This window comes from Phyllobates terribilis, unplaced genomic scaffold, assembly GCF_046119375.1.
Source record: "Phyllobates terribilis strain yellow unplaced genomic scaffold, ASM4611937v1 Scaffold_7__3_contigs__length_470593459, whole genome shotgun sequence".
NCBI lineage: Eukaryota > Metazoa > Chordata > Amphibia > Anura > Dendrobatidae > Phyllobates > Phyllobates terribilis.
In genome coordinates, this window is record NW_027362767.1 from 238,376,191 (window position 1) to 238,437,355 (window position 61,165).

Sequence of the window (61,165 nt, forward strand, 5' to 3'; positions counted from 1 at the left end):
GGTCCGCAGTGCAAAAGTGCAACACAGAACACTATATGGCCAAAATAACAAACTATACGACATGATATAAAGTGCTGACATAACCATGCATAGCAGAAATGACACACTGTGCCATAATACCGCCATATAGTAAGAATATAAAGTGCACAACTAAAAGTCAGTGGCCAAAAACCCCCCAGAAAGGATATAAAAAATACTGTATGCCATCCATATCCATTCTAGGACAACCCCATATGTCCATGGTTTTTGAGCACTGTATGGAGGTATTATGTAGGAGCAGTGCGGCGGTTATTTGGTATCATATATTACTGATATGGCTTGAATAGGAGCCAAGATGCCGTACACATCCATACACGTTACACTTGGGTCGTCTAAACTTGCCAATGGCAGAAACTAGTCCGCAGTCACTTAAAGGGATAGTCTACTTTAGGTTTAGGAAACCCAAAATATGAATTAATATAGGGGAGTCCTCTGTTCATTAATCTAATCTCTTGACCAACGTGGAGAGCAGCTTCAGTCTCTTGCTCTGTCCTGACCTGTATTACATACTGATTTGAATGGACACAGTGTAATGCTTAGTTTCCCCTCTAGTTGTGCTGTTGAGAAATAGAACACTTACTGACTGCAGAAGATCACTAGGGTTCCAGCATAGGGACACTTCCTTAAAGGGGAACTTTCACTGGATTTTTTAAATTTAATCTGAGTACCTCCTCCAATTGCCACTTCTCTGCTGATTTTAGAACAGCTTTTCTTTTTCTTCTGTGCCCCTCCGTTCCAAAGTTATGTCCCCCGGAAATAAATATGCAAATTTTTCCCTTCAACAACAAAAGTCCCGTGGGATACGCCTACTTAGTTGAAAGAGAAATTTACATCTCTACTTCTAGGGGGCATAACTTTGGAATGGAGGGGCCCAGGAGAAAAAGAAAAACTGTTTCAGAATCAGCGGAGCTGCACCAATTGGAGGAGGTAAAATCCAGGGAGAGTGGAGAACCCCTTTAAATGTAGCCAATCTCTACAGTCAGAGGCCAGCAGTGAAGAACGATGTGACCAATTCATGGTTGTGTCTACGTTTGATAGTCTTGGGGCCGGGGAGTCAATGGGCAGGCAACATGATCCACCACACAGGGCCTTCCTCGTTGGTGGCCCGGTGACAGGCAGGCAGCAGATGTCTGTAAATTCCATGTGATGGAAGGAACTTGAGAGCTGCCCATTGACTTCTGATTTATTTGAAGGATGGAGGAGACTATTGTATATTGCACAGTATGTGGACATGTCGTCTATGAGCAGATTTCAGCCATTGCTCCGTATGAAGCCAAATCCTCTGCCGGCCGCCCTGTCCTCTGGTCTACAAGATCAAGATTCATCCTTCTGGTGATAACGACGGCCTCCATGTAGGATGAAGAATTATTATCATTCTTGGAGGAATTTTAGCTGCCTCCTACATAAAGTCTTGGGCGCCTTCTGTGCAGATAATTAGTTTTCACACTGTACAACTTTTCGCCAGGAAAATCCTACAAATTCTCTCAACGTGGGACACCATAAAATCTGCACGGTCTATATAATAATATGCTTAACCCTTTCATGATCGGGCAATTTTCTGTTTTGCTTTTTTTTCTCTCCCCTTCTTCTAAGAGCCATAACTGCCTAGAACAATAATCTTTTGTGCAAACCAAAAGATCATCTCACCCAACCAACGAGAGTTTTGCTTGTTCGTCAGATGAGCCTGTTTAGATATCGTGAAACAAGCGTTCGTAGTAATGATAATCATTCACATTCAAAGCCCGGGAGCGGGGAGGATGATACGGAAAGTCACTTTGATGAATGTGATGAGTCCATCCAGATGAGCTAATAATCGTTTATAGGAACGCTCGTTCCCAACTGTCTAAAGAGGCTGTCAATCATCCAACCAACAAGCAAAATACTAGTTGGTCGGATGTAATGAATCTTATGCCGGCATGAAAATCTGCAAGACGGTGCGCCATGTAATCAGGGAATGTGATGGCGCTATACATGATATTCGATGCACATACAACCGCTTTACGCGCAGACTGTAAACAGGGCAGTAAATGACCGTTGATCGGCTTGTGCGCCCAGGATCAGCCTGTGCGCCCAGGATCGGCTGGTGCGCCCAGGATCGACTTGTGCGGCCAGGATCAGCCTGTGCACCCAGGATCGGCTTGTGAGGCCAGGATCGGTTTGAGAGCCCAGGATCAGCCTGTGCGCCCAGGATCGGCTCGTGCGGCCAGGATCGGCTCGTGCGGCCAGGATCGGCTTGTGCGGCCAGGATCGGCTTGAGTGTCCAGGATCGGCTTGTGTGGCCAGGATCGGCTTGTTCGGCTTGTCCGTCCAGGATCGGCTTGTGCGGCCAGGATCAGCTTGTGCGTCCAGGATCGGCTTGTGCGTCCAGGATCGGCTTGTGCGTCCAGGATCGGCTTGTGCGTCCAGGATCGGCTTGTGCGTCCAGGATCGGCTTGTGCGTCCAGGATCAGCTTGTGCGTCCAGGATCGGCTTGTGCGTCCAGGATCGGCTTGTGCGTCCAGGATCGGCTTGTGCGTCCAGGATCGGCTTGTGCGTCCAGGATCGGCTTGTGCGTCCAGGATCGGCTTGTGCGTCCAGGATCGGCCTGTGTGCCCAGGATCGGCTTGTGCGGCCAGGATCGGTTTGAGAGCCCAGGATCAGCCTGCGCGCCCAGGATCGGCTCGTGCGGCCAGGATCGGCTCGTGCGGCCAGGATCAGCTCGTGCGTCCAGGATCGGCTTGTGCGTCCAGGATCGGCTTGTGCGTCCAGGATCGGCTTGTGCGTCCAGGATCGGCTTGTGCGTCCAGGATCGGCTTGTGCGTCCAGGATCGGCTTGTGCGTCCAGGATCGGCTTGTGCGTCCAGGATCGGCCTGTGCACCCAGGATCGGCTTGTGCGGCCAGGATCGGTTTGAGAGCCCAGGATCAGCCTGTGCGCCCAGGATCGGCTCGTGCGGCCAGGATCGGCTCGTGCGGCCAGGATCGGCTTGTGCGGCCAGGATCGGCTTGAGTGTCCAGGATCGGCTTGTGTGGCCAGGATCGGCTTGTTCGGCTTGTGCGTCCAGGATCGGCTTGTGCGTCCAGGATCAGCTTGTGCGTCCAGGATCGGCTTGTGCGTCCAGGATCGGCTTGTGCGTCCAGGATCGGCTTGTGCGTCCAGGATCGGCTTGTCCGTCCAGGATCGGCTTGTGCGGCCAGGATCGGCTTGTGCGTCCAGGATCGGCTTGTGCGTCCAGGATCGGCTTGTGCATCCAGGATCGGCTTGTGCGTCCAGGATCGGCTTGTGCGTCCAGGATCGGCTTGTGCGTCCAGGATCGGCTTGTGCGTCCAGGATCGGCCTGTGTGCCCAGGATCAGCTTGAGTGTCCAGGATCGGCTTGTGCGTCCAGGATCGGCTTGTGCGTCCAGGATCGGCTTGTGTGTCCAGGATCGGCCTGTGCGCCCAGGATCGGCTTGTGCGCCCAGGATCGCCTTGAGTGTCCAGGATCGGCTTGTGTGGCCAGGATCGGCTTGTGCGTCCAGGATCGGCTTGTGCGCCCAGGATCGGCTTGTGCGGCCAGGATCGGCTTGTGCGGCCAGGATCGGCTTGTGCGGCCAGGATCGGCTTGTGCGCCCAGGATCGGCTTGTGCGGCCAGGATCGGCTTGTGCGCCCAGGATCGCCTTGAGTGTCCAGGATCGGCTTGTGCGTCCAGGATCGGCTTGTGCGTCCAGGATCGGCCTGTGCGCCCAGGATCGGCTTGTGCGCCCAGGATCGGCTTGTGCGCCCAGGATCGGCTTGTGCGCCCAGGATCGGCTTAAAGGGGCCATTAGCAGCATGAAACAGACGGGGCAGGTTATAAAGCAGAGACCCCAATGTATCACTGCTGTTATCTGTTACTTAGTATTATTGTCCGTTTACTATTTTGCAACAATATTTTTGTAACTGAAAGGTTATTTCAACTCCAATGCTGGAGCTTGGTGTCTGACAAGTGTCCGTTCCCGAGCGGGTGCAATTGGAGAGCTGATCCCTGTGGTGTCGTCAGTGTTTTTTTTTTTTATCAGTGTTTTTCACATATGAAAAAATGAATAAATAAACTGCAACGCTTCTCCAATTTATTGCAATGTCAATCATGGGCAGCACACAGATGCCATCCATCTGCTGTCCGCGATTTTTACGGACCCATAGACTTGCATGGATGATTTTGATCCTCGACTCCGATCAAAAACTGAAATCTCCATGATTTTTTTTTTGCAGATCTTCAAAAAAAAACATGGACATGTGAATAGCTTTATTTGTGTCTGTAAAAAAAAAAAAAAGAGAACACGAAAATGATTCACGGACGTCAAGAACGAGACCCTCGGGTCCATTCACTGTGTCTGATTGTCGAGATCGAGCGTTCAGGGGAATTTTCATTTCCCGATAATGGGGTACCGTAAACAAGCTGCCGATCACCCGATGAACAAGCAAAACGCTGGTTCAATGGGTGAAATTATCTGCACGCTTAAAAATTATCATCAGCGCATCGTCCGGTGTGAACAGAACATGTGCCGCCGAGAACAATGACAGTGCGTGCGTCAGAATGGTCGCTCTGTGGGCATGGGAAGCGAGGTCAGGCGGGCTACTGAACAACGTGAGAAGGGCGAGCAGTGTAAGCGCAGGGTATGTTCAGATGTTGCGTTTTTTTTTCTGCAGCAAAACCTGATCTCTTGGCAGGAAAGAAGCTGCTTACAAAAAGCAGGTTTTGTTGTGTTTTTCAGGGTCCCAAAGTTCAGCTTTGCTTCCACCACAGAAGCATGAACACAGGTCACCAATTAGTGGAAAAAGATTTTTATGTCTGAAAAAATAGTAACTATTCTGAACAAAAAAGTTCAGGAAAAAATACACAATTACAAATGTAACAGTGGGGGAGGTGAATTGGTCGGGAATAGTTTACCAAAGACATTGGCAGAGCATTGAGTTTGTAGGACACTTTTCAATTTCACACCTTTGTCGGCCAATGTTTACTTTTTACACATCAAATTGTACGAATCTCCACTGCCATGAACACCAAGACATTATGGTTTAAACTTGGGAAAGTCTCAAAAATAAATGTGTTTCACATACTGCTGTACATGCTTTTTTCACTAAAAACACACAAAAAAATGATACCTGTGTTTTTTTATGCGTTTTTTTTTTTACTTACTCGTTGCTTTCTATGGGTGAAAAAAACACTGCAAAATCGTTGAAAGAAGCGACATTCTGCAGTTTGCAAAAAAGCAGCAGTTTTCCAAATCAGTCAGTAAAAAAACAAACAATGTGTGTGCATGAGATTTCTGAAATTCCACAGACTTTGCTGGTACTGTAAAACGCAGCTTAAAATTTGCATAAAAAAGGCAGCAAAAAAAAATGCTGCAAAAACGCAACGTGTGAACATAGACTTAGGCTGTGTGCCCACTATGCATTTTTTAAGCTTTTCCGCATCGGCAAAAAAGCTGCAGAAATGCTTAAAAAACGCATGGTAGAAGGCCTGCCATGTTCCCCAATGATAATCCGCATCTGCTGTGCACATGGTGCGGAAATTTCCGCTGCGGATTATCATTGCAGAAAAAAACGCAGCACTACCAATTATTTTGCGGAAGCGCTGCGTTTTCGCTGCCATTGACTTGCATTGGAACGCATGGAATCCGCATCACTGCATCTGTACATGCGGAATCCATGCGTTTCAATGTGCGGATGGTACCCAGGTCTGGAGGACAGGAGACTCTCATCCAGACCCGGGTACCATAGAACCTGTGAAAAAAAGAATAAAATAGAAAATATACATTATATTTACCTTCTGATGGCCCCCGGTGTGCTTGTCTTCCTTTGCCGGCAGATCGCGGTGGACTGAAGGACCTGCGATGACGTCATAGTCATGTGACGGCAGGTCCTTCAGTGTACCGCGAGCTGCCGGCAAGCCAGGACGGAGCGAAGCAAGACTGCGGGGGCCATCAGTAGGTAAGTATAATGTATATTTTTTACCATTCTTTACGGTCACACTATATATGCCGGTTGCATGGATTTATATAATGTGACCAAGTTGACAAGCACTTTCCAAGTGATGCTAAAATCGCTTGGAAAGCGCTTGTCAACCCGCATGTCCCTGGCAGGAAAACGCATGTACAATCCGCATGTACAATCCGCATGTACAATCCGCAGGTACAATCCGCATGTACAATCCCCATGTACAATCCGCAGGTACAATCCGCAGGTACAATCCGCAGGTACAATCCGCATGCGTTTTTTTCTGCCAGGGGAGATGCAGAAACGCTCAGGAAAGAATCTGGAGCATTTCTGCATCGTGGGCACATAGCCTTAGTCTTCCTTCCACGCAGCAGTAGTTTGTTGCAATGTATCAGTTCTGGTTATCCTCTGTGAGCTAAACAGCAGCACAAATCTATTTCAGGAACTGGCTGATACACTGTAACAAACTGCAGCTCTGCGGGGAAATACCAAGTGAAGACAGGCAGCCCCCTTTTGGAATAGATGCTAAAGTACAGATCAGATGATTTTGGAGGAAATGAACCAGGAGCTGTCACAGGACAATTTATTTAATCCTCTGATTGGAAATTGCTAAATTTTGTGCAAAATGAAATAATGTTTAATTAAAAAAAGAAATACATATATATATATATATATATACAGTACAGACCAAAAGTTTGGACACACCTTCTCATTTAAAGATTTTTCTGTATTTTCATGACTATGAAAATTGTACATTCACACTGAAGGCATCAAAACTATGAATTAACACATGTGGAATTATATACTTAACAAAAAAGTGTGAAACAACTGAAAATATGTCTTATATTCTGGGTTCTTCAAAGTAGCCACCTGTTGCTTTGATGACTGCTTTGCACACTCTTGCCGGCAAGCAAAGTTTTGATGCCTTCAGTGTGAATGTACAATTTTCATAGTCATGAAAATACAGAAAAATCTTTAAATGAGAAGGTGTGTCCAAACTTTTGGTCTGTACTGTATATATATATATATATATATATATATATATATATATATACATAAATATATATATATATATATAAATATATATATAGTGCTGCCATAAGGAGCGGGGGCTTAGTCACTGGACAGTTCTGGCGGTCTCTGCTTGTAGGTAATACATGTGCTGGGCGGCTCAGGAAACATTTCCCCTGCATGTGGATTACTCATTCCTTCCCCAGGAGAAGTGAGTGCAGTTTACAGCAATCTCTACAATGTGAGCGGCTGCGGTCACGGCAGATTGTAAAATATTAATCATCCAGAGACTCAGGAAGTCTGTAATGTATCTGAGTGGATGTGAAGACTTTTGCTCAGTGTTTGGAGCCGAAATTCAGTTTTTGAGAAGTTTTGCATTTTTTTAAGTTTTTTGGAGAGTTTACGCTCAAGCAGCCTGTAGCTGTTGTTTTGCTTGCTCTCCAAGGCTATGTGCCTCCGACGTCTTTTAGGTGACAAGTTTTTCAAGGGAGAGCTGTCGTTAACATGACCATAAGTATACGATCTGCATAGTTCCGGCCACATTCCGACTAGATGTGCACGTTTAGTCTGCAGGTGACCGCATGTATGCAGACCAATGTATATGGCTGCACAAAAATAATAAGGTCCCAAACAAATACAAATCATACAAGTGACATGCGATTTTTGTAGATACATGGTCATTAATAACCTAGGGAAGTGTTATTGATCATTTACATTTTAAAATGTTGCTGTATGAAAATGTATAGCACACGGATGAAAATTGTTCGAGTTTTCTGGATGAAATTGGACGAGTTTTCATTACCAAAACTGATTTAGAAAAAATGGAGGCTAAACTCTGATTAGACAGTTTTGGTAAATGAAGCCCATAGTAGCCCTTTAACTGGTAAACTGGTTTATGGCTGCTGCAAATCAGTTTTGCTTTTCTGCATTTTATTAAAGTAAAAGTAGTTTCTCTAGTATGAATGAGATCGAGCTTAAAGGTGTTTTTTAAGGTTTTTTAAATAACTATCGTTTTTGATGCTGTTTTCTTTGTGTGGAGACTAAATTGCATCGACAGGTACAGATGACAAACACAGCGAATTCCATGCCCCCTATCCATGATAATCCTGGGGCTACACGGCCGCAACACAGGCCGCCCGGCAATGTAATGCAGGTGAATGGAGTCATACTACAACCCATAGGGTCCTGAGACTGTGACAAGCAAGTTGCAAAATATCCAACTGGCTCTGACGTTTTCCTGCCTGCTCATCGCAGTTGCGGTACCCCTGAGGCTGCAAGGCGAAACCATTCATCTGCATTATTCTGTGATCTTTGGCCGTGCAAGCTGCGTCTCAGCTAAAAGTGTGTACCCCAACATTTCCAAAACTTTTTCGTGACAGATGCAAACATAGTCATGTCTCCTGTGGTGTACATTTTGGAACAAGGACACCAAACATAATAGTATTGCCCTGTTATGTGGCCCCATCACGTATCCTGGCCTGCATATAGCGGTATGGCCTTCCTTGAGCCGAATTCAGACGTCCATGTATCACGGTCCAAGCACAGACCGGTCGTGGCTCTCCTGACCCAAACTCAGCCAGCTATGAGGCTGTCGACAGTAGGTCACCTGCGCCTGGGCCGTACATTGTGGTCCGTATTTTTACCGTGACACAGGTGTTTGAATTCAGCTTTAAAGAAATATTTGCATCTCAGCAAGTGGCAACATATCAGTCGGATACGCCATAACTAGAGGTGGTGTGATCTGATGCGTAGGACCCGGTCTATTGGCCAAGTCAGTAATCTATGGCCGTCGAACGGGAGCCCTGAGAACCGTCTCCGACCTCTCGGGATCCGCAGCTCTTCTACTGATTACCCGTGATGACACAATAATGACGTTGCGCCAGGCTGACTAATAAAAAAAATAGCTGGGGTCCGTCTACTGGGCCCCCATCGATTCGTAGGATGAAGGAGACATATCGTTGTGGCCTGTTAATTTTCAGGATCAGTAGGGCTCTGGATCCGCAACAATGGCATATCCCAGAGATGGAAAGATCCTTTAAATGTACCTGCACAGGTAAGTCACTCTCTTTATAGAGCAGGACTATTAGTAGGGTAATTACTCCAAGTCCTTCACCATCACTGGGACCCGCATCTATCTCAAGAATGGGATAGTGCAAAGGTGACCGAACATGTCCGTCTCTCTCCACGGATTTGTATGAAAGCCCAGAAATTTACCAAGTTGCTCACCAATTTTCCGAATTCTAACTCAAATTAAAGAATTTGGTTGTTTTTTGGGATTTTTTCTTGGGACTCAAATCCCTGGTCAGCATTAAACATGATATTATATGGAAATAGTAGACGCCTACACAGCTATGGAAGGGGTATGCCCAACAAAAGGTTATTTCTGGGACCCTATGTGGAGAAAATCAGGTGGTCTGGAGACCCCCATTCTGGAACCTGCATCTAGAAGACATTAATTTCCCGTGGATACGCCATACATTTTTTTGTTGGGTATACCGCTTTAAGGCCCCCGTAGATATTAGAAGAAAGTCATCCGATTTTAGCGGGACCAGCCGACCATCTAATGTCTATAGGGGTCTTCCGACTGCCCCCTAAAAGATGATGTTAAGGATCGGACAGTTGGAATTTCTTTGCCTGATCCTTAAGTGTCGGGCAGCGGCTTCTTCCTCTCTCCCCATTGAAGCCACACGAACAGTGGGCCGAACCGAGTGCTCGTGTGTATGAGGGGGTCGGCAGAGATTAATGCTTGTCGTACAACAGCTATGTCATGTGTGCGGCCCACTCTAATCCTGACCGGCACGTCACAGCAGTATTAGTGTAGAGGGCACATCCTGGAGACCCCGCTGTGGACTTTGGCTGTGAGGCTGGAAATTGCTAACAAATGTCCCAGTTTCTGAAATATTTTCCATTCACCTGAGAAGCGCGGACAATCCTGTACTTTCCTGATGGCAGAATTACGCATGATTCCCTTCATACCGGAAAACCTTCTGTGCAGGGGCGTAACTCTGAAGCATGCGGACCCCAATGCAAAATCTCCGACAGGGACTTCAACTATCAAATGTCTTCTCATCTGGGTCAAAGGGACTTTTTGGGACCTTCGAGGCTCCAGGGTTTGGGTACGACCACTGCACCTACTATACACCCCCGCTTTTGTCTGATAATGAAGACAGCAAGGTTTTCCTTCACTTGGGGCAAAGATTTAGGCTCAGGCCCAAGGCCGGCGCCAGCACCTGGAGAGCCGGGGGAAGTGCTGATGCCCATGGGGGAGACACTCTGCTCAGGTTTTCAATTTTACGACATGAGCTGTACATATACAGTGGATGTGTGCACCGTATGTGTGGAGCAGGCTCAGGAGATGAGCCTGCTCTGTACAGCACAGGAGCCGGCTGATCCCCCTCAGGCACCGGAGCCTTATACTGCTGTGATAGGAGCATTATAACTTCTTACATGCCATTGTCAAAGGTTGTAAATGAGGGAAAATGGACTTCTGACCTGAATCGATGCCTGATGAAGGTCGCCATATCTGTACACCCAAGAAGACCTGCCACATGGGCTTCATAGGGGGGCGGTAATGTTACAATACACTGCAATATTATAGTATGGCGACGTATTTTACAAACGATCACATGACCAACGAAAATGTTTTATATATATATATATATTCTATTAAAAAAAAAAACATAAAAGTTCATAAATCCCCCTTATACTAGAACATATTTCACATCACCAATAAAATATCAGAATATATAACGCCCCATGATGAACGACAAAATAAAAAAAATCTACATTTCTGATTCGCTGTTTTGTTTGTTACTTCGCCTTTGGAAAAAAAAAGGAATAAAAAGTCGTATAGACCCCAATAAAAATGATGGCTGGTACTGAAAAAAAAATAAAAAAATCAAGCACTGATAGAACATTATATAGAGAAGGTTATAGATCTCGGAAGGTGAGGAGGACAAATCAGAATCGAAGAGGGGTCCAAGAGGAATAAGTGCAATCGCACCGGGCCCTGGAGTCTAGTCTGCTATTAAAGACTTGCAATAATTGGGGCCCCGTTGGAGCTCTTACTTTGGGGCCCATGAGCTTCAAGTTACGCCACTGACTAGGACTATGGCAGCCGTATGCTGGCATAACCCTGTCGCTGCTCTGAGTACCCAGAATGCCAACCCAGCCGGATGCCAACCTGGACAACTTATTCACGGACAGACACTTCTACAGAAACGTAGAAAAACCATAAAAGTGACGTCTTTCTATAATATAAAAGTTGAAAAAAAAGTGTCCGGGAACATAGGACGAGCTGGCGTCCCTGCCTCCTCCGTAGAAATGTGCGCCAATCAATGCCGCCATCTGGGCACCACGTAGGACTGTCTGTTCCGATGACACGCCCCAGCAGATAATACGTGGTGCCGCCCCTGCCCAGGTCCACACACTGGCACTACTAATGCCAGCGCTCATTCAGAAGTCTGCCCTCCTGATGCAACAACTCAGGGCCATAAAAGAGGGAGAAGAGGGAGGGTGGGTACAGAATGAGGAGGGAAACTGGGCACAAGAGGGAGAGGTGGCAGGAAGGAAAGAAGGAGAAAACTCTAAGAAAAAGAATGTGGAGGTTTAGATAAGAGAATGGTAGAGAGGAGCCAGGAGGGAGCCGGGCACAGGGGGCACAGGGGGCGCTGCACTTACTATCTCTGCTGCCAGGATCGCACCTTTCCTGGTGCGGGCATAGGCTGTGACCAGGCTCAGGCAGCTGGGGCTCTGCTCGGCTCCGGACTCCGACATGCTGGCACACAGGGCACGGATGGAGCCGCCAGCAGCAGGCGCGGTGGGAGCTGTCACTGGGCGGCACCGGGCGCTCCCGGGGGCCGGCGCTGGGTGTGTACAGAGGCAGAGGCGGCCGTGTAAGGAGACGGAGGCTGCGGCTTCTTCCAGGAATCTCTGGCTGTTTATGGGCGGAAGTTTGTAGAATTTCTCTGTGCAACAAGTGTGAAGCGATGGTGACTGTAGCAGGATGGCAGAGAGGGGAGAAAGCAGGGGGCAGAGAGGGGAGAAAGCAGGGGGCAGAGAGGGGAGAAAGCAGGGGGCAGCACCAGCAGGGGGCAGAGAGGGGAGAAAGCAGGGGGCAGAGAGGGGAGAAAGCAGGGGGCAGCACCAGCAGGGGGCAGAGAGGGGAGAAAGCAGGGGGCAGAGAGGGGAGAAAGCAGGGGGCCGCACCAGCAGGGGGCAGAGAGGGGAGAAAGCAGGGGGCAGAGAGGGGAGAAAGCAGGGGGCAGCACCAGCAGGGGGCAGAGAGGGGAGAAAGCAGGGGGCAGCACCAGCAGGGGGCAGAGACGGGGGAAAGCAGGGGGCAGAGAGGGGAGAAAGCAGGGGGCAGAGAGGGGAGAAAGCAGGGGGCAGAGAGGGGAGAAAGCAGGGGGCAGCACCAGCAGGGGGCAGAGAGGGGGGAAAGCAGGGGGCAGAGAGGGGAGAAAGCAGGGGGCTGCACCAGCAGGGGGCAGAGAGGGGAGAAAGCAGGGGGCAGCACCAGCAGGGGGCAGAGAGGGGAGAAAGCAGGGGGCAGAGAGGGGAGAAAGCAGGGGGCAGCACCAGCAATGGGCAGAGAGGGGAGAAAGCAGGGGGCAGAGAGGGGAGAAAGCAGGGGGCTGCACCAGCAGGGGGCAGAGAGGGGAGAAAGCAGGGGGACAGCACCAGCAGGGGGCAGAGAGGGGAGAAAGCAGGGGGCAGAGAGGGGAGAAAGCAGGGGGCAGCACCAGCAGGGGGCAAAGAGGGGAGAAAGCAGGGGGCAGGCACGGGAGGGGTTAACATGGTGTGGGGCACGGGAGAGGGGGTGTACAGCCAGGCTGGGCTGTGAGGGGTTAACGAGCCATGCCTGGGAAGAATGAGGGGTTGTGTGACCAGCTGCACCTGGGAGGCAGGCAGGGAAGGGGGTACACCGGCACAGAAGGGGGTACACTGCACAGAAGGGGTTAAACGGCACAAGGGGGTACACGGGACAGAAGGGGTTACACGGCACAGAAGGGGTTACACGGCACAGAAGGGGGTACACGGGACAGAAGGGGTTACACGGCACAGAAGGGGTTACACGGCACAGAAGGGGGTACACGGGACAGAAGGGGTTACACGGCACATAAGGGGTTACACGGCACAGAAGGGGGTACACGGGACAGAAGGGGTTACACGGCGCAGAAGGGGCTACACCGGCACAGAAGGGGCTACACCTGCACAGAGAAGGGTACAACATCCAGAAAGAAATTATGGAAATCCCAAAATTTATATATTCTTCAGACAAGTTGTTCTATTTTATTATTTCAGATTAACCCCTTTTGTGCCATTGCCCTGTACTATATAGTCATGGCTGATTAACTCCTTCCATTGCCTGCCTCCTGCATGCACCTGGCCACACAACACCTTTTTTTGTGGCACTGCCTATTCATAGGTGTGGCTTGTTAACCCCTCACATGCCAGCCTGATATAGATAGATGATAGCTACTGGATGAACAGATACACACATATATATATATATATACATATACAGGGTGGTCCAAAAGTAGGTGCACAGAAAGTGTAATAAGGTTATGAAGGGGGAGATTTATCAAACACTAAATTGCAGCCGCCTGTCTGGATCATCCTCCAATAAACCATGAATTAGACGTGGACGATAAGCTTCCACCTAATAGATTTCAGGATTCGCATGATAGAAGCTCGTGAAATTCCCAATTCCACAGAGGCTCTTCTGGTGACTTTTTTGGACTCTGAACAAATGTTTCAGCAACAAGTTGTTTATTATTTTCTGTACAGACTGTTTTGGGTCGAGCAGTTTTTGGAGCATTAAGGATTGAGCCAGTGGCAGTGAATTTGTCACGAATGCGGTAAATGGTTTGTCTCTTTGGGGCTTGAGTACCAAATGTTTCAACCCAATTTGCCATTATGTGTTATCTGAATTATCTGAAAAGAAAACAGATTTGGAGGAGATCTATCTGTGAAAACTAGGTCTGTGAAACTGGCTCAGTTGCCCTTAGCAACCAATCAGATTCCACCTTTCATTTTCCAAAGAGTCTGTGAGGAATGAAAAGTGGAATCTGATTGGTTGCTAAGGGCAACTGAGCCAGTTTCACTTTACACCATGCTTGATAAATCTCCCCCTTCATAACCTTATTATACTTTCTGTCCACCTACTTTTGGACCACCCTGTATATACACACTGTTCAAAAAAATAAAGGGAACACTCAAATAACACATCCTAGATCTGAATGAATGAAATATTCTCATTGAATACTTTGTTCTGTACAAAGTTGAATGTGCTGACAACAAAATCACACAAAAATCATCAATGGAAATCACATTTATTAACCAATGGAGGCCTGGATTTGGAGTCACCCCCAAAATTAAAGTGGAAAAACACACTACAGGCTGATCCAACTTTGATGTAATGTCCTTAAAACAAGTCAAAATGGGGCTCAGTATTGTGTGTGGCCTCCACGTGCCTGTATGACCTCCCTCCAACGCCTGGGCATGCTCCTGATGAGGTTGCTTATGGTCTCCTGTGGGATCTCCTCCCAGACCTGGACTAAAGCATCCGCCAACTCCTGGACAGTCTGTGGTGCAACGTGACGTTGGTGGATGGAGCGAGACATGATGTCCCAGATGTGCTCAATCGGATTCAGGTCTGGGGAACGTCCGGGCCAGTCCATAGCTTCAATGCCTTCATCTTGCAGGAACTGCTGACACACTCCAGCCACATGAGGTCTGGCATTGTCCTGCATTAGGAGGAACCCAGGGCCAACCGCACCAGCATATGGTCTCACAAGGGGTCTGAGGATCTCATCTCGGTACCTAATAGCAGTCAGGCTACCTCTGGCGAGCACATGGAGGGCTGTGCGGCCCTCCATAGAAATGCCACCCCACACCATTACTGACCCGCTGCCAAACCGGTCATGCTGAAGGATGTTGCAGGCAGCAGATCGCTCTCCGCGGCATCTCCAGACTCTGTGACATGTGATCAGTGTGAACCTGCTTTCATCTGTGAAGAGCACAGGGCGCCAGTGGTGACTTTGCAAATCCTGGTGTTCTGTGGCAAATGCCAAGTGTCCTGCACGGTGCTGGGCTGTGAGCACAACCCCAATCTGTGGACGTCGGGCCCTCATACCACCCTCATGGAGTCGGTTTCTAACCGTTTGTGCAGACACATGCACATTTGTGGCCTGCTGGAGGTCATTTTCCAGGGCTCCCGCAGTGCTCCTCCTTGCACAAAGGCGGAGGTAGCAGTCCTGCTGCTGGGTTGTTGCCCTCGTATGACCCCCTCCACGTCTCCTGGTGTACTGGCCTGTCTCCTGGTAGCGCCTCCAGCCTCCGGACACTACGCTGACAGACGCAGTAAACCTTCTTGCCACAGCTCGCATTGATGTGCCATCCTGGATGAGCTGCACTACCTGAGCAACTTCTGTGGGTTGTAGAGTTAGTCTCGTGCTACCATGAGTGTGAAAGCACAACCAACATTCAAAAGTGACCAAAACATCAGCCAGAAAGCATTGGTACTGAGATGTGGTCTGTGGTCCCCACCTGCAGAACCACTCCTTTATTGAGGGTGTCTTGATAATTACCAATAGTTTCCATCTATTGTCTATTCCATTTGCACAACAGCATGTGAAATTGATTGTCAATCAGTGTTGCTTCCTAAGTGGACAGTTTGATTTCACAGAAGTTTGATTTACTTGGAGTTACATCACAATAATTCATTATTCTTTTGTATAATGTGCTTTTATTTCCATAAATAATTGATAATCCATCCCTCCTGTGTATAGATTTAAATATGATAATCACTCACCCCACTGATAACTCCATGAAGTTTGTGACCGCGCCGTATTCGGCGTCCCTGTATCCTCACTGCGCATGCGTGCGGCCATGTTGGAGCCTTATCGCCATATTGTCATGCACTTGATGTCCGCGCCTGCTCACTGACCCAATTGAAGTTGGTTTAACACCATTTTACTAAACTATATCACTAATATTCGTGATATCAATATTTTCTTTCATCACTCAATACTGTATGGTAACATATCCTATATAGTCGCTAAACTAATAGTTACCTTGACATATCTTAAAAGAATATCTTTTATATATACAAAAACTGATGTTTTTGCCGATATGACGGATGATGAAGAGAGATTCCTTGGAGCCATTGAAGGTGATGTGGATTTCTGTGTATGCCCTCAACAACGGATCTAAAACGTAAGTACGGTTTGGACAAAAAACGTCTACTTACCTTGCAACTGCGTTTAACTACTCTTAAAGAATACTATGAATGGAAAAGAATCACTAGGGGGCTACGTTCCAGCATTAGACCTAATCTATTCATGAATAACTTTCTTTTGCAACAAGTTTGCTTCAATATCTAACAAGTATGTGACGCACCCCCTGGGACATATTCCTTTCTTTCAGGGGAATACCCGGAGCCGGATCAGATGGGGGTTGTAGTCTTCCGAGTGGCTGTGACCCGGTCCGTGCCCAGGGTGTCAAACTCAGTTGTATGTGGCAGTCCTACAGATGTTACTAAGTTCTTAATGTCGACTACGCCACCCGTTGTGTTGCGGTCACTGTGGCCGCCGCTGCAGCAGGGTCCGCTGAGGCTGGTGGTGTTGGTGCAGCTTGATAGGATAACCCCCAACGGGAGGGGTATAGCCTCAGGGGGATCAGGTGCAGAGGATGGGGGTTGTGGTGATGCAGTGTAGACGGCAATCAGAGACAGAGTCGGGTTATGCAGTTTAGGATGTTTACTCACTGCTGATGTTCTGGTCACTCCAGCTTCGAGTGACCTCCCGAGCCGTGCTGCGTCCACCAGGTTCTGGATCCAGCCAACCCCCAAATAAGTCCGGAGCGTGACCCTGAGCTCTCCTTCTGTCCTTTCTCTGGCCGTCCCCACTATTGATCCGCCCAGGTCCAGCTCCCTCGGGCCTTCTGTTGGGAGACCCTTGGCCTTGGGTTCCCTGACCCTCCTCGTGGTATGCCTTCGTGGTGGATGTGGTGGGTGACCGTGACAAACGCTGCCCACGGTCTCCGGTCTCTGGCTGGGGAGTGTTTTTGCCCCCACCAGCTTGGGTTCCGGTACCCTGTGCCGACTCTTCACCCGGGGATTTAAGTTGGGTTCTTGGAGTCCTTTTCTTCTGTTTCCCCCTCTGGGTCTCTCTCTCTCCTCTCTCACTCTGGGTCTCTCTTCTCCTCCGCTCGCTGACTTTCTCTCTGCAACTGACCCTGTTCTTAGTTGGTGCCCACCTTATATACACCCTCTATGTGTGAGCTCAGGTGGCCAGCACCCAATGAGCTCCTAACTTTACCCAGGCTGCTCCCCCTATCTGCCCCTACACTACTTGGGATGTACCACCCCCCTCCCACTCCAGCCAGGAACAGACTCGGTCGTACCTGCACATTTCTAAGTGGGAGTACCGTCGGTCTGCTCCTCGGAAATGGGATGTATGTAGTGCATGCAGCCTACCGAGCTCAGTTCCACACTCCTTCCTTACCCGGGAGTGGAATATCACACCTCTGGGTTGAGGTGCAATACCCCTGTAGCAGCCGAATCCTCAGGGTGCTACATTCCCCCCTGGTAAATCACAGCACGTCCTCGGGCTGTAAGACAAAAACATCACAAAACATACAAAAATTTTTATATAAACATAAACATATAAAACATATAAAACTTTATATAAATTAGCAGCATTAAACATTCTCGTCGTCTCTTGTTCCTCCTCCGGTCACTGGGCAACTGTTGACCGGGCAAAGTGCGACAGTTCCTTTCTTTAAGATGATTTAACAGTAAAACCAGTAGGGGGGCGCTTTAGGACGCGCAATTATATACAAGGGTATGGCCGCTCTCAGTCCTCGGCCAGTTAAGGAGGGAAAGGGAATGGCTGCTCACAGTCCTCAGCCTGTGGGATTAAGGGTAAACGGGTAAACAGTTCACTCAGCTGGTCCCAACGGGGACTATATTAGCAATAACAGTTTCTTTATACCCCGATCGGGTAACTATTTACAGCACCTACTCCGCTGTACTCAACAACGTCTTCCTCCTGCTCCTTCTTTGGGGATCTCAGCTTCAGACCCGTCCGGATCCTCTTGCTCTTCCTCCTCACATCGCAGCTCCTCCTCTGTCAGGCGATGCACATGGAGGGCGTAAGGTCCTTTGGCACACTTGTGCCGGGTAAAGGTGACCTCGTCCCCGATATAAAGGTCACGACCTCTGTGCCCCTCCGGCAGATGGGACTCCACATCTCTGCGCGTGACAAAGACGTCGCCGGGGGTGTTGTGGTCTCTGATGAAGCCCCACCCATGCTGCATATTGAACTTAATTACAGTCCCGGTGGTGCGGGGACTGTGCGCTGCACGGGGGTCCCTCCTGGTTCGGCTCTTCTGCTCGGCGCTCCTTATTTGGGCCTGTTGTTCCCGGACCCGCCTCTCTCTCCGCTCCCTCGCAAACTCCTCGAGCTGCTGTCGGCAGCACTCAGCACGCTCCGCTGCAGCTGCCCTGGTTTCCTGAGTGAACCCCATTAGGTCTTCTCCGGTGGGGTCCCACTCAAATTGGGTCTCTTCAAGCGGGGGCGAGATCCTTATCACGGGCTTCGGAGCCGGAATCAGGGGTGCACACATGGCCCCAACTCTCCTCTGGTGCTCCAGTTCATAATATTTCTGGGGCCAGATGAAAGGCTGCCCGTCCGGCCACGTGTGCTGGGCAAACAAGTCCTCTCCCAGACGCGGCACCCTTGGTTTTACGGGTGCGGGCGCGGTGGTGGTGGCGCCCGGGTTGCCCAGGCCTTGCGGCCAGGCCTGGGGCACCTGGAAGGTGAAGGGCACCGTTAGGACGGCGGCGCCCTGGGCTACCTGGCCTTGCGGCCAGGCCGGATTTTCCGCGGAGGTAGGGGGCGCTGTTGGTGATGCGACGCCCGGGAATTCTAGGCCCTGCGACCAGGCTGGTGTTACTTCCTGTTTTTCCACGCTTGGGGTCGGTGCGCATGGCGTCACAGGGGTCGCGGCGGCGGCTTCCGGTTGGGGCCTAGTCTGCGTCGGTGACATGGCGTTTTCGGGCACAGCAGGGGGACTTTCGGGCTCTGCGACGGGGAGCTGGGGCAGGTAAGCGGTGTCCCGGTTTGGGGTATAGACGTCCCCTTTACCTGCCTCCATGCGTTCGGCTCCCTTCTCGGAGCCGTCTCCGGCCTTGGGTCCTCCCGCGCCATCCTCAGAGGCGGTCTGTCTCCTCATCTTGGCTGGCGTGCTCCGGGTCTTGGTTTGCTGGGCCATCTCTCGGCTCCACTCCGCCAATGTCTCTCGCTGTACCCGGGCCATCCTCCGTGCGAGGCCCTCCAGGGCAGTCTGTGCACACTCCCGGTCTCGGGGGAGCTGTGCAAGGACCTCCACTAGGCCTAGTGGGGTCGTGGTTTCCAGCAGGCTCCTGACCAACGGGTCGGTGCTGCTCTGCTCTTCTTCCAGCAGGCTCCTGGCCAGCGGGCCGGTGCTGCTCTGCTCTCTCGCCATCTCCGGGTGAGCTTCTCTGCTACTCTTCTCCAGGCTTCCTGCCTCCGGGTGCGCTCGCTCCAGACTGCTCCAGGCGGCACCCATCTTCGTTCTTTTCTTTCGTCTCCTCCCACTTCGAGGGCGGTCCCGGGGCCACTGGGTGACTGTCAGCTCCAGGGGCGGTTCTTTCACGCTGACAGACACCTCTAGCATCACAGTCTCTGTTGGTGGGGGCGGTTTCCACTTTTGGCGCCATTTTCGGTCCTGGCCCACGATGGGAGGTGGCCTCTCGCCACCCTCTGGCACGCCCATAATGGCGTCCGCTCTGGCAAGGCGGGAAATCCTTGGAAATGGCGGGAACCGCTTCCCAGTGGCGGGAAACTCTGCAGATGGCGGGAAAAAGCTGTTAATGGCGGACAACCGGCGGGAATCGACTGGTGATGGGGTCCGATGGCGGGGACCCTCCGGAACCGGCAGGAGACTTCTTTTTGAGGTAAACTTGCACTTTTCTTCAGGCACGCAGTACCCGGGTGTTGCGGGCACGTAATCCTGCCGACTACGCCAAAGTTGACGCACCCCCTGGGACATATTCCTTTCTTTCAGGGGAATACCCGGAGCCGGATCAGATGGGGGTTGTAGTCTTCCGAGTGGCTGTGACCCGGTCCGTGCCCAGGGTGTCAAACTCAGTTGTATGTGGCAGTCCTACAGATGTTACTAAGTTCTTAATGTCGACTACGCCACCCGTTGTGTTGCGGTCACTGTGGCCGCCGCTGCAGCAGGGTCCGCTGAGGCTGGTGGTGTTGGTGCAGCTTGATAGGATAACCCCCAACGGGAGGGGTATAGCCTCAGGGGGATCAGGTGCAGAGGATGGGGGTTGTGGTGATGCAGTGTAGACGGCAATCAGAGACAGAGTCGGGTTATGCAGTTTAGGATGTTTACTCACTGCTGATGTTCTGGTCACTCCAGCTTCGAGTGACCTCCCGAGCCGTGCTGCGTCCACCAGGTTCTGGATCCAGCCAACCCCCAAATAAGTCCGGAGCGTGACCCTGAGCTCTCCTTCTGTCCTTTCTCTGGCCGTCCCCACTATTGATCCACCCAGGTCCAGCTCCCTCGGGCCTTCTGTTGGGAGACCCTTGGCCTTGGGTTCCCTGACGGGTTCCCTGACCCTCCTCGTGGTATGCCTTCGTGGTGGATGTGGTGGGTGACCGTGACAAACGCTGCCCACGGTCTCCGGTCTCTGGCTGGGGAGTGTTTTTGCCCCCACCAGCTTGGGTTCCGGTACCCTGTGCCGACTCTTCACCCGGGGATTTAAGTTGGGTTCTTGGAGTCCTTTTCTTCTGTTTCCCCCTCTGGGTCTCTCTCTCTCCTCTCTCACTCTGGGTCTCTCTTCTCCTCCGCTCGCTGACTTTCTCTCTGCAACTGACCCTGTTCTTAGTTGGTGCCCACCTTATATACACCCTCTATGTGTGAGCTCAGGTGGCCAGCACCCAATGAGCTCCTAACTTTACCCAGGCTGCTCCCCCTATCTGCCCCTACACTACTTGGGATGTACCACCCCCCTCCCACTCCAGCCAGGAACAGACTCGGTCGTACCTGCACATTTCTAAGTGGGAGTACCGTCGGTCTGCTCCTCGGAAATGGGATGTATGTAGTGCATGCAGCCTACCGAGCTCAGTTCCACACTCCTTCCTTACCCGGGAGTGGAATATCACACCTCTGGGTTGAGGTGCAATACCCCTGTAGCAGCCGAATCCTCAGGGTGCTACATATGCAATGGACCCGTTACTACTTATAATGGACTATTTACATCAAGAGATACAACCTCTTACTCTGAATATTTCAGAGTCCAAACTAACGGATTTACCAAAATCTGTTTATTAAAAATATGTTGTGATTTGGAGGACATTAAACGGAAAAAATGGAACCCTGATTCTGATGTGCGGGATCCAACTTCATGGTAAACTTATCAGAAAGATGTTTTTCTGATGTCTAAGTGAAAGCACTAAGTAAAGGCTTATCTTTTATCCCTACCACCCATGTGAACTGGTTTGAATTAGAAATTTCATTACAAAAATTCTATAGACTTATTAAACTAATTATTAAACTAAAATACTGTTGTTTTTTTTAAATCCGGTCTAAAAAAAAAAACAGGCCTGTCTGAATTAAGCCTACGTGAGTTATCTTTGTCCATGGGAAGTGATTTCATACCTAATGTCGATGTATCAGTTATTGAATCTTTTATTACAGCTGTAAATTAATGATATATCTAAACTCAAAGAATGTAAGAATAAGTTTAAATTCCCCAATCTGAGCGGTGAGGAATATGGAGCTTTGATGTCTTTGGTCCATGACGACGGCGTCACCATCAAGCCTGCGGGCAAGGGAAGTGCTGTCGCCGTCATGGACACAAGGAAGTACATTTTTTAAATTAAGGGGCAGTTGGAGGATCATGAGATGTACAGTGAAGTTGAGAGTGACCCAAAATTTGATATCCTAAAAAAGACCAGATTTATCTTGAAGGAGGCGAAGTATAATGGAATCATGGATGATGATCTATTTAAATTTTTATCTTATGAAAATCCTGTTATTCCTGTAATATATGTTCTTCCTTATATTCATAAGTCACTAATAGACCCTCCTGGGCAACCGATAGTTTTGGGTAGTGACTCTATATTTAGTCATATTGGAATTTTTTGGGATAAAATTTTGGGTCCCCAATCGAAATGTGCACTCTCCTACATTCAGGATATGACTGATTTTTTGTGTAAGATAAAAGAGGTTAAATTGGAGAGACAAATAATTCCTGCCTCCTTCAACGTTGTATCTCTGTACACTTCGACAGAGGCTTAAAGGCCGTGTATAGAAAATTATCTGAAACAAACTATACATCAGAATGTAAAAAATTAAAATGGAATTACTTGGATTTGTGTTGAAAAACAATTATTTTATATTTAGTGACTTTTTTTATACACAAGAACATGGAACAGCTATGGGCGCCAATATGGCTCCTGTCTATACAAAGTTGATGATGATATCACTGGAGGAGGATCTCGTCTATGTGTCCCACCACTTAGAACATGTCCTAGGGTGGTGGAGATACATAGACGACGTCCTCCTCCTGTGAACGGGAACACTAGATGAGCTATTCGATTTTGGAGTCAATATCCTAAAATTTGAGATTCATCATCCAAGACAATTGGTAGAATCTGTACCCTATAGTCAATACTTGAGACTTAAGAGAATAATTAGTGATGATTCCTTAATACAACCGGAATTTTATAAATTTACATGTAAATTTATGGAAAGAAATTATTCTAGAAATATTTTAAAAAGAAGTGAAGATAGGGCCAAGAGTATGCATCGAAATAATTTACTTGATAAGAACAGAAACACTATGAATGCTAGAAGAATTCCAATGGTGACAACATATAGCGAGGAGAGTAATGAGATCTCCAAAATGATGAAAAAAAGCACTGGTCAATGTTAGGAAAATGTATTTCGGAGATTGAGGAGTTTTGTACTTTTCCCCCTATTTTCACATAAAAGAGTGAACAATCTGAAGGATAAATTAGTCCATTCAGACATTGGATCATTTAGATCCTCTACACAGAGTACTTTGACTGGACGGAAATGAATGGGTAGTTTCCTATGTTTAGGATGTATAAACTGTACCCTTATGTGGAAAGGGGAATTTTTTTTTAACATCCTGTTACTGAAAAAGCACTATGATATGCATGGAAGGGTTAATTAGTTTTGACTATGTAGTATATAGGACACCTTGGATTATGTTGAAATAATAAACTACAGAGAATGAATACAATAAAAATATATATAATAAAATGTAAATAAAAAAGGATATGTATATGTCAGACAATGAAGCTATGTGGTAATGTCTGGATAGGAGGCTGGCATGGGAGCGGGTAAATAGCAATGCCCATACGGTATAAGACACTGGCACATATATGAGGTTCATAGTATAATGTGGACGGTGAATTGTGAGCAGATGTGAGGCCTGGTTAGACAAATGATATTCTGGATTATTGGAATAATCCAGTCCATTAATCTGAGGCGCTACAGAATATGTAACTGAAGGTCATTATCATGGATCCCGGTTTATTACATTTCTCGGAGCAGTGGAGTCAGTTTTCTTTGCTTGGAATAGATGATTCCTTTAACATTCCTTTAATCCAGTATCTGATAATCTAGAAAGGCTGACACCGCAACAAAGTTTTAAAAGACTGAGCAGAGCGAGAGAATTAGGTTAAATCCATAAACTGGTAAATACACGCAGCGGATTACAACAGCCGGCGAATCTCGTCCTTGCACTGTGTTTTTTTCCGCGCTTTAGTCGGCACGCTATTTTCGGTTGCAGACATTTGCTTTGTGTCCTACACATTTGAGATTCTTTTAATGAAGATTAGAAATCTGCAACGTTTTACACTTTTTTTTAGCACTTTTTATTTTTATAGCAGGAATCTGAAAATGACATTTATGACAAATCTGCTGCGTTACCCGGCGACGGATTTCTGGCAGAAAAAAATAAAATCCATCATCTGTGGATCCAAGTGACGAAAACTGTCATTAAAACACGAAGTAATTGTATGATAGGTTATTCTTCTTTTTTTATATACTTTTCTGATAATCCAGAACATTAAATTATCCGGCAAATATGCGGTCCCACTGATACTGGATTAAAAGGGATTTTTACATCCATATTCTTCATCTAGTAAAAAAGTTTGATTTGAGTACAACCCCCCACCCCCCTTGCTAGTTCTCCGCCCATGGCTCGGTGACACTTTACTGTAAAAATCAGGTAATTGGGGAAAGGTCAGCGGTCAGCCGTCGTCAGCTGTGGGAATGCGGTGGGCGCTGTTGGAGGGCGGCAATATTTAGACCTCTCTACCAGAGGATCCTTGTACTTAACCGCTCCCCGTTACGTTGGCAACTGAAGACAAAGTCTGACAAGAAGTAGCTTGTTGTATGGTTCCATGGGAAAACATTACAAGGCTCTTTTCTCCTCCCTCCGCCTTCCCCTGGGCATGATCACAGTCCTGCAATCTGCACATAAACACGGCCATTTATAGATGGGGACGCGGAGAGAACAGCGTCCTGCAGGACACCGAGCCGTCTCATCAGATCTGAGCTCACGTCCGGATGAGGGTTGTTGTAGCAAGGAATACTCACCCCACCATCCCACTATTGGGTTGAAGTTTCCCTGCAGCATCTGGTTATCCGGGAGTGCTACTGTGCAGGGAAAATATTCAAGGGGATGTATCGCTACGCCGAGTGATGTTACCTTCTTTCTCAGGATCAGTGGGTGTCCGAGAGGTCAAACCCCCAAACCGATCAAAAATTCTAGCTTTAGGAGATGGCAAAATCATTTTGACCGCCATAAAATTTCAATAGACATAGGATCTCATTATCTATGTGTATAGTATTGTTATCCCAGTCTTATTTAGTACAATAGGGCATTTGCTACATTTTCAGTCCTCTAATGATTACGAGATATCTATGCTGGCTCAGTCCCAGTCTATACAGTAAAGCTGCTAATTTGCTGCAGAAGCCAGGGAAGACAGAAAAGTTTTGATCAGTGGCAGCCCGGGTCCTGATCACTAAATGGAAGGTGCGGAAACGCTCAGCATTGCTCTAGAGGCCTAGGAGTTCTGCACAGAGGGAGGGGTTCTAAAGAAATATGAGTGGGCTGCCAACCCACAGTGCAGAGGCTCTGTATGTACAGCTGATGTAGTGATGATGTAATGGTGCCCCCTGATGCCACCCAGGGGCGTACAACAGCTATGGCAGGTTTCAACATAGTTTTCAACTGTTTATGTATCCTGGGGATGCAGGTAACATTAAAAGTGTTTTTTTGCCCATGGATCCGTGTAGGCTGACTGACATTTTGCATCTGAAATCAGTACTCTATTAGCCCCACAATGTAAGTGGCTCTGCAGCTGACTCTGCCGGCTGCTCATGACAGAAGACACTCAAAAACTTTCTATGGAGCTCCTCTCTAGTCTTGGAGGAGAGCAGCAGCAGCGCTTCATCTCAGAGGACACATTCAAATACTTACTATGGAGCTCCTCTCTAGTCTTGGAGGAGAGCAGCAGCAGCAGCACTTCATCTCAGAGGACACATTCAAATACTTTCTATGGAGCTCCTCTCTAGTCTTGGAGAAGAGCAGCAGCGCTTCATCTTAGAGGACACATTCAAATACTTTCTATGGAGCTCCTCTCTAGTCTTGGAGGAGAGCAGCAGCGCTTCATCTTAGAGGACACATTCAAATACTTACTATGGAGCTCCTCTCTAGTCTTGGAGGAGAGCAGCAGCAGCGCTTCATCTCAGAGGACACATTCAAAAACTTTCTATGGAGCTCCTCTCCAGTCTTGGAGGAGAGCAGCAGCAGCGCTTCATCTCAGAGGACACATTCAAATACTTTCTATGGAGCTCCTCTCTAGTCTTGGAGAAGAGCAGCAGCGCTTCATCTTAGAGGACACATTCAAATACTTTCTATGGAGCTCCTCTCTAGTCTTGGAGGAGAGCAGCAGCAGCGCTTCATCTCAGAGGACACATTCAAAAACTTTCTATGGAGCTCCTCTCCAGTCTTGGAGGAGAGCAGCAGCAGCGCTTCATCTCAGAGGACACATTCAAATACTTTCTATGGAGCTCCTCTCTAGTCTTGGAGAAGAGCAGCAGCGCTTCATCTTAGAGGACACATTCAAATACTTTCTATGGAGCTCCTCTCTAGTCTTGGAGGAGAGCAGCAGCAGCGCTTCATCTCAGAGGACACATTCAAAAACTTTCTATGGAGCTCCTCTCCAGTCTTGGAGGAGAGCAGCAGTAGTGCTTCATCTCAGAGGACACATTCAAAAATGTTCTATGGAGCTCCTCTCCAGTCTTGGAGGAGAGCAGCAGCAGCGCTTCATCTCAGAGGACACATTCAAAAACTTTCTATGGAGCTCCTCTCCAGTCTTGGAGGAGAGCAGCAGCACTTCATCTCAGAGGACACATTCAAAAACGTTCTATGGAGCTCCTCTCCAGTCTTGGAGGAGAGCAGCAGTAGTGCTTCATCTCAGAGGACACATTCAAAAACTTTCTATGGAGCTCCTCTCCAGTCTTGGAGGAGAGCAGCAGCACTTCATCTCAGAGGACACATTCAAATACTTACTATGGAGCTCCTCTCTAGTCTTGGAGAAGAGCAGCAGTAGAGCTTCATCTCAGAGGACACATTCAAATACTTACTATGGAGCTCCTCTCCAGTCTTGGAGGAGAGCAGCAGCAGCGCTTCATCTCAGAGGACACATTCAAATACTTACTATGGAGCTCCTCTCTAGTCTTGGAGAAGAGCAGCAGCAGCGCTTCATCTCAGAGGACACATTCAAATACTTTCTATGGATCTCCTTTCCAGTCTTGGAGGAGAGCAGCAGCAGCAGTGCTTCATCTCAGAGGACACATTCAAATACTTTCTATGGTGCTCCTCTCCAGTCTTGGAGGAGAGCAGCAGTAGTGCTTCATCTCAGAGGACACATTCAAAAACTTTCTATGGAGGTCCTCTCCAGTCTTGGAGGAGAGCAGCAGCACTTCATCTCAGAGGACACATTCAAATACTTACTATGGAGCTCCTCTCTAGTCTTGGAGGAGAGCAGCAGCAGCGCTTCATCTCAGAGGACACATTCAAAAACTTTCTATGGAGCTCCTCTCCAGTCTTGGAGGAGAGCAGCAGCAGCGCTTCATCTCAGAGGACACATTCAAATACTTACTATGGAGCTCCTCTCTAGTCTTGGAGAAGAGCAGCAGTAGAGCTTCATCTCAGAGGACACTTTCAAAAACTTTCTATGGAGCTCCTCTCCAGTCTTGGAGGAGAGCAGCAGCAGCGCTTCATCTCAGAGGACACATTCAAATACTTACTATGGAGCTCCTCTCTAGTCTTGGAGAAGAGCAGCAGCAGCGCTTCATCTCAGAGGACACATTCAAATACTTTCTATGGATCTCCTTTCCAGTCTTGGAGGAGAGCAGCAGCAGCAGTGCTTCATCTCAGAGGACACATTCAAATACTTTCTATGGTGCTCCTCTCCAGTCTTGGAGGAGAGCAGCAGTAGTGCTTCATCTCAGAGGACACATTCAAAAACTTTCTATGGAGGTCCTCTCCAGTCTTGGAGGAGAGCAGCAGCACTTCATCTCAGAGGACACATTCAAATACTTACTATGGAGCTCCTCTCTAGTCTTGGAGGAGAGCAGCAGCAGCGCTTCATCTCAGAGGACACATTCAAAAACTTTCTATGGAGCTCCTCTCCAGTCTTGGAGGAGAGCAGCAGCAGCGCTTCATCTCAGAGGACACATTCAAATACTTACTATGGAGCTCCTCTCTAGTCTTGGAGAAGAGCAGCAGTAGAGCTTCATCTCAGAGGACACTTTCAAAAACTTTCTATGGAGCTCCTCTCCAGTCTTGGAGGAGAGCAGCAGCAGCGCTTCATCTCAGAGGACACATTCAAATACTTTCTATGGAGCTCCTCTCCAGTCTTGGAGGAGAGCAGCAGTAGCACTTCATCTCAGAGGACACATTCAAAAACTTTCTATGGAGCTCCTCTCCAGTCTTGGAGGAGAGCAGCAGCAGCGCTTCATCTCAGAGGACACATTCAAAAACTTTCTATGGAGCTCCTCTCCAGTCTTGGAGGAGAGCAGCAGCACTTCATCTCAGAGGACACATTCAAATACTTACTATGGAGCTCCTCTCTAGTCTTGGAGAAGAGCAGCAGTAGAGCTTCATCTCAGAGGACACATTCAAATACTTACTATGGAGCTCCTCTCCAGTCTTGGAGGAGAGCAGCAGCACTTCATCTCAGAGGACACATTCAAATACTTTCTATGGAGGTCCTCTCCAGTCTTGGAGGAGAGCAGCAGCACTTCATCTCAGAGGACACATTCAAATACTTACTATGGAGCTCCTCTCTAGTCTTGGAGGAGAGCAGCAGCAGCGCTTCATCTCAGAGGACACATTCAAAAACTTTCTATGGAGCTCCTCTCCAGTCTTGGAGGAGAGCAGCAGCACTTCATCTCAGAGGACACATTCAAATACTTACTATGGAGCTCCTCTCTAGTCTTGGAGAAGAGCAGCAGTAGTGCTTCATCTCAGAGGACACATTCAAAAACTTTCTATGGAGCTCCTCTCCAGTCTTGGAGGAGAGCAGCAGCACTTCATCTCAGAGAACACATTCAAATACTTTCTATGGAGCTCCTCTCTAGTCTTGGAGAAGAGCAGCAGTAGAGCTTCATCTCAGAGGACACATTCAAAAACTTTCTATGGAGCTCCTCTCCAGTCTTGGAGGAGAGCAGCAGTAGTGCTTCATCTCAGAGGACACATTCAAAAATGTTCTATGGAGCTCCTCTCCAGTCTTGGAGGAGAGCAGCAGCAGCGCTTCATCTCAGAGGACACATTCAAAAACTTTCTATGGAGCTCCTCTCCAGTCTTGGAGGAGAGCAGCAGTAGTGCTTCATCTCAGAGGACACATTCAAAAACTTTCTATGGAGCTCCTCTCCAGTCTTGGAGGAGAGCAGCAGCACTTCATCTCAGAGGACACATTCAAATACTTACTATGGAGCTCCTCTCTAGTCTTGGAGAAGAGCAGCAGTAGAGCTTCATCTCAGAGGACACATTCAAATACTTACTATGGAGCTCCTCTCCAGTCTTGGAGGAGAGCAGCAGCAGCGCTTCATCTCAGAGGACACATTCAAATACTTTCTATGGATCTCCTTTCCAGTCTTGGAGGAGAGCAGCAGCAGCAGTGCTTCATCTCAGAGGACACATTCAAATACTTTCTATGGTGCTCCTCTCCAGTCTTGGAGGAGAGCAGCAGCACTTCATCTCAGAGGACACATTCAAATACTTACTATGGAGCTCCTCTCTAGTCTTGGAGAAGAGCAGCAGTAGAGCTTCATCTCAGAGGACACATTCAAAAACTTTCTATGGAGGTCCTCTCCAGTCTTGGAGGAGAGCAGCAGCACTTCATCTCAGAGGACACATTCAAATACTTACTATGGAGCTCCTCTCTAGTCTTGGAGAAGAGCAGCAGTAGAGCTTCATCTCAGAGGACACTTTCAAAAACTTTCTATGGAGCTCCTCTCCAGTCTTGGAGGAGAGCAGCAGCAGCGCTTCATCTCAGAGGACACATTCAAATACTTTCTATGGAGCTCCTCTCTAGTCTTGGAGAAGAGCAGCAGCGCTTCATCTTAGAGGACACATTCAAATACTTTCTATGGAGCTCCTCTCTAGTCTTGGAGGAGAGCAGCAGCAGCGCTTCATCTCAGAGGACACATTCAAATACTTTCTATGGAGCTCCTCTCCAGTCTTGGAGGAGAGCAGCAGCAGCGCTTCATCTCAGAGGACACATTCAAAAACTTTCTATGGAGCTCCTCTCCAGTCTTGGAGGAGAGCAGCAGCACTTCATCTCAGAGGACACATTCAAATACTTACTATGGAGCTCCTCTCTAGTCTTGGAGAAGAGCAGCAGTAGTGCTTCATCTCAGAGGACACATTCAAAAACTTTCTATGGAGCTCCTCTCCAGTCTTGGAGGAGAGCAGCAGCACTTCATCTCAGAGAACACATTCAAATACTTTCTATGGAGCTCCTCTCTAGTCTTGGAGAAGAGCAGCAGTAGAGCTTCATCTCAGAGGACACATTCAAAAACTTTCTATGGAGCTCCTCTCCAGTCTTGGAGGAGAGCAGCAGTAGTGCTTCATCTCAGAGGACACATTCAAAAATGTTCTATGGAGCTCCTCTCCAGTCTTGGAGGAGAGCAGCAGCAGCGCTTCATCTCAGAGGACACATTCAAAAACTTTCTATGGAGCTCCTCTCCAGTCTTGGAGGAGAGCAGCAGTAGTGCTTCATCTCAGAGGACACATTCAAAAACTTTCTATGGAGCTCCTCTCCAGTCTTGGAGGAGAGCAGCAGCACTTCATCTCAGAGGACACATTCAAATACTTACTATGGAGCTCCTCTCTAGTCTTGGAGAAGAGCAGCAGTAGAGCTTCATCTCAGAGGACACATTCAAATACTTACTATGGAGCTCCTCTCCAGTCTTGGAGGAGAGCAGCAGCAGCGCTTCATCTCAGAGGACACATTCAAATACTTTCTATGGATCTCCTTTCCAGTCTTGGAGGAGAGCAGCAGCAGCAGTGCTTCATCTCAGAGGACACATTCAAATACTTTCTATGGTGCTCCTCTCCAGTCTTGGAGGAGAGCAGCAGCACTTCATCTCAGAGGACACATTCAAATACTTAATATGGAGCTCCTCTCTAGTCTTGGAGAAGAGCAGCAGTAGAGCTTCATCTCAGAGGACACATTCAAAAACTTTCTATGGAGGTCCTCTCCAGTCTTGGAGGAGAGCAGCAGCACTTCATCTCAGAGGACACATTCAAATACTTACTATGGAGCTCCTCTCTAGTCTTGGAGAAGAGCAGCAGTAGAGCTTCATCTCAGAGGACACTTTCAAAAACTTTCTATGGAGCTCCTCTCCAGTCTTGGAGGAGAGCAGCAGCAGCGCTTCATCTCAGAGGACACATTCAAATACTTTCTATGGAGCTCCTCTCTAGTCTTGGAGAAGAGCAGCAGCGCTTCATCTTAGAGGACACATTCAAATACTTTCTATGGAGCTCCTCTCTAGTCTTGGAGGAGAGCAGCAGCAGCGCTTCATCTCAGAGGACACATTCAAATACTTTCTATGGAGCTCCTCTCCAGTCTTGGAGGAGAGCAGCAGTAGCACTTCATCTCAGAGGACACATTCAAAAACTTTCTATGGAGCTCCTCTCCAGTCTTGGAGGAGAGCAGCCGCACTTCATCTCAGAGAACACATTCAAATACTTTCTATGGAGCTCCTCTCTAGTCTTGGAGAAGAGCAGCAGTAGAGCTTCATCTCAGAGGACACTTTCAAAAACTTTCTATGGAGCTCCTCTCCAGTCTTGGAGGAGAGCAGCAGCAGCGCTTCATCTCAGAGGACACATTCAAAAACTTTCTATGGAGCTCCTCTCCAGTCTTGGAGGAGAGCAGCAGCACTTCATCTCAGAGGACACATTCAAATACTTACTATGGAGCTCCTCTCTAGTCTTGGAGAAGAGCAGCAGTAGAGCTTCATCTCAGAGGACACATTCAAATACTTACTATGGAGCTCCTCTCCAGTCTTGGAGGAGAGCAGCAGCACTTCATCTCAGAGGACACATTCAAATACTTTCTATGGAGGTCCTCTCCAGTCTTGGAGGAGAGCAGCAGCACTTCATCTCAGAGGACACATTCAAATACTTACTATGGAGCTCCTCTCTAGTCTTGGAGGAGAGCAGCAGCAGCGCTTCATCTCAGAGGACACATTCAAAAACTTTCTATGGAGCTCCTCTCCAGTCTTGGAGGAGAGCAGCAGCACTTCATCTCAGAGGACACATTCAAATACTTACTATGGAGCTCCTCTCTAGTCTTGGAGAAGAGCAGCAGTAGTGCTTCATCTCAGAGGACACATTCAAAAACTTTCTATGGAGCTCCTCTCCAGTCTTGGAGGAGAGCAGCAGCACTTCATCTCAGAGAACACATTCAAATACTTTCTATGGAGCTCCTCTCTAGTCTTGGAGAAGAGCAGCAGTAGAGCTTCATCTCAGAGGACACATTCAAATACTTTCTATGGAGCTCCTCTCTAGTCTTGGAGAAGAGCAGCAGCGCTTCATCTTAGAGGACACATTCAAATACTTTCTATGGAGCTCCTCTCCAGTCTTGGAGGAGAGCAGCAGTAGTGCTTCATCTCAGAGGACACATTCAAAAATGTTCTATGGAGCTCCTCTCCAGTCTTGGAGGAGAGCAGCAGCAGCGCTTCATCTCAGAGGACACATTCAAATACTTTCTATGGAGCTCCTCTCTAGTCTTGGAGAAGAGCAGCAGCGCTTCATCTTAGAGGACACATTCAAATACTTTCTATGGAGCTCCTCTCTAGTCTTGGAGGAGAGCAGCAGCAGCGCTTCATCTCAGAGGACACATTCAAATACTTTCTAGCAGCGCTTCATCTCAGAGGACACATTCAAATACTTTCTATGGAGCTCCTCTCCAGTCTTAGAGGAGAGCAGCAGTAGCACTTCATCTCAGAGGACACATTCAAAAACTTTCTATGGAGCTCCTCTCCAGTCTTGGAGGAGAGCAGCAGTAGTGCTTCATCTCAGAGGACACATTCAAAAACTTTCTATGGAGCTCCTCTCCAGTCTTGGAGGAGAGCAGCAGCATTTCATCTCAGAGAACACATTCAAATACTTTCTATGGAGCTCCTCTCTAGTCTTGGAGAAGAGCAGCAGTAGAGCTTCATCTCAGAGGACACTTTTAAAAACTTTCTATGGAGCTCCTCTCCAGTCTTGGAGGAGAGCAGCAGCAGCGCTTCATCTCAGAGGACACATTCAAAAACTTTCTATGGAGGTCCTCTCCAGTCTTGGAGGAGAGCAGCAGCACTTCATCTCAGAGGACACATTCAAATACTTACTATGGAGCTCCTCTCTAGTCTTGGAGAAGAGCAGCAGTAGAGCTTCATCTCAGAGGACACTTTCAAAAACTTTCTATGGAGCTCCTCTCCAGTCTTGGAGGAGAGCAGCAGCAGCGCTTCATCTCAGAGGACACATTCAAATACTTTCTATGGAGCTCCTCTCTAGTCTTGGAGAAGAGCAGCAGTAGAGCTTCATCTCAGAGGACACTTTCAAAAACTTTCTATGGAGCTCCTCTCCAGTCTTGGAGGAGAGCAGCAGCAGCGCTTCATCTCAGACGACACATTCAAAAACTTTCTATGGAGCTCCTCTCCAGTCTTGGAGGAGAGCAGCAGCAGCGCTTCATCTCAGAGGAAACATTCAAATACTTTCTATGGAGCTCCTCTCCAGTCTTGGAGGAGAGCAGCAGTAGTGCTTCATCTCAGAGGACACATTCAAAAACTTTCTATGGAGCTCCTCTCCAGTCTTGGAGGAGAGCAGCAGCACTTCATCTCAGAGGACACATTCAAATACTTACTATGGAGCTCCTCTCTAGTCTTGGAGAAGAGCAGCAGCACTTCATCTCAGAGGACACATTCAAATACTTACTATGGAGCTCCTCTCTAGTCTTGGAGGAGAGCAGCAGCAGCAGTGCTTCATCTCAGAGGACACATTCAAATACTTACTATGGAGCTCCTCTCTAGTCTTGGAGGAGAGCAGCAGCACTTCATCTCAGAGGACACATTCAAATACTTACTATGGAGCTCCTCTCTAGTCTTGGAGGAGAGCAGCAGCAGCGCTTCATCTCAGAGGACACATTCAAAAACCTTCTATGGAGCTCCTCTCCAGTCTTGGAGGAGAGCAGCAGCACTTCATCTCAGAGGACACATTCAAAAACTTACTATGGAGCTCCTCTCTAGTCTTGGAGGAGAGCAGCAAGCACTTCATCTCAGAGGACACATTCAAATACTTACTATGGAGCTCCTCTCTAGTCTTGGAGGAGAGCAGCAGCAGCGCTTCATCTCAGAGGACACATTCAAAAACCTTCTATGGAGCTCCTCTCCAGTCTTGGAGGAGAGCAGCAGCACTTCATCTCAGAGGACACATGCAAAAACTTACTATGGAGCTCCTCTCTAGTCTTGGAGGAGAGCAGCAGCACTTCATCTCAGAGGACACATTCAAACACATACTATGGAGCTCCTCTCTAGTCTTGGAGAAGAGCAGCAGTAGAGCTTCATCTCAGAGGACACTTTCAAAAACTTTCTATGGAGCTCCTCTCCAGTCTTGGAGGAGAGCAGCAGCAGCGCTTCATCTCAGAGGACACATTCAAATACTTTCTATGGAGCTCCTCTCTAGTCTTGGAGCAGAGCAGCAGCGCTTCATCTTAGAGGACACATTCAAATACTTTCTATGGAGCTCCTCTCCAGTCTTGAAGGAGAGCAGCAGCAACACTTCATCTCAGAGGACACATTCAAATACTTCCTATGGAGCTCCTCTCCAGTCTTGAAGGAGAGCAGCAGTAGCACTTCATCTCAGAGGACACATTCAAAAACTTTCTATGGAGCTCCTCTCCAGTCTTGAAGGAGAGCAGCAGCAGCGCTTCATCTCAGAGGACACATTCAAATACTTCCTATGGAGCTCCTCTCCAGTCTTGAAGGAGAGCAGCAGTAGCACTTCATCTCAGAGGACACATTCAAATACTTTCTATGGAGCTCCTCTCCAGTCTTGAAGGAGAGCAGCAGCAACACTTCATCTCAGAGGACACATTCAAATACTTCCTATGGAGCTCCTCTCCAGTCTTGAAGGAGAGCAGCAGCAGCACTTCTACTCCTTGCTTTTAACAATGGGTGGGCGTCTCAATGTCCAGACCCCCCATCTATAAAAACTATGACATACGAAAACTTTTTTTTCTTTTTTAGTCAGTAATATAATAATATTTTTTTTATTTCTATAGCGCCAACATATTCCGCAGCACTTTACATTTTAGAATATATGTTATTTTTCTGAATGATACAAACTGTACATTGCAGTAGAAAAAAATAAATAGTATTTAAAATGAATGTGTTTTTTCCCTCTGCTGTAATAGGATCCTGGAATTCTGAAAGCAGGAAAAGTAAAAATAAACCTGGAATTTTAGCTCGGCCATCCCCAGCCAACAGGGAGATATTACTGTCCCCTATGGAGACCATAGGATGGATGTATGGGGGCCTCAGACACTCAGAATGTTTTAGTTTAGACGTCTCTAGTAAACTTAACTTCTGTTTAATGAGTCGCTGCTTATCGAAAGGGAAAGGTAAAGTGAGGACAGACATGAGCAAACATGAGACGGAAACCTTCAGCGATGAACGATTTTCTGTGTTAAATCTTATATAAAGTCTGGTGATCCACAGCACAGGGAGCAGACAGCGGATTATCGGACTGATAGAATTCTTCCTAAAAATAAAGAATATCGCCATTAATCTTAAAAATAAAGGATATCGCCATTAATATAAAGGCAGTACAATGTGAATCATCCAATTTGGAGGTGACCTCTTAGTAAATAGCGGCCAAAGCAATTACATCTGCTGCATTGTAACAGACGCTCACTCACATGCTTCCAGTTTCCTCCTATTGATCACGAGAGGAAATGGTAGATATTTTTTTCTGGACTTGTTCACACCCAATTGGTAACCTTCCACCCCATTCCCTCAGCAGTTCTTGTGTATACATATACTTGAATGTTTGTTTCCCCCCACGGAAAGTTCAAAGGTGATGTCATCTGAGCCTAACATAAATGAACAGGAAAAATTATGTTCTTGGCAGATACATTGCAATAAATGTCACTTTGCTGACCAGTATTTATATAGCACCCTCATATTCTGCAGCGCATATTACGTACTGCCACAGTACACCACAACTCCTCGCTCCATCTTGTCCAAAACCCAGATTTATGGGGCCTGCACTGTCCCTGTGGGCCATCCCTCTGTTTCGATTTTTCCTCTTCGCCTTTCAAAAGCTACAACTTTTTTTTTTTTAATATACACTACAGACCAAAAGTTTGGACACACCTTCTCATTTAAAGATTTTTCTGTATTTTCATGACTATGAAAATTGTACATTCACACTGAAGGCATCAAAACTATGAATTAACACATGTGGAATTATATACTTAACAAAAAAGTGTGAAACAACTGAAAATATGTCTTATATTCTAGGTTCTTCAAAGTGGCCACCTTTTGCTTTGATGACTGCTTTGCACACTCTTGGCATTCTCTCGATGAGCTTCAAGAGGTAGTCACCGGAAATGGTCTCCCAACAATCTTGAAGGAGTTCCCAGAGATGCTTAGCACTTCTTGGCCCTTTTGCCTTCACTCTGCGGTCCAGCTCACCCCAAACCATCTTGATTGGGTTCAGGTCTGGTGACTGTGGAGGCCAGGTCATCTGGCGTAGCACCCTATCACTCTCCCTCTTGGTCAAATAGCCCTTACACAGCCTGGAGGTGTGTTTGGGGTCATTGTCCTGTTGAAAAATAAATGATGGTCCAACTAAATGCAAACCGGATGGAATAGCATGCCGCTGCAAGATGCTGTGGTAGCCATGCTGGTTCAGTATGCCTTCAATTTTGAATAAATCCCCAACAGTGTCACCAGCAAAGCACCCCCACACCATCACACCTCCTCCTCCATGCTTCACGGTGGGAACCAGGCATGTAGAGTCCATCCGTTCACCTTTTTTGCATCGCACAAAGACACGGTGGTTGGAACCAAAGATCTCAAATTTGGACTCATCAGACTAAAGCACAGATTTCCACTGGTCTAATGTCCATTCCTTGTGTTCTTTAACCCAAATAAGTCTCTTCTGCTTGTTCCCTGTCCTTAGCAGTGGTTTCCTAGCAGCTATTTTGCCATGAAGGCCTGCTGCACAAAGTCTCCTCTTAACAGTTGTTGAAGAGATGTGTCTGCTGCTAGAACTCTGTGTGGCATTGACCTGGTCTCTAATCTGAGCTGCTGTTAACCTGCGATTTCTGAGGCTGGTGACTCGGATAAACTTATCCTCAGAAGCAGAGGTGACTCTTGGTCTTCCTTTCTTGGGGCGGTTCTCATGTGAGCCAGTTTCTTTGTAGCGCTTGATGGTTTTTGCAACTGTACTTGGGGACACTTTCAAAGTTTGCCCAATTTTTCAGACTGACTGACCTTCATTTCTTAAAGTAATGATGGCCACTCGTTTTTCTGTACTTAGCTGCTTTTTTCTTGCCATAATACAAATTCTAACAGTCTATTCAGTAGGACTATCAGCTGTGTATCCACCAAACTTCTGCACAACACAACTGATGGTCCCAACCCCATTTATAAGGCAAGAAATCCCACTTATTAAACCTGACAGGGCACACCTGTGAAGTGAAAACCATTTCCGGTGACTACCTCTTGAAGCTCATCAAGAGAATGCCAAGAGTGTGCAAAGCAGTCATCAAAGCAAAAGGTGGCTACTTTGAAGAACCTAGAATATAAGACATATTTTCAGTTGTTTCACACTTTTTTGTTAAGTATATAATTCCACATGTGTTAATTCATAGTTTTGATGCCTTCAGTGTGAATGTACAATTTTCATATTCATGAAAATACAGAAAAATCTTTAAATGAGAAGGTGTGTCCAAACTTTTGGCCTGAACTGTATATTTTGGTCGATAGAGTTGACCAGAGCATGGCAATTTCACTGTTTTTTATTTTTTTTATTTTTGGCATTCACTGTATGTTATAAATAATGTGATATTTATTTATTCAGACATTTACGCCCGTATCGATCACAAATATGTTGGTTCTTCTTTTTAGATTTTATTTCCGTCTTGGGAAAGGGGGTGATATTAACTTTTATTATGTATATACATATATAATGTTGTAAAGTGGCAGCTGGACAGCTCCTAGATGGGAGATATGTGTAACCAACTCAGTGATGTGAGCCCAGAAGAGTAGGCTCCAGCACCGTTAGTGCTGAGACTTTATTTCAATGGACCTGGATTTTGGGTTCGGGTTATAGGAACGGGTGCAAGAACTGGGTGGGACTGGCTGTTCCCATAGCTCCACCTCCAGGATTAGAAGGGATATTTAAGGCAGTTCAGTTGCCTCAGTTAGTGTCTGGGAGTAGACTTAAAGGTCGTGCTGAAGAAGGTGGTAGAGAAGGACGGCCGAGACTGGGAGTGTCTTTTACCTTATTTGTTGTTGTCCATCAGGGAAGTAACACTACAGGTTTCTCCCCGATTTGAAATGTTGTACGGGTGACATCCCCATAGACTCTTGGATGTAGCAAAGGAGATATGGGAAACTGAGAGTAGGCCCTACAGAAGCATTATAGAGCATGTGGCCTGGATGCAAGACAGGATTGCTAACGTGATGCCCATTTTGAATGAGCATCTCCTCAAAGCGTAATAGGCACAGTCCAGGGTGTATAATAGGTTGGCTCGAGTGAGACAGTTCAACCCTGGGGATCATTTACTTGTGCTGGTGCCCACAGTGGAGAGCAAGTTCCTGGCCAAGTAGCAGGGACTACATGAAGTCGCGGAAAGGGTTGGTAAAGTCAACTATAAAGTTCACCAACCAGGGAAGTGGAAGCCCTAAAAGGTTTACCATTACCATATCAACTTGATCAAACCTTGGCAGGATACGGAACCTCTGGAGGCTCCTTGCTTGATGGCCAAGTCCGACGCCAACATGGAAGACATCAAGGTGGCAGATACTTTGTCGCGTTCCCAAAAACAACAGCCCTGGGATTTGTTGCATCGGAACAGAGATCTATTCTCTGAGTTATCAGGTCTCACTCAGGTCATACAGCATGAGGTTCTCACGGAGCCTCATGTTTGAGTCAACCTGAAGCCTTTTCAGATCCAAGAAGCCTGATGAGAGGTGAAACAGATGTTGAACCTGGGAGTCATTGAAGAGTCCAAGAGTGGCTGGTCCAGTCTTATAGTGTTGGTGCCAAAGCTAGATGGAGAATGGCGGTTTTGTAATGACTACAGGAAGCTCAATGAGGTCTCGAAGTTCAATGCCTACCCTATGTCCAGGGTGGATGAGCTTATTGAGAGGCTAGGACCAGCTCGGTACATCACCACCCTGGACCTCACGAAAGGATACTGGCAGATTCCCCTATCCAAGGAGGTCAAGGTGAAGACAGCCTTATCGACGCCAGACGGATGTAACCAGTACGTCAGGTTGCCTCTCGGGTTGCACTGGGCTCTGGCCACCTTTTAGAGGGCCATGTATCGGGTTCTAGCCCCTCACAAAATGTATTCAGCGGCCTACCTGGATGACATTGTAATGTTCAGCCAGTACTGGGGAAGTCATCTGAGCAAAGTCCTTGATGCTCTAAGGAAGGTGGGCTTAACCATCAGCCCGAAGAAATCTGCCATGGGGATGGAGGAAGCCAAGTACTTGCCCTATGTTGTAGGCAGAGGCGAGACCAAACCACAGATAAAAAAGGTAGAGGTGATCCAGAGTTGGCCACAACTCCTCTCGAAGAAGCAGGTCAGGGTCTTCCTAGGCATCGTTGGCTATTACTGGAGGTTTGTCCCTAACTTTGCCATGATAGCAGCCCCTCTAATGGACCTCCTGAAGGGTACAAAGTCGGCAAGGGCTAAGTGGTCACCGGAGGCCAAAGAGGCATTGCAGGAACTAAAGTTAGCCCTTTGTAGGCAGCAAGTGCTGATAGCGCCGGACTTTTCAAATGAGTTTGTTGGCCAAACGGATGCGTCTGATGTCGAGCTGGGTGCAGTCTTGTCACAGTAGGTTAACGGGTAGGAAGATCCTGTGATGTACCTAAGTAGGAAGCTGTCCACGTGCAAAAATAATTACTCCATAGTGGAGAAAGAATGTTTAGCCATCAAGTGGGCATGGGACGCTCTTAGGTACTACTTGCTGAGAAGGAAATTTAGATTAATGTCTGACCATGCCCAGCTGAGATAGATGTGAGAAAAGAAGGGGAACCATGCCCTGGTGACACGGTGGTCCCTAGCCGTTCGGTACTTTAGCTTTTTGGTAGAGCATAGGCCTAGAAAACAACACGGGAATGTGGATGCCCTGTCAAGAGTGCATTGTATGTCGGTAGAAGGTGACCAGCCCCCCCCAGCACTGTTTTGCTAAATAGGCACTGATTTTGGGTCCAGGTTTTAAGAACAGCTACAAAAGCTGGGTGGGACTGGCCGTTCCCATATCGCCACCTCCAGGATTAAAAGGGCTATTTAAGGCAGTTCAGCTGCCTCAGTTCTTGTCTGGGAGCAGAGGTGGAAACACCTCTATTGTGTTGGTCAGTTGCGGTTAAGACTGACTAAGGGGACTGTTGTAAACAGGTGAGCCCGCACATCCCAGAGACTGTTTTATTTTATGTTAGAAAGATTCGCCAGTGCAATATATATATATGTTTGGTTTTTTTTTCACATTTTTTACTGGTCCCTGTGATCACTTCATCACTTATACAATACATAGTTAATTCTGTAATATTGCAGTGTTTTGTAAAATTACTGATTACCTAAGAAGCCCAACCACAGGATTTTTAGGTGGATACACACAGCAGACACTGGGGGGCTTCAGTAACCATGACTATCCCACCTTGTAGACTGTGAACCCTCAAGGGCAGGGTCCTCACTCCTCCTGTACCAGTCGCTGACTCATTTTGTTCAAGATTATTGTAATTTTTACTATGTATACCCATTTTCACATGTAAAGTGCCATGGAATAAATGGCGCTATAATAATAAATAATAATAATCTGCACCCTACAATCATGGCCTGGGGGGGCAATAAAAAAAGAGAGTGGGGGCAGTTTAATGAGGCCTCGGATTTTTCTACACATTAATAACAATATTATTTATAAAATAACGTGAAACCTCCTTTCCAGTGTGGAATTTTGTGTATTTTATTGCAAAAATAAAAAACATTACTGAAAACAACCAATGAGAGTTCAGCTTTTATTCTGTACACTGCTTTGGAATAATGAAAGGCGAGTCCTGATTGGCTTGCACTCCTACAACGCCTGTTTACACGAATAAGACTCCCAATAAGGAAGCTGCTGTAACAGTATAATGCACGGCGCTACCAGCCGCAGCTGGTTACACTAGAACGCTTAGCTAAAGTGAGAACATAGGTTTATAGTGACCTGCTGGAAGTCGTAGTTTTCTCACAGCTGAACAGACTGAACTGCGCCTTAGCAAAGAACTACGCTACCCGGCATGCCGCGCGACACACGGGCGCTTCCCCCAACATGCAGTGCGCGGTGAATGGGAAATAATGATGGCGGCCTCCGGTTCTTCTCAGGCTCCGGTATCTTTCGGGTTCAGTCGCGTTTCCAGACCGAAGCTTGTTACTAAGGAGGCGGGAGATGGGGAGGAGAAGGAGTATGTGCTGGCGGCGGAGGGGAAGGAGCTGCTGAGGTGAGAGCAGACATGTCTGTATTACCTGTACCGGCATGGCGGCGGCGGCCACAGCTGTGCCTGGTGTCAGCCTCACCACTCAGGACTCTGGGGGTAGTAGTGGCCATATTGGTGGTCATTGTCCTTAGAATTGTATTGTTGCAGGGATAAGTGCGTGTTCACACTGCGGATATTTCTGATGGATCCATCAGATTTTCTCGCTCTGGTAGAATCCCATCGGTGTGGAAATATAGTCTCTTACTACCCTGCTGCGTCCGTCATCACGGGACCGCTGCAGCCAATCACTGGCTCCAATGAGGGATGGGAATGTCCTGCAGGAGCGGTGCAGCGTCATCAGCAGGGGTGCGGGGCTGAGCCCCTCTGTGTTATACAGCCGGCACCTGCCAGTAACCGCAGTGATCAGGGCGAGCTCCTTTCTCTGCTGTTTAGCTATTTAAATGGTGACTCAGTGACCGTGGCGTCTAAACGGGGTGTCCTTCCCCTGTGTGATGCTTTTTTGTGGCGTGCTGATGGGTTGCCATAGCAGCTGAGGGTCTACAGAAGGATCCTGGGCTCCATACAAGTACCAAGCTGGTGGTGATGGGGTCCTATAGTGCGCCCTCAGCTGATATTACATTCTCAAGTTCATTTCCCATAAGGAATCTAAAAAAAAGTTGAAAAAAATACACATATTTGATGTCTTATCATCCATAATCCATGAAAATATAAAATTGATGAGCGCGGAAGATAAAGAAAAAAATCGAAAACCCTGAATTACTGTTCTTCAGTTACAGCAGGTCCCTAAAGACATTGCAATAAAAAGCCATCAAAATGTATCTAACCAAAAATGGTGGGAAAAAAAACAGCCCTATTACTGTTCCATTGACTGTAAAATAATAAAGTTGCGGGTCGTGGAAAATAGCGACTCAAATCAAAACTTATATTTTTCTTTTATAAAGTTATCCTTTTTTTTTTCTTTACTAATAAAATATAATAAAACAAACTACTCAAGTCTGGTTATCACCGTAATCACGCTGAAATGGAGAATGATGTCGTCTGATAAATTTTACCGCACAATAAACCCCTCTTTTTTCAGTACATTATATGGCAAGATGAAGGTCATTCATAACTATAACTCATCCCACAAAAAACATGACCTGAAATGTCGACAGAAAAATAAAAAATGTCGTGGAAGAAGGGTAGATAAAAAAAAAAAAGTGAAGAATAAGTCCCCAATCCTGATGGGGATAATATGTAGATGCAGCCAAACGGATCAGGCTAAAAAAATAAACGCCTCTATAATTCAGCGCTGCCCTTTTCTGTTTAGTCACCGCTTGTCTTCTGTGCTCTTGATGCTCCGTGGGTCACTTGGTGCACGATCATGTGTTATTAAACACTGCTCACATGTCAGATCAGTGTGGACATTACATCACACACATGACCTCATCCGACCCCTGATGATGTCACTCTGGCACACAAGGAGGAGTGCAGAAGAGACGCCGCTGTCAGCAGAGATCAGTGATGGAAAATTCATGTTCTCTCTGTTTTATATTAGTTTTGGAAAATGCTCCTGATACTCATCAGTATAAGCTGCAGGCTATTCACACATGAGCCGGCTTGTACGCTCCTCCTGGAATTGATGGTGATGAGTCCAGAGGTATTTTTGTCTTACAGATGTGGCACAACAGGAAACTAGCGCTCAGGCTGCTCACATATAGAATGGTGAGGGTATTAGGAATTGGACCACCCCTGTTCATAGTCCCTAATATTAACCTTAGATAAGAGGGTCCCCTGCAGGATAGCCAATCAGTAGTATAGCCAACCTCCAGGGATCAGCCAATTGTCAGTTAAACATCAACCCCTCTAAGTGAATCTGTAGCGACCTCCCAAAATATCCATAATCCCATCTTCTGTCGTTGAGCCCTGCGATCTGTAAAGGATATAAAAAGATTATTCCCAACATTAGAAGCTATTACCTAACCAAAGGAGGGAAAACATCTTGTAGATCAGTGGGGGTCCGAGTGCTGATCCCGAGAACGGGACCCTGAAATCCTTTACTTAATACTTAATAATACCCTGACATATGGAGAGTCTTATCAGCCACTTTAGAGCCCCATTCTCAGGATCAGGGGGGTTCCAGCTTTTAGCCCCCTCTGATCTGCAAGTTATTGCCCGTCTTTGGGATAGACAATAACTTTTAAAAGGAATCTGTCACCAAGATTTTGCCACCTAAGCTGAGAGCAATATAATGTAGCGACAGAGACCCTGATTCCAGCGATATGTCACGTCCCGGGCTGCTTGTTGTAGTTTTGAAAATCTCTTTGTGATAAAACTGGTATTTGATCTCTAGATGACTAGTGAACCTGCTGCTATGTAGTCCTCCATATTCATGAGCTCTGTATAACCCCTCCCCCATCATTGATTGGCAGCTTTCTGCCTATGCACAGTGTACACAGGAAGCTGCCAATCAGTGGTATGGGCGCGGTTATACAGAGGTCTGCATTCAGAGATCTGCAGCAGATAAAACTGTTAATTTATTAAAACTGCAGCAAGCAGCCCAGTAAGTGACACATCACTGGAATCAGGGTCTCTGCCTCTACATCATGCTGCTCTCAGATGGGGAGCAAAAACCTGTTGACTGATTCCTTTAAAGGGTTATTCCTCAACCATCAAGTTAGGCCCTATTAATGCATCTGTTGCGATTCTAAATATTGGGCCTCTGTGACGCCTGAAAACGAGTCTGTACAGCCCCATCTGTAATGAGGTGGAGGGGTGCTCTCTCGGCCTCCGCTTCATTCACTGTTAATAAGATGTCAGAAATGGCTGAACACAGCGCTCGTCTTGCTCCGACAGTCCAGTAGTCAATGAATGGAGCAGAGATTCAGCGAGTGCATCTCTGCTCTATACAAGACGGAGCTATAGAGTCCCAATTTCTGGGTGACAGAGCCCTGATGTTGGTCTCAAAGGTCGGACCCCAGCCGTAATTCCCTATGCTATGGATGGGGGATAGCTTGTTATTTGGGGAATGTTAGGAATAATCCCTTGTAAGGGTTTGTGTGAGCTTTATGCATAGAGCCGTCAGCTCCTCAGTATCACCTGCTGCCTTCTTAGCTGGTCCCGCAGTGTATCGTGGGGCTAATGACCGCACCTGAGTGATCGCATCGGTAATGATCTTCTACTTCTGGCCAGTAGCCCCTCACGCCTCAGTAATCCAGACCTCCAGTCTCTAAAACGTTCCGGCTATCTCGCTTTATTCTTCCGTGTGTACTGACTAGATGGGCACTAGAGAAGAAGCCTTTGTTCATCCTGATCCTCCTTGTTCATGGATGGGATGCATGAATGAAATACAGCTCTCAAACAGCAGAGCAGTAGAAGAGGTCTAGGAAGTATTGTGCTTTTTTTTTCTAATTATGACTTTAAATCCTATAAGAAAATGTTTTTAAGCATTAATATTTTTACTCTTTGCAGCACTAAACCCGTCCAGGAGGCCAAACCTCTCGTGATCCCACTAATACAGAAGAATCGGTGGTCCCAGCTAAGTAAAGAGAAGGCTGAAAATGGCAGCACACAGACAGAGCTGGACCCAGTGCTCTCGCAGGCCGTACAGGAGCTTATTGACGGTATGGAGGTCTCATTACTGCTTGCGCCTCTTCACTCTTCTAGTGTCAGATTGGACCAGATCCCTGCAAAATAGAATAGGGCATGGCATGGATTTTAAAGGGGTTGTCCAGGCTTGAGGTTAAAGTCTGCAGTCACACTATGTGAATCCTCACAGCATGCAGTGTGCGCACTGTCAGGATTCTCCAGGAACAAGGGGGGTTATTTAACTGCTGGTATGTGATTTACATACTTTTGGCCACATTTTTACTAGACTTGTTCTATCTTGCTCAATTCACTTGCACTGAGGGAGGCCGCACTCGTCTAGTCTGCTTGTGACCGCAGGCATGAAGATTACATATTTGCAATCATGCACTGCACGCGCTGTGTGGATTCACAACTTTGCAGTCACTGTGTGTGTGACTGCAGACTTTAACCCTATGCCTGGACAACCCCTTTAAGTTTCATGAAGTTTGGCTATAAGTTACTCTGCTGCTTACAAGCTGTATAGATTGCTGATGTGAACCTGGGATTTTCTTTAAGAGAGGTCTCATACTGACCACCCATTTTATATTGAAGCTTGTCCAACATGGTGCATTTGTAGCCTTAGAAAATCCTTGCAATGAGCTATTATCTGCAGGAGAAGCTGCTCCTGACCTCATATCGGCCATTCCTGTGACCTGATGTCTGTGTAACTGATGGGCATCTTCTGCCAGCGAGAGCTTGTCTTACCGGTGGCCCCCTGGCTTACAGAGGGACGGGGCATCGTTCTCCCTGTAACATCCATGTGGAGGAACACATCTATTATTGGACGCTATTCCTCCCTCCTTGCTGATCACAACTTCATTTCTATTAATGACCCCAATGACATTTCTGCAGATATTTTTTAATGCAAAATATGATTAGACTGATATCAAACTCAAAATCGTTTTTCTTTTATGTAAGTAGAAATTTGTAAAGGTAAAAAAATTTTTTGCTTGTGATGCCATTTTCCATCTGGGGCCGGGTGAGGGCTTATTTTTTTGCATCTTGAACCGATGTTTTTATTGATACCATTTTGGGGTAGATACAATGTTTTGATCGCCTGTTATTGTATTTTTTTGTGTTGTGCGGTGACCGAAAAAAACGCAATTGTGGTGTTTTTGATTTTTTTTTTCACTGACGCGGTTTAACGATCGGATTAATTTATTTAATATTTTGATAGATCGGACTTGTATGAACGCAGGGCAACTAAATGTGTATTTTTTTTAACTTTTTTATTCATTTAATTTTTAATGGGTTGGGGGAGGGGTTATTTTAACTTTTTTTTTTCAAATCTTTTTTTTCTTTATTTTTCACTGTATTTGTTAGTCCCCTTAGGGGACTTGAACCTGCGATCAGCTGATCACTTGTACTATACACAGCAGTGTAGATCACAGTCTATGATCGCCAGCTGCAGGCTGGCCTTTACAGGAGTACCGTGATGACAGCACAGGGGTCTTCTGTTAAATGCCGCTGTCAATCTGATTGAGGAGCTCTGCTCCATCAGTGGGCTGTTAGAGGCAGATGATGGCTGAATATCACAGCCATCATCTGCCAGCATACATGCAAACTTGGCTTCAGGGATACTATATATGGTGGACATAGCACATCATATGTCATTAAGGGGTTAAGGATGATATCTCTGTCCTGGTAGTGTTGTATTTTGGCTAGGGCAGGTCTTGGTGGATGCCCAGGAGGAAGGGGACGGGTCCGTGGCATATCCTCCCTGCGACCACCCAATCGCACAGTCAGAGTAAATGGCTCTCGATGCTTTGATACGTTCCCACCACTTTACATTTCATTCCTATCATTTTTTTTTTTTATCTTCTAAAGAGTCTCGGAAAAAAGATCAGGATGATTCTGAGGACAACCAAACAGTCAGCATCCCCCTACTGATGCAAAACAAGGTGCCCGATGGCTACGAAGACGGAGACAAAGTAAACGTGAGCCTGCGGCCGGAGTCTGTAAGTCATCTGTTACCCCCTCTTGTCTGTTTAAAGGGGATCTGCCTGCCTCAATATAAAAGTAGGAGACCGTCCGCTACAAGGGGCCCATACCTGTAGTTATAAAGCGCTGTGATAGCTTTGGAGGAATGAACATTAAGAATATTTTCTCCAAAACTCTTGAATCGATTTTTTTACATTTTTTTAAAGGAATTGTCCCACTAACAAAAGCGCTGTCTAATCAGTAGATTGAAAAGCGCTTGATTTTCTCTGATGTGTTTTAAAAATAATGTTGCTTCGTATAGAGAACCTGATAATGGTGGATCCTGTGTCACGGCCTGTGCCCGACCATGTAGACGAGCTTTAGCTGCTGGTCGTATTGATCCCTCAGGAGGGAGGATAAGTGAATACTGTCTGATGGCACTGGCAGGGGCTGTCCCATCTCCTCCATTGCCGCTTACTTTCATCTAAGTAGCTTGTTTTATGCTATAGCAGAGGACTTTGATCTCACCTCAATAAATCACACCAGCGAAGTACAAGGAGCTCAGTGGCTGGACTTGTATACTATGTTTTTTCACAGTTTATATGTCCGGCTACTGAGCTCAAAGGTCCTTTGCTATAGCACTGGCAGGGAGGAGTAACGTCACATACATGGGATAGCCCCTGCCAGCAGAGAATAGCCACTTATCCTCCCTTCTATGCCATTAATGCAAACAGCATGTGCCGACCAGCAGCTCAATCTCCTCCACATGGTCGGCACAGGCCGTCACGTTGGATACGGCGGCGCACCATCAGCAGTTTCTCTGCACAGAAATGTTTTTTAAAAAAAATACATTCAATTGTGAAAATACTTAATTTTCTATTATCTATCGATTAGACTTTTGTTCCCTTTAACCATAACGGTCTCCTCTTACGCTAGGTGCCCACTCTGTGCTCACTTTCATATCAATTTCAGAGCTGACGGACTCTGTTGTAAGCACATTGTAATAATTGATAATGTTGTGGTTACTAGTTTTTCTGGTGGTCTGCGCCCTTCTTTACCTGTATTATCAAGATCCTGTGACTCCTTCCTTCCGCCATGCTGGGCAGTGACGTGGCCTCCCTGCTTTGCCATGCTGGGACGTGGGCAGTGACGCGGCACCCCCCCCCCCTCCTTCCCTCTTCCCCATGCTGGGCAGTGCCGCGGCCCACTCCCCCTCCGTAGCAATACTCCAGGCTACCCTGAATCGTCAGTAGATGGAGAGCGGACCATGGTGCATTTATTATTTGTTTAGTTATATATTTTCTTAGATTGTGTTTTTCTTCCGCAGGCGGAGGCTGCAGACTATGAAGTGGTACCTGTGGAGCAATACGGGATGGCAATGCTGAGGGGAATGGGCTGGAAAGAGGGAGAAGGCATCGGAAAGACCTTCAAACAGTGCGTATGATATACGGCCAGCAGACATTACTGCCCTCTCCTAATCATAGAGCAGAGATTATTCTCCCATTAAAGATCTTTAAAACATAAACCTGCGCCTCGAAAAGCAGCATTGGATTGAGGACGGCCTTTTAATGGTTTATGTTGTGATTGGCATCATCAGCTGCCTGGCATCTGCAGAATATATATCCCATCTGATGGGTCTTCTATCAGGTTTAGTCACTTTTTAAGGGCTTTCCCATCGATCGTCTTGCGTATATTGTCTATGGGCCATGTTAAAGGGTCTAAATGTTATTTTGGGTAGGTCATCAATATCAATTGAGTAGGGGGTCCGACACCTGCCATCCTCTTATCCCATGGCGGCTGTATACGGAGCCGGACAGTGTGTCTCCATTCTTGGGTGCTGCAGCCCAGGTCTTATTTACTTCAGTGCTGATCTGGCTCCATACCCGGTGTTTATCCGGCCATCTTGGGACCTGGTAACATCTGATTAATGGCGGTGGTGGCTGTCAGACCCCCTCCTATCTGATATAGATGACCTATCCTCTACGTAAGTCATCGGTATAAAAGTCCAGGACAGTTGCTTTAACAATTGCTGGAAGGGAAATTGTAACGCTTGGCCATTCAGTCACTAGACTCCTAGTACTTTGTCTCCTTGGCCGTGGTCACTTGGGGAACATTTTGCTACCTTTCTGGATTAATATAGCCTTATAAAAAGCAGTATGGTAAAGGCTAAGTAGATGTGCCTTAACCAGCAACTGCAAAAGAAAAAGTAAAAAATCTCCAAAAAATATAATTTACTCAATGTCCATCACTGTTTCCTTTCCACATAGGGATGTGAAGCCATTAGAGCAAAAGCTCCGTCCCAAGGGGCTAGGACTCGGAGCCGACCGCTCCGCTATCAATGATCTCGAGCCTCAGAAACCTCGCAGACCCTTGAAACCCGGAGACAAACCAGAAGAAGAAGAAGCAAAAGGCCTTGGCCCGGGCAGCGCAGTTTTACTACAGAGCGGCGCCCATAAAGAACTGTATGGGAAGGTGCGGTCAGTGATTGTCCCTGTACATGATGAAGCACCATTTCATCATTACCCCCGCTCACCATTTTCTGGTCTCTAGGTGGAGGGGCTGGACGCCGACAACTGCCGAGCAATGGTGAAGCTGGCCATCGGTGGAAAAGTCGTCACCGTCTCCCAGTTTACATTACGATTGGTCAGCAGCGCTGAATACAGCAAATACGCAAAGGATCTTAGTAAGTACGAGACAGTGATCATTCTCAAGCCATTCGTGATGACTGTAAGCGACATAAGACAGACGCGCCCATAACGCCTCTTCTGATTTATTACACCATGTCGCACCCACACAATGTAAGCTCACATGACGGGCGTATCACTGCTGCATGTCCTACGCCTCTTATCTCCACCCAATGTCCGGGATCACAGATTTTAAAGTAAATTTCAGCTTCTCAGACTTTGCAGTTCTTTATCCTGCAGAAAGAGGAGAACAGGCTAATTATTTGGTTACCTGGGTATGTATTTGCACAAGGGTTACTGATTGACTCGTTTCTATTGGGTGACGGCCAGCTTTACTATTTCTGCAGTCATCTTACAGTCCTTATAGGAAAGTCTGTGACCTGAACTCTGGTGGCATATGACGGGTCGTACATGTTAATTAGGGCTAACGGGGGGAGAGGTTTGTTTCTATAATAATGTATTTTAGTTTAATTAAACCAGCTGCCCCCACCTATTGTCGTTTGGTTTCTCGAAACCCATGTCAGGTGTTCGACATGGGATGGAGTTTCTTGTGCCTGTCATAGCTATGGCTAGATGGAGAAGGAGGCTGGCTTTGGTGGTGGCGGATCAAACTATGCCATGCTAATCAATGGGTCTGTGGAAAAAAGAAAAAAGACAGTACACAGATAATAATAAAAATGGACACTCAGAGCAAACATTGGATCCAGCACATTACATTTTATTTTATTTTTTTACACCGAGACTCTGCTGTCTGTCATGGAGCAAATGTCATGTGAGCAGTAATCTGCAAGAGATAACTGTGGCACGCATGGCTGACATACTGGCTGATAAGGCATTAATAATACAGAGGTCTGACACTGTGCAGCTGGCTTCACTCAGGACTGCAGCTGGGGTGTACTCTTTTTCTCACGTACTGAGATAGCTATATACATGTATACACAGGCATTCTTCCATACACTAGACCAGTGGTAGCAAACCTATGGCACATATTCCTGGATGTGGGCGGATGTGCTTTACCAGGATGGGGGACAAAAACCTCAGTATTCAGATTAAATTGATGTGATGGCACTTTGAGATAAATTAAGTGAGTTTTGGACTGCAGCTTGGGCACTCGGTCTCTAGAAGGTTGACCATCACTACCCTACACCTTGTGTATGAAGGATGCCTGGAACATTAACCTTGAAAGTCTAAACACATGTGCATTAAATCCTGCAAGCCCCTTTCAGATGTATGGGACAGTCTCAGAAATGTCTGCTGCAGATGCGACGTGTGTAAGTATAACTTGAAAGAAAATATTGCTGCCATGGGCCGATGTTTCAGGACTCAGAAGCAGCACTATTTTATTTATTTAGAGAAGCTGGTGCCCTAAAGGGGTATCCTGGCTCCAATCAATTGCACATGGTGAGGTGAGGGTGACGTGAGTCTACTGATATTTGCCTGGTCGCGTGTTGATATGGAGAAACAGACAGTCATATTTTGTGGGAAGTCTACAATGAAGTCAATAGTAGACCCCAATATTACTAGCGTCTTTTGTTAGGACCCTTGTATCTGGCTGAGGGTGATCCCCAGATCTTGGCACTGACTTGGGGGTCTCTCTTGCTCTGTCAATGTAATCCATTCTAATTGTTTTCCAGGCCGGTTAAACAAAGCCGAGCAGGAGAAGGAGCAGCGCGATAGTAAAGAAGAGCAGCGACGGGAACGCTCACCAGACACAGGGCAAAGAAGGCGAGATGAGGAGGAGGAGACCAGAGATCAGAAAAGGAATGGACACTCCAGCAGCAGAGACAAGAGACATCGAGGAAAGAGCCCGGACAGAGAGAAAGAGAAGAAAAAGCAAAAACGGGAGGAACCGAGGTAAATTCCCCCCAGACAATCAGATAAGGGGGTGAGAGGCTCCTCGGAGCAGTTTCCGGATATTTGGTAGTTTGCAGGATGTGGTATTTCCACATTCAGTTTCCTCTGTGATCATATGACTGAAGCCAGAGGCCAATATACCCGCACGCAGTGATGTCCTGATCCTCTCTACGTGGATATTTCACCTTTTATGAATAAGGTGCCCGAGTTCTCTTATGTCCTGCGCTTGTTTTTCTAAAGCTGAGCAGCTTTCTTCCATAAATCCTGCCCCACCAGATCACAGGCTGTATGTGGTATTGCAGTTCAGCCGCCTCTTCAGTGGAGCTGCTGTGCAGCACCAGACACAAGCCATAGATCTGCGTGCTGCTGTTTCTGGAGGAAAGCGGACATTTTTCTTTTTTATATTTTCTATTCTTTAGGGTTTGTTCATCTTCTTTTATATCTTTCCCAGTTGGTTACATCGCGACTTGAAAGTTCGATTTATTGACAAACGTTACAAAGGAGGAAAATACTACAACTCCAAGGTAATCGTCACTGCCAGAGATGGGGGGGGGAGCACGTCACGGAGGGGCCCGCAGGGGGGAGCACGACACGGAGGGGCCCGCGGGGGGGGGGGGGCACGACACGGAGGGGCCCGCGGGGGGGGGGGAGCGCGGCATGGAGGGGCCCGCGGGGGGGGGGGGGGCGCGGCATGGAGGGGCCCGCGGGGGGGGGGAGCACGACACGGAGGGGCCCGCGGGGGAGGGGGCACGACACGGAGGGGCCCGCGGGGAGGGGGCACGACACGGAGGGGCCCGCGGGGGAGGGGGCACGACACGGAGGGGCCCGCGGGGGAGGGGGCACGACACGGAGGGGCCCGCGGGGAGGGGGCACGACACGGAGGGGCCCGCGGGGAGGGGGCACGACACGGAGGGGCCCGCGGGGGAGGGGGCACGGCACGACACGGAGGGGCCCGCGGGGGGGGGCACGACACGGAGGGGCCCGCGGGGGAGGGGGCACGACACGGAGGGGCCCGCGGGGGAGGGGGCACGGCACGACACGGAGGGGCCCGCGGGGGAGGGGGCACGACACGGAGGGGCCCGCGGGGGAGGGGGCACGACACGGAGGGGCCCGCGGGGGAGGGGGCACGACACGGAGGGGCCCGCGGGGGAGGGGGCACGACACGGAGGGGCCCGCGGGGAGGGGGCACGACACGGAGGGGCCCGCGGGGGAGGGGGCACGGCACGACACGGAGGGGCCCGCGGGGGGGGGCACGACACGGAGGGGCCCGCGGGGGGGAGCACGGCACGGAGGGGCCCGCGGGGGTAGCACGTCACGCACGGGCCCGCGGTGGGGAGACCTCCTACCTGTCGCCATCTTTGGCTCCTCTTCTGATTAGTAAGATCAGTGCAACATCATTCACTGTCACTGACTACCTGATTGGCCACTGGTCCCAGTATTGCAACTTGTTTTACTCGCCTCTACTCGGCATTTTTTGGCCCTGTGTGAACTGTAGCACGAACGGTGCAAGAGTGAATGGGGCGGGCTCATGGGGTGTGCGTTTGTGGGGCGGCCTCTTGGGGTGTGCGTTTGTGGGGCGGCCTCTTGGGGTGTGCGTTTGTGGGGCGGCCTCTTGGGGTGTGCGTTTGTGGGGCGGCCTCTTGGGGTGTGCGTGTGTGGGGGGGGGGCTCTTGTGTGTGTGGGGGGGCGGGCTCGTGTGTGTGTGGGGGGGCGGGCTCGTGTGTGTGTGTGGGGGGGCGGGCTTGTGTGTGTGTGGGGGGGCGGGCTTGTGTGTGTGTGGGGGGCGGGCTTGTGTGTGTGTGTGGGGGGCGGGCTCGTGTGTGTGTGGGGGGCGGGCTCGTGTGTGTGTGTGGGGGGGGCGGGCTCGTGTGTGTGTGGGGGGCGGGCTCGTGTGTGTGTGGCGGGGGGCTCGTGTGTGTGGGGGGGCGGGCTCGTGTGTGTGTGGGGGCAAGCTTGTGTGTGTGTGTGGGGGGCGGCTCGTGTGTGTGGGGGGGGCGGCTCGTGTGTGTGGGGGGGGCGGGCTTCTGTGTGTGGGGGGCGGCTCGTGTGTGTGTGTGGGGGGGGCGGCTCGTGTGTGTGGGGGGGCGGGCTTGTGTGTGTGGGGGGCGGCTCGTGTGTGGGGGGGGCGGGGCGGGCTCGTGTGTGTGTGGGGGGGCGGGCTCGTGTGTGTGTGGGGGGGCGGGGCGGGCTCGTGTGTGTGTGTGGGGGGGCGGGGCAGGCTCGAGTGTGTGTGGGGGGGGCGGGGCAGGCTCGAGTGTGTGTGTGTGCGGGGGGCGGGGCGGGCTCGAGTGTGTGTGTGGGGGCGGGGCGGGCTCGAGTGTGTGTGTGGGGGGCGGGCTCGAGTGTGTGTGTGGGGGGGGTGGGGCGGGCTCGTGTGTGTGTGGGGGGCGGGGGCGGGCTCGAGTGTGTGTGTGTGTGTGTGTGTGGGGGGGGGGGCAGGGGCGGGCTCGTGTGTGTGTGGGGGGGGGCTGTGTGTGGGGGGGGCCGGCTCGTGTGTGTGTGTGGGGGGGGCGGGCTCGTGTGTGGGGGGGGGCGGGCTCGTGTGTGTGTGGGGGGGGCGGGGCGGGCTCGTGTGTGTGTGTGGGGAGGCGGGGCAGGCTCGAGTGTGTGTGGGGGGGGCGGGGCAGGCTCGAGTGTGTGTGTGTGCGGGGGCGGGGCGGGCTCGAGTGTGTGTGTGGGGGGGGGTGGGGCGGGCTCGTGTGTGTGTGGGGGGCGGGGGCGGGCTCGAGTGTGTGTGTGTGTGTGTGTGTGTGGGGGGGGGGCAGGGGCGGGCTCGTGTGTGTGTGGGGGGGGGCTGTGTGTGTGGGGGGCCGGCTCGTGTGTGTGTGTGGGGGGGGCGGGCTCGTGTGTGGGGGGGGCAGGGGCGGGCTCGTGTGTGGGGGGGGGCGGGCTCGTGTGTGTGTGTGTGGGGGGGCGGACTCGTGTGTGTGTGTGTGGGGGGGGGGGCGGACTCGTGTGTGTGTGTGTGTGGGGGGGGCGGGCTCGTGTGTGTGTGTGGGGGGGGCGGGCTCGTGTGTGTGTGTGGGGGGGGCGGGCTCGTGTGTGTGGGGGAGGGCGGGCTCGTGTGTGTGGGGGGGGGCTCGTGTGTGTGTGGGGGGGGCGGGCTCGTGTGTGTGTGTGGGGGGGGGCTCGTGTGTGTGTGTGTGGGGGGGGCGGGCTCGTGTGTGTGTGTGTGTGTGGGGGGGGGCTCGTGTGTGTGTGGGGGGGGCTCGTGTGTGTGTGTGGGGGGGGCTCGTGTGTGTGTGGGGGGGGCGGGCTCGTGTGTGTGGGGGGGGGCTCGTGTGTGTGTGTGGGGGGGCTCGTGTGTGTGTGGGGGGGGCAGCTCGTGTGTGTGGGGGGGCTCGTGTGTGTGTGGGGGGGCGGGCTCGTGTGTGTGTGGGGGGCGGGCTCGTGTGTGTGGGGGGGCGGGCTCGTGTGTGTGGGGGGGCGGGCTCGTGTGTGTGGGGGGGCGGGCTCGTGTGTGTGTGTGGGGGGGACGGGCTCGTGTGTGTGTGTGGGGGGGACGGGCTCGTGTGTGGGGGGGACGGGCTCGTGTGTGGGGGGCGGGCTCGTGTGTGTGTGGGGGGGGCGGCTCGTGTGTGTGTGGGGGGGGCGGGCTCGTGTGTGTGTGTGGGGGGGGGCGTGTGTGTGTGTGGGGGGCGGGCTCGTGTGTGTGTGTGTGGGGGGGGGCGGGCTCGTGTGTGTCTGTGGGGGGGGGGCTCGTGTGTGTGTGTGTGTGTGTGTGTGTGTGTGTGGTGGGGGGCGTGTGTGTGTGGGGGGGGCGGGCTTGTGTGTGTGTGGGGGGGGCGGGCTTGTGTGTGTGTGGGGGGGGCGGGCTCGTGTGTGTGTGGGGGGGGCGGGCTCGTGTGTGTGTGGGGGGGGCGGGCTCGTGTGTGTGGGGGGCTCGAGTGTGTGTGGGGGGGGCGGGGCGGGCTCGTGTTTGTGGGGGGGGCGGGGCGGGCTCGTGTGTGTGGGGGGGCGTGTGTGTGTGTGTGTGGGGGGGGCGGGCTCGTGTGTGGGGGGGCGGGCTCTTGTGTGGGGGGCGGGCTCGTGTGTGTGGGGGGGGGCGGGCTCGTATGTGTGGGGGGCTCGAGTGTGGGGGGGGGGGGGGCGGGGGGGGCTCGTGTAAGGGGTTGTGGGGGAGGTGCGGGGGCGGGTTCGTGTGGGGGGATGCTGGTGTGGGGTGGGCTCATATGGGTGGGTGCGGGTGTGGGGCGGGCTTTTATGGGGGGTGTGGCAGCCCATTGACAATGGCTTTGACACAGAGCCAGGACCTTTCTCCAAGTTCCGTGGTTGGAGCGGAGCTCTGCCCGCCACTTTTAACCTGTTTAATGCTGGTGTCATTCTCTGATGCCAACATGGGGGGGGCGTCATTCTAGTCACCCTTCAGCATCCCTATGTGTGATTAGTGCTGGCTCTAGCATCCTAAAAAAATAATAAATACAGTAAAAAAAAATAAAAAATGACCACACACAAATCTAAATCGTCCCCTCCACTCCTTCTCTCCCATTTAAAAATTGGATCCCCTGCCTGCTCTGCAGCGTCTCTTCTGAGCCTTGGATATGGTCCGGGGCTAGTTGTGAAGTTGCATCCTCATGGCCATGTATCAGTGGAGCAGGACTGACCTCAGGGGTGGGCACATACGCCGGCACTGACTGAGGTCCCATGTGTGCGGAGGGGTGGGCACATACGCCGGCACTGACTGAGGTCCCATGTGTGGGGAGGGGTGGGCACATACGCCGGCACTGACTGAGGTCCCATGTGTGCGGAGGGGTGGGCACATACGCCGGCACTGACTGAGGTCCCATGTGTGCGGAGGGGTGGGCACATACGCCGGCACTGACTGAGGTCCCATGTGTGGGGAGGGGTGGGCACATACGCCGGCACTGACTGAGGTCCCATGTGTGCGGAGGGGTGGGCACATACGCCGGCACTGACTGAGGTCCCATGTGTGCGGAGGGGTGGGCACATACGCCGGCACTGACTGAGGTCCCATGTGTGGGGAGGGGTGGGCACATACGCCGGCACTGACTGAGGTCCCATGTGTGGGGAGGGGTGGGCACATACGCCGGCACTGACTGAGGTCCCATGTGTGGGGAGGGGTGGGCACATACGCCGGCACTGACTGAGGTCCCATGTGTGGGGAGGGGTGGGCACATACGCCGGCACTGACTGAGGTCCCATGTGTGGGGAGGGGTGGGCACATACGCCGGCACTGACTGAGGTCCCATGTGTGGGGAGGGGTGGGCACATACGCCGGCACTGACTGATATTTCTGTGCGCTGGTTCCTGCCATAGTCTTGGGCTGCTGCATCGCTGTAGGTTTTGTTTCTTGTCTACTTGCAAGGCTCTAAAAGAATTAAAGGACATGGCCGCCTGAGGTCTCCTTTTTTATTCTTTGTGCTTAAAAGCATCTATCCTGGGCAAAAAAAATATTTTTGCACTTGGGTTTCATTAAAAATTTTGTACCGTTTTGTCTTTTGAATGAGAAATCCTGGGTTCATCAGTGAGCTTGTCCTGATGGGGTGTTAGTAACTCTTTTATCTGTATTTCTCAGCTCCTCTCCTCTGATTAATGACCACATCCACTTTAATGTGATTTATGGTCCTAAATTGGCACAGAGGAGCTCAGAGAGAGACCATTATGTTATGTATTTATTATGTATATTCCACTTTAAAAACAGATAAAAGCATTACAAAATCCCCAAGCTCACTGAAGGATTCTTATTTAGCTCTATCTTCAGCCAGCAGTGTGTCTGTAAAAGCTTAAAGGTGCAAAAATTTTAATGAAGCCCAGTTGCAAAAAATCACTAAAAAAAAATAAAAAAGGAGGTTGATCTGTTTAAACCAAGTGTTGTAGCCCCTGATCAGAGGGCAGATGTAAGAGCTGTCACCTCTCATGGTTTTCACCCTCGGCCTCAGTCCCCTCAGACATGAGTGTGATGGTCGGGTTGTGACTGTCCTCATCCTTCCTTTTTCTCCGTGCAGATGTTGGTAGAAGATGTTTTGAGCCCCACGACCTGCGTGTGTCGGACAGAAACTGGACATATCCTGGAAGGTAAATACGAGCCCCCTAAGAAGGGATTCACATCCACATTCTCCCTCTCTCTCACAGATATAAAACAGGACATGCTGGAGACTGTCATCCCCAAAGAAGAGGGAGCATATGTGAAGGTGGTGCTGGGAAAACATCGCGGGCAGGCAAGTAGACAACTCTAAGAATATATCCTACATTCAGAGAGAACGCCAACTGGAGCTACAACCGCAGCTTCGGGCGGGTTCTCACTGACTTCAGCTAAAGCCAGTTGAAATCTCTGCTCTCCCTTTACTTAATACATAATAATGCATTAATTTAACCCTTTAAACTTAAATCAACATCAGTATATGAACTTTTTACAACTTATTTGTCCACTCGTCAGTGAAGGGAGCGACATTATCCCTCCTTCTGATGATGGGGAAAAATAAGGTAGGAGGGCGGGGGCCAGTGCCGACACAGCAGGATAGACTTTCACATTTTGACAAGACACCCCCCCTCCCCCCAGCCCAGCCTCAGATACCATTTCTAAAGGGAACCTTCATGCGGAGGCTGCTCCCCAGGAGCTTCAGGCTTCCTTTGAAAACCAACTATGAGGATCCTTCCATTGTCAGTGATGGCCGCCATCATACTTCCAGACCACTACACCCAACGTCCAGGGTTCACTATGTACTTTGTGTTTTCCCCGTGGCTGCAGCTGGGTTTGACTACATGCAAATGACGCTGCACACAAATCCGGTGTCGGATACACACACAGCGGCTGCAGCGCCCCTCGCAGCTGAGATTTAGGAGTTCAGACTTTACACATACTACAAAGTCGCTGTGACCTGAGGCACTACAACTCCCATCATGTCCTGACAAATGGAGACAGCAGGGCTCATCTGTATCCACTGATTCACACCACTTTATTTTCTTTCCTAGGTGGGGAAGATCCTCCATAGAGAGCGGCAGAAGAGCCGAGCGTTGGTGCAGCTGGAAGGGGACATCGATGACGCCGTCACCTTCAGCTATGACGTCATATGTCACTACACCGGCATGCGAGACGACTGACCTCTGCGATCACCACGGAAGACACAAGATTTTGTACATTGTCTTTTTTTTTTTATTTAATACCTGTAAATAAACTTTTTTTTTGTACAATTTCTGCAGCCCTAATATAAGATTATAAACGCCATTAAAGGGGGACGTCACAGACTATCCCTCCAACGTGGGGCTGCATCAGCTCCTGTGTGTCATATATAGAGAGAGAGATCTCCGTATTTTACAAAGTCACATATTATTAGTAGCTCAAGAGCCTCCTGTGTCTACACATAGTGACAGCGGAGAAGTATCGTACAGTAACCGAGACAGAGAAAACTCAAGGCATGCTGGGTCTAGTGGTGCCACGTGAGCTTATGGACCGGTTGGAGTCTCGCAGCTGGACGGCATCATTGCACTCGCACCAATTCTATGGCACTTTGCGGTCAAGTTCCAGGTTTAGGCTTCGATCGCATTAAAACGACATCGTTTTTTGCAAAAGATGCACTTTTTTTTGTGGGGCAAAAAACAACTTGACAGTAATGTGCACGCAGCCTAAGGTGGTGACAACGTATCTAAACTCCATATCCCAGGAGCCGTCCATCAGTGATCGGGTATAACCAGTTCTGCAGCAGCGTCTATTCCCATCACTAGGAGGGACTGTTCGCCCCCTAGTGGTTACGTCCTGGATAGTAGTACTATTTTCAAGCTCTGTGTTTTTGCTATTTCCTATATTCCAGATGGTCCTTAAATGGAATCTGTCAGCAGGTTTTTGTTTTATATAATCTGAGAGCAGCATGATGTAGGGGCTGAGACCCTGATCCCAGCGATGTGTCACTTACTCATCTGTTGTTTCAATAAAATCAGTGTTTTCTCAGCAGGAGATTATCACTCAGGACTAGGTGTCTTGTGCCTCCTGGTCCAACCACACCGCCACCGCTGGGCGTTGGATTTTTTTTTTTATTTTTTAGCATTTTTCCCAACAATTAAATATGACGTATGTGACATTTTTAATTTGTCACGTATCGACCATTAATTTTTTTTTCACCTAGGAAAACAAGATTACATTAAATCTGTGATTTTACTGTGACCAAAAAGTGGCCTGGGGGGAACAAGATGGTCCTGGATGAGGTTATTCAGCATCTAGAGCGGACAAAGGAGTCTGTAGAGAATAAAAGGGTCTGAGGGGACAGAGATGTCTGGAGGGGAACAGAAAGGATAGGGGGTGTCAGAAGGGGAAATTGAGGGGTCAAATGTGTCCGGCAGTGACTGCCTCTTAAACATCAGCTGAAGCCGAGTATATTTCTGGTAGATTTGCTCATGAGTTACTGAAAAATGGAAGATGAAGCAGAAATGTAACTGCAGCTCTGGATGTGACTGGAGTAGGACACAAGACAATAAAGCAGAGGTTTACCAGTTGCTGTTATAGTGACCTCTGTTCTAAGGAAAGTTCAGGTGTTATCAGGTGAGCAGAACTGAGGATCGAGCCCTGGTCTCCAGCAGCTGGTGATGAGCCGATCTGAGGATCGAGCCCTGGTCTCCAGCAGCTGGTGATCATGAGCAGATCTGAGGATTGAACCCTGGTCTCCAGCTGCAGCTGGTGATGATGAGCGGATCTGAGGATTGAACCCTGGTATCCAGCTGCAGCTGGTGGTGATGAGCAGATCTGAGGATCGAGCCCTGGTCTCCAGCAGCTGGTGATCATGAGCAGATCTGAGGATTGAACCCTGGTCTCCAGCTGCAGCTGGTGATGATGAGCAGATCTGAGGATCGAGCCCTGGTCTCCAGCAGCTGGAGGTGATGAGTGTGCTGTGCCTGCTCCACCCGGATAATAATGGCTTCCCTGACCTTTATTTCACTGGTCATGAAAAAGTCTGATAGGAAAAAAAGGAGACGTGAAGATTATTACAAAAAACAAGAGAAGCCTCAGCTAAGTGTCTGGCCCAGCGGTCAAGAATCCAGCAAGTGACCGAGACATCGCAGGGTCAATCCCAGTATGTGATGCCACCGATTGTTGTATGGATCGGAACGTAAAGGGTTAATTATTGCTACCGGAAAAATCCTTACAATCTGGATGATTTAGTTTACATCAATTTCTGATGATTTTTTTTTCACTGATTTTTGTGCTATCTGGTGATTTTCACTGATTTTTGTGGTTTCTGGTGATTTTCACTGATTTTCACTGAATTCGCCTGATTCGAATCAGTGTGAGTGAATTTTGCTGATTCCACAGGAAATTCGGAAAAAAACTTTTTCTTTTCACTTTTCCTGTGAAATCACCAAAATTCACTCACACTGATTCGAATCAGGCGAATTCAGTGAAAATCAGTGAAAATCACCAGAAACCACAAAAATCAGTGAAAATCACCAGATAGCACAAAAATCAGTGAAAATCACCTTTTTAAAAAAAATATATATCTGGGGAAGGGTCACGGCTGATACTCCACAGACCCCTACGCCTTGTGGGGTCTCCGTCTCCTCGGAGGGGGATTGTAAGGAGCTACTTTTTCCTATGAGCCCTTTATCTGGTGATTGTTACTGAATTTCAATAAATTCACCTAAACTGAATAATTGTGACTAAATTCTGATGATTTTAGTGATTTCACAGGAAATTCAGAAAAAAAAACCCGGATAGATTTGCACACGCGTCTGTCCTGGTTTTTCTGTTTTTCGTGTGAAATCAGCAAAATTCACTCTCACTGATTCGATTCGGATGGATT

The 61,165-nt window shown here is 48.6% G+C and overlaps 2 protein-coding genes across 2 annotated transcripts in view; one reads left to right on the forward strand and one right to left on the reverse strand.

Annotated features, from left to right (window-relative positions):
* Positions 1-11,869, reverse strand: part of PLP2 (proteolipid protein 2) — an 18,455-nt gene extending 6,586 nt beyond the window's left edge. The window contains exon 1 of the mRNA XM_073639917.1: positions 11,670-11,869. Within this exon, the coding sequence (XP_073496018.1) occupies positions 11,670-11,765 (96 nt within the window). The 5' untranslated portion in view covers positions 11,766-11,869. The remainder of the gene's footprint in view (positions 1-11,669) is intronic.
* A 29,277-nt stretch (positions 11,870-41,146) lies between these two features.
* Positions 41,147-58,535, forward strand: GPKOW (G-patch domain and KOW motifs). Its single transcript, XM_073639918.1, has 11 exons — positions 41,147-41,355; positions 44,803-44,954; positions 46,786-46,916; positions 48,206-48,312; positions 49,146-49,350; positions 49,429-49,561; positions 51,197-51,416; positions 51,868-51,940; positions 57,383-57,452; positions 57,510-57,595; positions 58,350-58,535. Exons 1-11 carry the CDS (start codon positions 41,213-41,215, stop codon positions 58,476-58,478), a joined length of 1,449 nt encoding a protein of 482 aa, XP_073496019.1. The 5' UTR covers positions 41,147-41,212; the 3' UTR covers positions 58,479-58,535.
* Positions 58,536-61,165: the final 2,630 nt, after the last annotated feature.

Excerpts from the sequence above, each read along its gene's own strand:
- GPKOW (XM_073639918.1), top strand. The coding sequence starts at position 41,213 with ATGATGGCGGCCTCCGGTTCTTCTCAGGCTCCGGTATCTTTCGGGTTC. Across the intron at positions 46,917-48,205 it reads TGAGCCTGCGGCCGGAGTCT|GCGGAGGCTGCAGACTATGA; the intron begins GTAAGTCATCTG and ends TTTCTTCCGCAG. Across the intron at positions 49,351-49,428 it reads ATAAAGAACTGTATGGGAAG|GTGGAGGGGCTGGACGCCGA; the intron begins GTGCGGTCAGTG and ends TCTGGTCTCTAG.